General features: G+C 47.4%; 5 gene segments (V, D, J or C); all 5 read left to right on the top strand.

Moving 5' to 3' along the window:
- Nucleotides 1-20,181: 20,181 nt before the first annotated feature.
- On the top strand, nt 20,182-21,033 carry LOC124098424 (Ig heavy chain V region 3-6-like). The segment is given in 2 exon segments: nt 20,182-20,293; nt 20,377-21,033. Coding segments are annotated over 2 exon segments (564 nt in total).
- Nucleotides 21,034-26,685: 5,652 nt separating this feature from the next.
- On the top strand, nt 26,686-28,899 carry LOC124098410 (immunoglobulin heavy variable 4-38-2-like). The segment is given in 3 exon segments: nt 26,686-26,731; nt 26,817-27,124; nt 28,801-28,899. Coding segments are annotated over 3 exon segments (453 nt in total).
- Nucleotides 28,900-38,270: 9,371 nt separating this feature from the next.
- On the top strand, nt 38,271-38,810 carry LOC124098409 (immunoglobulin heavy variable 3-33-like; the record flags this gene model as incomplete). The annotated part of the segment is given in 2 exon segments: nt 38,271-38,389; nt 38,494-38,810. Coding segments are annotated over 2 exon segments (363 nt in total), but the record flags the coding sequence as incomplete, so codon positions are not given.
- A 3,016-nt stretch (nt 38,811-41,826) lies between these two features.
- LOC124098423 (immunoglobulin heavy variable 4-61-like) lies at nt 41,827-42,452 on the top strand. The segment is given in 2 exon segments: nt 41,827-42,075; nt 42,161-42,452. Coding segments are annotated over 2 exon segments (294 nt in total).
- A 26,459-nt stretch (nt 42,453-68,911) lies between these two features.
- The window catches only part of LOC124098408 (immunoglobulin heavy variable 4-38-2-like), a 3,018-nt gene continuing 65 nt past the window's right edge, over nt 68,912-71,864 (top strand). The window contains 3 exon segments of the V gene segment in view: nt 68,912-69,030; nt 69,116-69,429; nt 71,855-71,864. The exon segment at nt 71,855-71,864 is cut by the window's right edge and continues 65 nt beyond it. Of these exon segments, the coding sequence occupies nt 68,985-69,030; nt 69,116-69,429; nt 71,855-71,864 (370 nt within the window).

Genomic DNA, 71,864 nt, shown 5'->3' with positions numbered 1-71,864 from the left:
CAGAGGCTCTATCTGAGAGTCGCAGGGAACCCCCAGGCTGCACCAGGCCTCCCCCAGACTCCACCAGGTGCACATAACACTGGACACCTGCAAATATACAGGCAGCCTGGTCAGGACACTGTCAACTATCTACTCTTTCTCTCACTCCTGATCAGTCACACACTCAGGGTCTCTTGTTCTTTATTAATTTCTTCTGCCCTTTGGAGCCCTGGGTGTGGGATATGAATGTCACATAGCCTCATCATGAGGAATAGACATTTCATATACACCAACGATCACTCGTAACATACACATTTATGTGGAATTTAATAAGGTTTAGTGCCGCAGTCTGGCTGGGCACAAATGCCGCAGTCTGGCTGGGCACACAATCACGAGCCACCACACAGCTTGTAGATTCAAACAGCAACTCTTTATTCCCGAACTCACACCAGCCGTCTACAATCACGTTCTGGGGAAATCCACGTTCTCTGCCCAAATCCACCTCCACTGGGCTTCTATCTCCAAAATATACTGTCTGAATCCCGTGAGAACTTAAGGGGAACTCAGGCAGCAGGATACACCCTATTCCCAGCAGGAATAATCTTAAACCTTAAACCTGGAACCTAAACTGGGAACGCCCTAAACACGATTATCTTAAAACCGGGAACACCCTAATCTGCCTTGGTCCTTGAGCAAGGTCACGTACATTCAATGTCACTGCAACATGGGGTACGCTGGCAAGGAAATTGTCTCCCAGCATCTCCCCCCTTCTGATTAATTAAACAACAAGCAATGTGGCTTAAGGACCGTGCCTGGTAGGTTGTCCAATTCAACATATGGTTCTTACCCGTCATCGGAAAACTGACCTTTAGGCGTCAGCCTCCTGTCTTAGGTTGATACCACTGCAATTGGATCATACCCGTCACTGACTACCGGTCCAGCATAAGCCATTGGCCCCCAAATTTTAGACCATCACTAGCAGAAGGCAGGAGGATACAGAAATGCCACGACACCAAGCCAATTGACGGCTCCTTGGGAAAAATTGCATCACTGGTGACACCATCAGCAAAGATATGTCAGCACTACCACAATTAACATTGGGTGCGCTGGCAAGGAAATAAAAATTGCATCACTAGTTAATCACTGTCACAGATGTAAGAATGGCCAAGCTGGAGTTCTGGATATCAGCTGTTATGGATTTGAGTCAAATCATCTTCTTTTCCATCTGTAGAAATTGTTTTAGTTAATCTCTCTGGAATCCAAATCGGCTGTTCTCCCTGTGGAAACACAGAAACAAAACCCCGACTCCAGACAATCACTGGGTCAGGACCTTTCCATTGTCCTGTTAGAATATCTTTCCAAAGTACCTTAGGCTTATGTACATTTTTTGGATACATATGCCTTTCCGCAGCACTAAGTCCTGATGAATCCAAATTTAAAAAGTTTAGAGTAAAAAGCGTTATTTTAAGTTTATCTTTGGGGGATATATACCCCCTTCCATTTCCCTCTTTTTGCTTTAATAAGTATATGTCTGTATTTAATAGTTGTCTTAGCTTTTTGCATTTTCTATCTGAAATACCTTACTTGACATTTTCAACCATTTTTTATCTTATTTCTATCTTCTAGTTTTTTTCTAAGGTTTGTATATTTACCCTTAGTTGCTTATTTTCCTCCTAGTTTTTTTTTTTTTTTTTTGTGGGTTTAAAATTCTTGTCTTCCTACATTTTTTTTTCTACACCTTCTTTTTCTTTTTTTTAACTTTCTATACTTCTGTCTTTAAAGTTTTTCACTTTAAATTTTTAATCTTCTTTATCTAAATATCTTTTATCCTATTATCTTCCCATTTTTCTAAAGTAATGCCTTTAAGATTAAGCTGCTTTCCTCCATCATGAAGGCATTTTAACCACCTTCAATTTAACCTTTTAAAGCCTTTTAATTATCATCTATACTGTACTTTTAAATGTACTTTTTCACCACCTACAGCTTCACTCTTTTAAACGAGGCTTAGATTTTGTTTAAATCGCTTCAATGTTAGTTTACATGGCTGCCTTTCAACCAAAGGCTTTTTTTTTTAACTCCATTGAGAAGCTTTGTCTCAATCTGCCATGTACAAATATCTTTTTCTTCTTTATTCCTTTCTCAAGCTTTTAAATTAAGTCTAGTTTCCTCAAAATCTTTTTAAATGGCATTTTACAACTTTTTACTTTACCACACAGAGATTATCTCATCTAGAAACATTTTTTTCCTTTAACCTTTTATATTAAAATATATTTCCACATCTTGAATCTTTTTCTATCTCTTTTTTAACCATTAACCCTTTTTATAAATTCACATTTTGAAACAACTCTTATAAAATTTCTGATTTAGACAAATTACTCCACTTTAATAAGATGAAAGACTTTCATGTTTTTTATGATACTATAATACTATAATTGAAACCCAACTGAAAATTTTTCTACTTTGTATATAAATTACACATGATAGAATCTTAACTCTTAGTAACCTTGTTTTAGCAAAGACACAGACACAAAGCAATATTAAACTTTTTCCATTCACCAATTTATGAAAACACACATAATGTTTAAATATATTACCTTATGGAACTTAATAAGTAAAGAGTACTTGATTTCATATTTAGTGGTTGATATTTTAACACTTTAGCTTTGTAAATTAATCAGATGTCTGTAAAAACCAAGATCTTAGACAAATGTAGTAAACAGAATTAGCCATCTCTTTCTTGTTGAAGAAAAATCCTTCTATAGGATACCATGATGGTCCCATTGATATACTTAATAACTCGTCTTTAAAAAGCCATGGGCTACATTTTTGTATTGTATCAACATATGCCTTAACTGTTCTTGGTCTCACTGGGGTGCCTCTTTCCTCTAACAATTTCTCTTCCTCGGAGGCGAACAACTTCAAACCTTGAGTCAACCGTTTTCCCCAGTTTGCCTGAGAAATTTCTAGGGATAGGCAGCTTGAAACAAAAACAAGATAAATCAAAACAATAACACATTGTTTTTTGAATTGGTCACCCATTCTTTCGCTCTTCCTCAGGGGCAAGCAATTTCACTTACCTCCAAGCTTCAGAAGTTCCCCGTACAAGCCGCCAAATGCCACAGTCTGGCTGGGCACAAATGCCGCAGTCTGGCTGGGCACACAATCACGAGCCACCACACAGCTTGTAGATTCAAACAGCAACTCTTTATTCCCGAACTCACACCAGCCGTCTACAATCACGTTCTGGGGAAATCCACGTTCTCTGCCCAAATCCACCTCCACTGGGCTTCTATCTCCAAAATATACTGTCTGAATCCCGTGAGAACTTAAGGGGAACTCAGGCAGCAGGATACGCCCTATTCCCAGCAGGAATAATCTTAAACCTTAAACCTGGAACCTAAACTGGGAACACCCTAAACACGATTATCTTAAAACCAGGAACACCCTAATCTGCCTTGGTCCTTGAGCAAGGTCACGTACATTCAATGTCACTGCAACATGGGGTACACTGGCAAGGAAATTATCTCCCAGCAGTTTAGGGCCTCCTGTCAGCATTCCTCTGCTTGGTTTATGAACATTTGGGTCCATTAATTCCTTGCTGCAGGTGCTAGGCTGATAGCTGGAGGTTTAGCAGCCACAATGGTCTTTAAATTGGACTATCACTTTCTTAACATGGGAGAAATAAAATGACTCCAGACATTGCCAAATGTCCCCAAGGGTGGAAGTTTCCTTCATTATGAGTTCTAGAATGACATGCGTATGATGAATGGGAATGGGAAAGAGTCATTGGAAGGGGACAGGGAACCCAAATGAGCTTGAGTGGAGAAGATATGGCATCAGAAGTTCAGAAAATTTACCCAGCCATGATGGAGCTCATGTACCCCAGGTACTCAGAAGGCTAAGGCAGGAGGACAAATAGTTCAAAGCCAGTCCCGGGTTTCTTAGGGAGAACCTGCCTCAAACTAAGACATAAACAGGGCTGGGTTGGAGGTCAGGGTTATCACATCTTGTGTTCCATCCCTGATACTGATAAGACAAGTTTATAACATTCATATAAATGTCACTATGTGGGAAATGTCAGAAAATTTTAATCAGAAAATATTGTTTAGTGGTCTATTCTGACAGTGGAAATTCAGACAAGCCTGACACCTACTGCTGTGCCAGAGACAAGGCCAGTAAGGGGACATTCAGCACACAGGAAACTCAGGGTCACATAGGAGCAGGTGTAGGGGTGGGGAGAGGGCTGGTTTCCTAGATATGGATTTCTCTCCATGAACTAGCTTCCCAGGGAGCCACCTGGACTATCTTTGGTCCCTCTGAAAATATGAATCCTGGTTTTTGTGATATATTTTGTTTATTTTTAATATTAGTACATCATAGTTATCCTTATTATTGACATTCCATTAACTTAGTCATATACATTAATTGAATATAAAAGCTCCATTTCTGCCCCAGTAGCTCCTCTTTCCTTCCTCCCCATATCCTTTACTCCACTGATTATCTTTCTGAGTTTTTATAGTTTTCTTTGAGTTAACTTTGTATGTACACATTTATATATGAGAACCTTACTGTGGTACATTTCTACATGTGCAGTATTCACATGTGTGCAGAATTGGCCATTCACATCTGCTCAGTTCTCTCCCTGTCCTCCCTTTTCCTGTCTCTCCTTCCTCACCCTTGGTCACCTTTGACTTCTCCACTGATGTCTTCTGTTATCTTGGGATTCCACCTGTCTTTATTTTCCTTATTTGTTCTGGCTTCCACGTATGATATAAAACACTCATCTATAACCCTCTGAGCCTTTCTTATTTTACTTGCCATTATGTCATCCAGTTCTGTCTATTCACCATAATTTCATTCTTCCTAATGCTTGAGTAGAGCTGCATTGTTGGTATGTGATTCACATTTCAATTATTCATCCATTATTGATGAGCATGATGGCTGGTTGCATAACCTTTCTCTTGGGTAAGATAATACATGAACCTAGCTGAAATGAGTCAGGCAGAGAAAAACCATCACCATCACCACACCATCACTCATGTGGGGAAGTTACTGCATCAATATCCTGGGAAGAGAGAGGACCATGGTCCCTGGAGATGGGAAGGTGCAGGGAGTGTGAGGGTAAGAATGAGGGTTGAGGACCATATGCAAAGGGGGGCCTTGTCCTGGGGCTCTGCAGCTCACAGGGCACCTGTGGCCCACAACCAGGCTGTTCTTCACAGTGACTGGTGCAGAGCAGCTGATGGGTTCCCACCACCATGGAGGGACAGGTGATGGACAGCTGGGTGTGCACAGCCTGAGATCCATTGTGGTGCCTGGTACCCATGTGTCAGGTGCTGTCCTCTGCCTCAACAGAACTACATTTCAGTTTAACTATGAAAATAAAGCTGGAATGGCCAGCTGTGTGTCTGATGGAGAGAGATACTTACATTCTTAGCAATATTGGTAATCAAACACCATCACTTGTAAAATAAAACAAAATACAACACATTAATGTTTATTCAGGTTTTTTCAAAATATATTGAACTGTCAATCCCTGAATCTAATTTCCATAATTAAATCTAAACATTTTAACCAGAAAACCAGTCTCAAGCAATCAAATACAGACTATCTGCAAGTAAGTGGCATCATGATTAGGGAAAGAGACTCCAGCACTGACCTGGACTAAGGATGGAGCTGAGTGAGGCCCCCAGAGCAAGTCCTGAGGGTTCAGTGAGGCAAAAGAGACAGAATCTAAACCACCGAGAAAAATAAAACATTGGAGTATTCTCTCTTTATTTAGATACAACATCCATTTTGTTCACTAAATCACAACATATTGTACAGTATTAAATTATTATTCAAGTATTTCTCAGGCCAGCAGAGACACACAACAAAGGAACATCATTGAATTTGTAATTTATATGAAGAGACCTTAAATAATAAATAGAAACAGTACCATATAGAAAAATTTCAGGTAGAAAATATAGGCAGGAAGCAATATCTGTATAACAAAATTTTGCTTATATATTTGTGAATATGTCAAAATAAACCACACAATTTTGCACAATTATACAGAACAATTAAAATATTCAAATGAAGAAAACTTGGAAGTTTTCTTGATAGAAATAGAAGAGGCAACATTTGTTATAAAACATAATAGTTTACCTTGCAAACTTACAAATTTATTATATAATCAATGCTATAGCTCTAAACACAAATTTTGAAAATACACAGATGATTTATTTTCTGAAATGAACTAAGAGTACCTTATGGAAATCTTGATATAAACATTGCCAATACTCATCATCACCCAGACTGGAGCTAGACTCTCAGCAACAGGGTGGGCACTGACATGAGCAGGAACAGAGCCCAGGGTGTCCCTATCTGTGATCCTTCAATTCAGCCACAGTGGCTGGAAACCCAGGCAGGCTCCAAGCTGCCTCTCCCCAGTGTCCAGGTGTCCTGGAGCTTCTCAGCATTGGAGTCACATCCCAGGAGTGCTCTACAAATGGCACTTGTTCATTCATCATCTACCCTATGAAAGACTCATTTTTTGATCATGAAACTAGAGTTAAGAGCAGACCTGTTGGACATCAAGCTTCACCTGCGTGCACACTGGACAGAGTTCCTGTCCCAAAGCCTCAGTCTGTCCCACCACATGTCTCTGCTGGCATAAGGCCATGCTGCACATGGTAGGGTCTCCTGTCTGTTGCCTTCCAAGCTGGCCCTGCTAATGGTAGACCTAAAGTGCTGGGGCCTTAGAGGTCTTGCCCAGGCTTTACTAAACATCACCCTAGTGGGATGCTGTGTAGGGGGCACACTTCAGACAAAGCTCAGCCTGAGATGGGGCTATTCAGTTCATCTTCTGGAATGCAAGTGGAGGAAGACCACCTTCACACTCTGGCACCCTGTGTGCCTGCAGAGTTAGCCCCATGGGTGCTGCCAAGTTAGCTGCTGAGTGACTATCCAGCACCCAGATCAGAGTTGGCACAGACCAACAGTTTACCCATTTCCAGGGCTGTGTCTACATCTTTAGATGTTTAATAGGACCACCTTGGTTCACAATACTGAGTTCAGTCTCTGCAGCTCTGAGCAGCTCCTGACGCTGATGATTTATAATTAGAGGACTGTGCTGCAGCAGATTCTGGAGACTAGGATTCAAACATCAAGGTGGTGCTCCTGACCAGAGCCTTCCTGAGGCTGCACCACTGCATGGCAGGAGGCAGGAGGCAGGAGGCAAAGAGATGCAGACAGGGCTGGAACCCCTGAGTGGTGCTGGGGTCACCCTGGGGGCTCAGGATGCTGGGAACTCACTCTACCAGCCCTCAGGGAATCTAGGAGGCCTGGCCCAGGGTGTCAGTTGTTTTTTCCATTTTGGTATATCATGAACATGCTGAGGGAGAAAAGGTAGCTGTTTTGGGATGGATCTTTGAAGAGAATCCCAAGACGTTTTTTTTTAGTCACCTAGACCCTGTTTGACCCAGGTCTACAATGCACAGGAGGAAGAGATAATGCCTAGATCACACATGATAGATGATAGATAGATAGAGAATGACTGATGATAGAATATATGTAGATAGATTATTGGTGCTTGTTGTTCAATAGATGATGGATGGAGAGAGAGAGAGATAGAGAGAGAGAGAGAGATAGAGAGAGAGAGAGATAGAGAGAGAGAGAGAGAAAGAGAAATACCAAAAACTAAATAGATAGTGAAATAAAGTATATTAATCCAGACCCTGAACACAGCACCAGGTCCATGGATGCTGGCTGGTCCTTCATCCATGCTTTCACAAAAGGGGTCTACATGTGGGCCTCTGTGGACTCAGCTCATGACAACTAAAAGTGAGGATGGAGGCTAAATTTCTCCCTGCCTACACTTGTGCCCTGTGCCCACCACAGATGGCAGCAGCATGTGTACCTGAGGGCTCTGTGCCAACTGGATGCTCTTGAGCTGAAGGAGGCCCTCACAGGGAGGCACAGCCTTCCCCCTGCAGGGAGCCTCTGATGCCCTCTGCTGGACGCCTCCCTAGAGAGCAGGTGGCAGCAGAGGGGAGAAGACATACAGCACATTTCCAATGCAGGATGGTTCTGAGGACCTCACCAGGTGTTTGCACCTGGGGGCTGGAGGAGGGTCAGGGCAGCATTCATGTCCAGGAAAAGACCAAAACCCCAAATATTCAGTCACTCTTGCCACACATGAACTGTAGGACACAGTGAACCACCATTCATGCTTCTCTGTGTGATTTTGCTTTTGCACAATGAAGTTAACAGTGATACTTCCATTGCATGTTTTTATGTTCATATTAAATAAATTAAAATAACAGATCAAAATAAAAAATTCTACCTTCTTGAATGTTATTCTGTCCACCATGCTTTCCATGAAACTCCCATATGCTCTCAGAGATGCTCTACCTGGGCCTCCACCCAGGGCTGCTATATAGCAGAAGCCCATGCAAATAGGGCCTCCCTCTGCTCATGAAAACCAGCCCACCTGACCCTGCAGCTCTGCAGAAGAGTCTAGCCCTGGACTCCCTGCTTATCCCATTCAGTGATCAGAGCTAAACATAGCCTGCTGACCATGGAGTTTTCCTTGTGGTTTAGCTGGGTTTTTCCTTGTGGCTTTTAAAAAAGGTAATTAATGAAGAACAATAGATCCTGAGTGTGTGAGTGGACAAGAGTGAGAGAAAGAGTGAATAGTGACAGTGTCCTGACCAGGCTGCCTCTGTGTTTGCACGTGTCCAGTGTGAGGTGCATCTGGTGGAGTCTGGGGTAGGCCTGGTGCCGCCTGGGAGTTCCCTGCGACTCTCCTGTGCAGCCTCTGGATTCACACTCAGTGATCACTACATGAACTGGGTCCACCAGGCTCCAGGGAAGGGGCTGGAGTGGTTTGCTCTTACATGAAACAAAGCTAATAGTGATATCATGGAACAAAATGAATGTGTAAAAAAAAATTACCATCTCCAGAGATACCAGGAAGAACATGCTGTACCTGCAAATGAGCAGTCTGAGATCTGAGGACACAGCCACCTATTACTGTGCCAGAGACACAGTGGGGGACCCCACTGTGAGCCCAGACACCAACCTCCTTGCAGAGCACCCATGGCCAGCAGGGGGCGCTCAGCACACAGGGACCTAAGGCTCAGCTCAAGAGCATGTGCAAATAGAGATTGATGGCTGGATTCTTGCATCTGGTTTTCCTCAGCTTGAACGAGGTTCCCTAGGTAGCTCTGGAACTTTGGTCTCTACTAATGTTATGTCTCTAAAGAAAACAATTCTGGTTTTCAATCCATATTTCCCTTTTGATTAATGCATCATAAATAAAATATTTTATTATTTTGATTCGACATGAAATCATGAAAAATAATTTACTCCACTTCAGTCCCCTGTCATTTCCCTTCTCCTCCCCTCCCCTTTACCCCTCCATCCTTACTCTTTTCCCCTTTCTGTTATCAACAGACTTTATTAAAAAAATAATTTTGTTTGTTAGTGCTTCTTAGAGTACATAAAAGGGAAATTCACTGTGGTATCCTCATAGGGGTACACAGGATATTTTGTCCAATTTCCTTCAACAGCTCCTCCCATTTCTGTTCCTCATACTTCACCCTTAATCCCCTTACTCTTGTCCCTCATCTCTTTCTATTTCCATGGGATTCCTCCCAGCACTTTTTCTCTTTTTTGGTCTGGAATTTGCATTCGAGAGTAAACAGTTGACATTTCACCTTCTGAATCTGCCTTTTAAACTTAGCGGTGCATTCTCCAGTTATATCCATTGATCAGTAAATACCATAATTTCCATCTCCCTTTTTGCTGAGTAAAACACTGTTCTGTATATACACCACCTTCTCTTTATCCATTCATCTGTTGTTGGGAATACATTAAGATCAGATAATATAGCTGTTGTCAGATCCACTGGTATAAACATTGATTTGGCTATACAGCTATGATATGCTGTATATTTATTTCTTTTGGATAAATACTGAGGAGTGGATAGCTGGGTCCTATTGTGGCTCTATTCATGTTCTTTCATAAAATGTCCATTCTGCTTTCTAGAATGGCAGCACTAATTGGAAGTCCCACCAACAATACATCTGTGATCTCTTTCTTGCATCTTTGCCAACATATGTTATTATTTGTGTTCTTGATGATTGCCTTCTAATTGGAGTGAGATGAATTCTCAATGTAGTTTTGACTTGCATTTCTTGATTGCTAGAAATATTATGTTTTCCTATATTTTTTTGGCCACATGTGTTTATTTTATTTTAGTTTTTTGAGAAGTGTCTGTTGAGTTTTTTACGATTCATTTATTTGGTTATTTGGGTCTTATCATTAAGTGTGTTGGGTTCTTTATATATTCTGGATATTAATGCCCTACTTGGGGAGTAGGTGGCAAAGATCTCCCTTTTGAAGCTCTGTCCTCACATTCCTGCCTGCTTCCATTGCTGTACAGAAGCTTTAAATTTGATACTGTCTTATTTGTTGATTCTTGGTTTTGTCTCTTGCACTTTAGTAACCTGGTTAAGGAAATCAGTGCCTGTGCCAGTACATAGGAGGGTTGATGCAATATTTGTTTCTAGCACTTGCAATGTTTCTGGTCTAATTCTTAGATTTCTGATTCTGAGTTGAAGTTTTGTAAAGTAAGAGACAGTGACCTATTACATTCTTTTACATATTGATATTCAGTTTTCCCAATACCATCTGTTAAAAAGGCTGTCATTTCTCCAAAATTTTGGAAACTTTGTCAAGTACCAGATGACTGCACTTATGTGTTTTGTCTCTGTATCCTTTATTTTATTTCATTGGTCTTAATTTCTGCTTTGGCCCCAGCACCATGCCGGTTTTATTACTATAGCTCTGTCAAAAAAAATTGAGGTGAAATTCTGTCATATCTCCACCACTGCTCTTTCTGCTTGGGATTGATTTGCCAGACTTTGTACCTGAGAACAGGAGCCTGACTTCCCAGATCCTGCCTAAGATTCCAGGTGGCCCTGCACCTGAATTGTTCACAGTATGCTGAGAGGGGCAGAGGAGAGACCTGAGGGACATCCAGGGACTTGTCTTCCCAGGAGAGCAAGTGTAATGACATCTGTGGCAGTAGCTGATGAATGGGTGACTCTGAAGTCCCTTCATTACTGCAGTGTTGAGCTCTGGCCCAGGAAATATCCATCACCATTCCCAACCCAGCCAAAAGCTCTCTGCTGTGGAAGCCCTCACTAGGGCAATCAGGACAGTCTAGGAGACTGCAGACCAGAGGGCCATTAGAATCAGATTGATTAGTAAATGTTGCCCATTTACTAATCAATATCCCCTTGGCCTTGTTGTTATAGTCTCCCTCCTAATCAATCCTCCTGAACCAATTTGCTGTTGCTATTTGTACAACTGCCAGGGAAGTGAACAGGACCTACCTGCTTCCACACTCAAGTGGGAGGACAGATGTAGGACACACATGGTTCCTTCCACATCAATATGTCAGGAAGACAGGAAGGTAACAGGTTCCCCAGGCCAGAGACAGCAGGGACTCTTATTACTTCTTCATGTTGCAAAGGGTTTGCCTCCTTTATGGGTCATCCTGGACACTTGGAAGTGGCCGCAGGCTCTCAGCTGTGACCCTTGACTAATGGATGCAGGAGCAGTAGTGCTAGCCTCTTTGGCTGTGGCAGAGTCCTCTTAAAATTTCTTCTATAATGTGTATAATTGTTCCTGGCTGAGGACAAGGTTGTCCTCAACAGGGAGCAGGTCCTGGCCTCCCTTGAACCAGGGCTGGGAACCTCTGAGCCCCTTGCTGGCTGAACGGGGGAAACCATGCCCTGGGCAGTCCTGGGTCAGGAGCCCAGAGCTCTCTCCCACAGGCCCTGCCCTGGAGGGTCTTTCAGATCTTCATCTCTGCCTCTGAGCTGGGGAAGCTGGGCCTTGTTGATTCCTGGGATCCTGAAACAACCCTCCATCCTCTGGGTGCAAAGCCCTGGGCTGCTCTCAGTGGAGCTGCTGGCCTCCCCCTCCTGGCCACAGCTCCTGGGCATCACCACAAGTGTGCTGCTCTCCTGGCCAAAGTGCAAAGCCCCAGCTCTGCCTGCACTGCCCCTCTCTGCCCCTCCCTGTCCTGCACATGACCTGACATCAGTCAGGGGGCCACATGCCAGGGCCTCACCTGTGCCCTTGAGATTGTCCAGCCCACAGTCTGCTCCAGCCTGAGTGAGCCCAGCTCCCCCCAAGTGCCACATCATGCACAAAATGGTACAAGTTCTTTGCTGTGGTGTAGCAGAGGTGGTCTCCAGGCCAGTGTCCAGGAGGATTTCCATATCTACCTGCAACCTCACTAGCCTCATTGCAGGTGACCTCAGAATCAGTATTCTTACATTTGTTGCCCATTTACTAATTGAGTTATTTATTTTGGGGTGTTAAGGTTTTTTCTCCTCTTTCAGTGTTTCTGGATGCTAATCCTATGTTGGGGGACAAACTGGCAAATGTATTTTCACATTCTGTAGGTTCTGTCTTCATACCCTTAATTGGTTTCAGTGCTGTGCAAAGAGGCTTTCTATGTTGATATACACTTATTGATTCTTGGTTTTATTTCTTTTATATTTGGAAACCTGTTTAGAAATTTAATTTTGGGCAAATGGGCTTATCTATGGAGCCGACAGTTTATTCTAACAATTGCAGATATTCTGGTCTAATTCTACCTCTTTCATTCACTTTGCTCCAAATAATTGCAGGGTGAAAGACAGCATCTACTTTACTGTTATTGAAACCAAGTCTAAGTAAAAACATCATAGGAACCATCTGTAACAATGTTCAGGTGCTCATGGGCAGGTGACTGTGTTTTCAGGAGGATCTCAAAATAGTTGTTCTATACAGAGAGACTATTCCCCCAAATCCTACAGTTCAAGGACAAAAAACTGAGGTATGAATCACAGATGATGATGATGATATTGAAAGGTAGATAGATAGAGACACAGAGAGACACCACGTAGAGACATAGATTGCAGATAAATAAATTTATACACAGATAACAATTATATAAGATAGTTTATATATATAGATAGATAACCATGTAATAGATCATAAGTGACAGAAATATAATAAGATGATTATAGAGAATATAAATATAATCGATGATAGATAATGAAACAGAGAAAGATTAAAAGATAGATGATAAATAGATACAGAGAGCAACAATTGGTCTCATGTCCTTAATTGTACAGGAACACTGACACAATTTAAAAGCCTTCCTAACTGTGGCCACTTGGCATTGTAGTCAGTCTCCATCAGCACATTTGCTGGACTAGAGGAGGAAATTCAGGGCATAAAGAATGGGAACCATTGAGAGGACTGAATTCTCCCAGGGCTGCAGCCTTTATCACTCACCACAAGCCCACGGCCAGGGCCTCTCCTGCTCCATCTCACTCTCAGGTACACATTTCCCAACCATGGCCAAATCACAAGGGGTCACAGGGGCAGCCTGCACTGTCTGCACTAGAAGGGGCTGTGTTTCTGTCACTGTCTCCAACATGGAAAGACCACCATGGCCACCACCTGTGATAATAGCCAGGTGACCAAGGGCCAGGTCTACAGTGCTATGGATGAGGGCCACTCCACAGGCCACAAGAGCTTAGACTGTCTAGTCTTTCTGTCAGAGAGACCAAAGAATAAGTGGAGCATGATGATTCCCCAGTGTGACATACAGCTGATGAGGTCTGGGGGAGGCCTGGTGCAGCCTCTGAGGCCCCTGTGACTCTCTTGGGCAGCCTCTGGGTTCACCTTCAGTAGCTACTGGATGAGTTGGGTCAACCAGGCTCCAGGGAAGGGGCTGGAATAGATCTTATACATTAGCAATAGTAGAGGGATCATCAACTATGCACCTGGTAAAGGACCGATTCATCATCTCAAGACAACTCTGAGAACAGGTTCTACCTCTAAATGAGCCAGCTGAGAGCCAAGGGCACAGCCATCTATTACTGTGCTAGACACACATTGAGGGGACTTCAGTGTGAGCCAAGACACAAACCTCCCTGCAGGGTACCTAGGGCCAGCAGGGGGCGCTAAGCACACAGGGGATCACTACCAGGACAGGAGCAGGTGCAGATGAGGTTTGGAGGTTGATTTCCTGCATCTGGGCCTCTCCATGTATCAGCTTCCCAGGGGAGATTTGTGGGTTTGCCTATACTAATTCTGGACATCTCTTAAGATAATTATTCTGTTTTTCTTATGTATTTCCCCTTTTAAAAAAGTGTATCATTATTGTACTTATTTGGTATTTCAGCCAGCTGTTTTGACCTTGCCATTAAAGGATATAACCAAAATAATTTTAGGTAAATAAAGTTTATTTGAGGGCTCTCTGTTTCAGAGGTCTTGATCTATAGAAGGCTGACTCCATTCCTTGGGACTCAAGCTGAGGCAGAAAATCATGCAGACGAGTGTGGCAAAAAGAAGCAGCTCACATGGGGATCAGAAGCAGAGAGAGGTCTCCACTTGCCAGATACAAATATATACCCCAAACCACACCTCAGTGAACAACTGTCTCCAGCCACACACCACCTTCCTCCAGTTACCACCCAGTTAATCCCATCAGGGATTGATTCACTAATTAGGTTAAAGCTATAACCCAATAATTTCTCCTCCAAACCTTCTTGTATTGTCTCACACATGAGTTTTTTTGGGGACACTTCACATTCAAACAATAACATTGGGATTCATTTTGACATGATTATATAATTCATTGAATATAAACGCTTTTTTCTGCCCTAGTGACTCCTCTTTCCTTCTCCTGAGGAAAATAAGCAACTAAGGGTAAAAATACAAACCTAAGGGAAAAAAAAAATAGAAGATAGAAATAAGATAGAAAATGGTTGAAAATGTGAAGTAAGGTATTTCAGATAGAAAATGCAAAAAGCTAAGACAACTATTAGATACAGACATATACTTATTAAAACAAAAAGAGGAAATTGGAAAGGGGTATATATCCCCCAAAGATAAACTTAAAATAACGCTTTTTACTCTAAACTTTAAATTTGGATTCATAAGGACTTAGTGCTGCGGAAAGACATATGTATCCAAAAAATGTAGATAAGCCTAAAGTACTTTGGAAAGATATTCTAACAGGACAATGGAAAGGTCCTGACCCAGTGATTGTCTGGAGTCGGGGGTCTGTTTGTGTTTTTCCACAGGGAGAACAGCAGCCCATTTGGATTCCAGAGAGATTAACTAAAACAATTTCTACAGATGGAAAAGAAGATGATTTGACTCAAATCCATAACAGCTGATATCCAGAACTCCAGCTTGGCCATTCTTACATCTGTGACAGTGATTAACCAGGATGCTTTTTTCAATAGCTATTTTATTATTGCATTTTTCCACATCATAAGGTTCTATTTTTATTTTTTGAGCTCATACAAACCTAGGTTAATGTTTTTCTGATCAGTTTTATTTTTTGACTGTGGAGTTTTTAAACATTGCAATGGAGATTTCATCCAGGTAAAGCTACAAGGCCTTTATTATTTTCTTATGTGTTGTACGTTTGTGTACACTCTTGTGTTTTGTGTTGTATGTCTGTATGTGCGTATATCCATATTTCTTATATGAGGAGCGTTCATGAAAAAATGGATCCGAATTATTATTATTATTATTTTTATTCACGTGATTTAAATGGTTTAATTTAAATTAGGTAAACAGCTGTTAAAGATTGTTTTTAAAGGTGGTTAACAGATCTGTTTGTTTACTAATTTAAATTAGGTAAAAAGCTGTTAAGGATTGTTTTTAAAGTAGGTTAACAGATCTGTTTGTTTACTTTCACCTTTCCTTTTCATTATATTTAATAATTCTTTCCAGGATAATGTCTCTTTAGCATCATTGCCAGAATTCCTATCTTCATCCCAGTGCCGGTGAAGACAAAGATAAAACCAAACTGCAGCTTCTAGGATAGCTATCACAGTAAACTGTATAAACTGATGCATCAATGAATATAACTCAACAAGTGATGCTCAATCAAGGAGTCAACTTACTTTGGGAGGAAACGGATTTTGGGAGGAAATGGACATATTGATAGATTCCTCCGCTTTGAACTGCTTGCAGAACTTGCCTGGACTATGCAACGATTGTTTGGTGCAGCGAATTGTGGTAATGCTGGCATATCTTTGCTGATGGTGTCACTAGTGATGCAATTTTTATTTCCTTGCCAGCTCACCCCATGTTAATTGTGGTTGTGCTGACATATCTTTGCTGATGGTGTCACCAGTGATGCAATTTTTCCCAAGGAGCCGTCAATTGGCTTGGTCTTGTGGCACTTCTGTATTCTCCTCCCTTCTGCTACTGATGGTCTAAAATTTGGGGGCCAATGGCTGTATGCTGGACCGGTAGTCAGTGACGGGTATGATCCAATTGCAGTGGTATCAACCTAAGACAGGAGGCTGACGCCTAAAGGTCAGTTTTCCGATGACGGGTAAGAACCATATGTTGAATTGGACAACCTACCAGGCACGGTCCTTAAGCCACATTAACCTCACTCCCCCACTGGCACCAAGGCCAAATTTGGGGGCCAACAGAGGTGAGGCAAAGAACCTCAGCCCCCCTGGTGCATAGACCTATCCACAAGTATGGCTGTATGCTGGACCGGTAGTCAGTGATGGGTATGATTCAATTGCAGTGGTATCAACTTAAGACAGGAGGCTGACGCCTAAAGGTCAGTTTTCCGATGACGGGTAAGAACCATATGTTGAATTGGACAACCTACCAGGCACGGTCCTTAAGCCACATTGCTTGTTGTTTAATTAATCAGAAGGGGGGAGATGCTGGGAGCCATTAGCCAAGTAGGTATGACAATTTCCTTGCCAGCGTACCCCATGTTGCAGTGATATTGAATGTAGGTGACCTTGCTCAAGGACCAAGGCGGATTAGGGCGTTCCCGGTTTAGGTTCCAGGTTTAAGGTTTAAGATTATTCCTGCTGGGAATAGGGTGTATCCTGCTGCCTGAGTTCCTCTTGAGTTCTCACGGGATTCAGACAGTATATTTTGGAGATAGAAGCCCAGTGGAGGTGGATTTGGGCAGAGAACGTGGATTTCCCCAGAACGTGATTGTAGACGGCTGGTGTGAGTTCGGGAATAGAGTTGCTGTTTGAATCTACAAGCTGTGTGGTGGCTCGTGATTGTGTGCCCAGCCAGACTGCGGCATTAATGCCCAGCCAGACTGTGGCACTGGTGCCTGGGTGGACAGCTCAGGACGCGTCCTCTCCTGCACACATCTGTGGATGCACTCGACAGGTGGACAGGCCACATCAGAGAGTCGAGGGAGGGGAGTGTGCACAGAGCAGGCAGCTCTGTCCTCCTGAGGCCCCTGACTCTCCTCTCTGCTGTGTCATTCCAGGGCTTGTTCTGACCCCAACTCTCAGCAAGGTGAGCACCTGAGCTGTGCTTGAGAAACCTTAGTACTCACTGGTCCAGGAAGTGATGGACAAGGTTCTCAGCTCTGCCACCTGGTTCCATCATTGGGAGGAGCAATCTCGACCTCCACCCCATGCTGAAGGCACCACTCTTCACCACAGCAGAATGCAGCACCCACCTGTGCCCTCAGCAGGAGCAGGGGAACCTGAGTATTCATGGAATACTACTCAGACAGGAATAGTGGTGGGCTCTCATTTGGGCCAACACAGGTGTCCCCGAGGACACTGCACTCATTGATATAAGCCAGGCACAGAAAGACAGGAACAACTGCCTCACTTACAGCTCTGATCTAAAGTTTCCCAGAGGTGCACAGAGGAGAAGGAGGCTAGCAGGGCCAGGGGCAGTGGCCTGGGTGAGGCTGGTCAGAGTGGGGCTCACTTCTGATAAGCAGGAGGAGAACCTCAAACACAGCTGCTCAGCAGGAGGCTCTGGTGAGTCACCACCTACTGTGCACCTGCAGCAGTTCTGAGAGAGCAGGCTTTGATTTCTCACCATGGAATGGTGGAAGTCAGAGCTGCAGCACCTGCTAATACCTGGATCAGCCTTTCCACCACGGGTGCCCATCTGGAACCTTCATCCTAGGTAAAGGGTCTCCAGGGGCCCTGCTCTGCCCTCTGTGGGCTTTATTAGAATTACATTTAAATAGTGATGGCAGCAGACACTGAGACCCAGAGATTTAGTGCCCTCCTTGTTTGCACTGTTCTCTTTGGAGCATGGTGAATGCGTTAACTCAGAGAACACGGCCATGACTTCAGGTCAGAAGATTGAGCTTCATAAGATTGTGGAGTTAATAGTTGACAGAAGGAGGCACATGAGGTCCATTAGCATGATGGGCTTCTCCCACCTGTCAAGTGGAGCACTGAAGTGTCCCTGCTGCTGTGGAGACAGTGTGGGCACAGAGGGCCTGGGCTAAGGAGCTGTCCAGGCCACCCCTCCACAGGGCTCTGACATGCCCCTTAAGGTCATGACTCACAGTGTCCTAGTAATACAACCAGGAAGCACTGAGGTGGTGCCTGGGTTGTGGGGTGCTGTGGGAACTGATAAGGGGAAGGACACAGCACCTCGGGGCCCTGGCTCAGTCTCTGCACTGAGCACATGAGGTCTGGTTTCCCTTGATGGACCCTGACTTCACAGGGAGCCAGCAGAGGGCAGCACCTGGGGCTCAGGAGAGGACAGGCCCCAGGAGAGTGCCCACCTGCAGGAGGACCCTCCTCAGGCAGCACACTGAGCTCTGCCCAGGAACAGGCTGGGCACCAGGAGCATGGCTCATGCTGCTCAGGAAAGGACCCCACAGGTACCATGGAGATGTGCAGAGATAAGACAAGGACTGGGCACTGTGGCTGGTCAGACGTTCCCTTACTCCAAAGAGCGGGGTCTTCTCATAAGCCCACTGCTGTGAGGGACCCTCGGTTTTGTTGGCAGCATTTTGACTGCTCAGCTGTGCACCCCGTCTTCCCTGGGGCAGGAGTGTCCCCAACATTCCCTCCACCCCCCCTCCTGAGGATGATGGAGAATGGGCACTGCTCCTGGGACCAGAGCAGGGCTGGCCCCTGGGTCTGCAGACACATTTCCCAGTGAGACATGTGGGGAGGATGGGGCTGGGAAATGATAGGCAGGTGGTGTCACTGCTGAGGGTCCAGACAGCAGCGTCCTGGGCCTGGGCTGCTCTACATTGCCACCTCCGTCCAGCACAGGCAGCTGAACTGAAGTCACTGTGTGAATTTGGGGAGACACAAAGTACCACACAGACACAGAATACCTTTCATAAGCTTCATGATGGCTTTCTCCATCTCCCAGCCTCAGGCTCCCCAAAGGGGGACACGAGAAGGTCAGAGAGGCTGACAGGAGAGAGGGGGCACATTCAGAAGTGGGCTTTTATTTTGGGTGATGCTGTGTCTTACAATTTTCTATATGAAAAAGGCAGAAGGGTAGGATTACAAAGGAACAGGTGAGTGTGACTCAACCCCAGCAGGTGACACCTACTCTTGGAGCCACACCCTGTTATCCCAGCTGGGGGAGCACCCAAGTTACTGGACCTGGCACTACCCTGCCCGACTGAATGCAATAACTGTTCAGAACCTGGAGCATCAGGACTTAAGTATGTTCATCAAGGGTGGCTTCCCTCACTTATGGCCCTCCTCAACTGGGACCTACACTGAGCTGATCCCTTGGAATCCAGGGAAGCCTCTGCAGATGAATAGGGAGCTGGACATAGAGAGGAAGTCACATGTCAGTGCACAGCTCCTCTGAGGACAGCCACATAGACAGTCTGTCTCCTCTTCTTCCCAAATGCTCTCCATCTCATGTTTCATCCAGTCTCCCTGCTGGTGCTGATGTGTCCTGGATTACAGGACATTTAGAAGATGAGGAAGGCTGTACCTATGTCACACAACCAACATGACAGTGTCACAAGATCTCCAGGAACAGAAGGACCATGTCACAGTAGCAGACAGTGGAAGAAAAAGCAGTGTGCTGGACTCAGAACTGAGCACTCAGCACCCAGAGCCTGAATGAGTGTGGTGAGTGAGACTGGGCACCAGGAAGGGAGCAGGGTCCTGAGGAAGGGGCTGGGCTCAGGAGGGTGGGCTCCCCCTCTGACAGCCTTCCAGCTCCCCTGAAACCACCTGCTCTCCTCTCACAGGTAAAGCTCCACCTGGGTTCAAGACAGGGACACATCTCAGGAGCACAGAGGACCTGGGCAGCCTGACCCCAGCCTCTCCAGATATCAGAGGAGCCTCACCCACATGCAAATTCCTCCTCCTGCTCTGGGTTCAAAGGCCCTCTGGGCTGTGGGAGCTCCCAGCTCTCTGCTCAGACAGGGCTGAGGTCTCTGGGAAGGCAGGTGTGGTCTAGAAGATGAGGCTGCTGGGTCTTGTCCTGTGCCTGGTCACAGCTCTCCAAGGTGAGTGTCCCCAGTGTCAGACCTGAGTCCATGGGGAGGTTGTGACTTCAGGTGACTGACAGAGTGTGACTGTTTGTCCCCAGGTGTCCTGTGCCAGGTGCAGCTACAGGAGTCAGGACCTGGCCTGGTGAAGCCCTCACAGACCCTGTCCCTCACCTGTGCTGTCTCTGGATTCTCCATCACAACCAGTGGTTACTACTGGAACTGGATCCGTCAGTCCCCAGGGAAGGGTTTGGAGTACATAGGGTACATACATAGTGGTGGTAGCACTAACTACAACCCATCTCTCAAGAGCCGAGTGTCCATCTCCAGAGACACATCCAAGAACCAGTTCTCCCTGCAGCTGAGCTCCCTGACCACTGAGGACACAGCCACCTATTACTGTGCCAGAGACACAGTGAGGGGACCTCAGTGTGAGCCCAGACACAAACCTCCCTGCTGCTCACCCAGGGCCAGCAGGGTGCACTCAGCACACAGGAGTCAGGTCAGCCCAGAAGCAGCTGCAGATGTGACTTGGGGCAGGTTTCCTCCTTCTGGAGGCCTGTCTAAGTACCACCTTCCCAGGGATCTCTGTGGCCTTGTGGTCTCTACTTATCTCTGATGTGTCTGAAGATAATCATTCTGTTTTTGTCATGTTCTTTTTCTTTTGAAATAGTGCATCTTACATATATTTATTATAGGTTTTCACTTTGACATAGTCACATATATTCATTGTTCATAAAACGTCTGTTGCTCTCACAGCACCTCCTTTTAAATTTTCCTCCTTCTCCCCATTATTTAACTGATCTTTCTTCCACGACAATTTTCATTAAATTTACACTATAAGTGCGTGTGTGTATGTGTGTGTGTGTTTGTGTGTGTGTGTGTGTGTGTGTGAAACTCACAGTGGTTCACTCCCACAGGTGCAGGACTCCCACGTGGGCAGAATTGACCAATAATATCTGCTCAGCTCACTCCTGGTCCCTCCCTTCTCCTGTCCCTCCTCCCTCACCCTTAGTCACCTCCTGATCCCCACTGACCTCTTCTGTGCTCTTGGGGTTCCCCTTCCTTTATCTCCCTTATTTGTGGCAGCTCCCACAGAGGACAGCCAACACTCACCCTGACTCCCTGAGCCTCTCTCATTCCTCTTCCCTAATGTCCTCCAGCTCCGTCCACTCACCATCGTCTCACTCCTCCTATTGGCTGAGCAGAGCTGCAGTGTTGGTACATGACCCACATTTCCTTTATCCATCCACTAGTGATGGGCACCTGGGCTGGTTGCATAACCTGGTCTTGGGAATTGCACTGTATAAACCCTGCAGTGGCCGTGTCCCTGCACTGTGCTGACTTGGGTCTTTGGGGTAAATACCAAGCAGCAGGAGAGCTGGGTCCCACTGTGGCTTCCTCCCTGTTGTTCTGAGGGGTGTCCACCTGCTCTCCTCAGGGTGGTTCTCATCTGCTGTCCACCAACAAGGTGTGAGGGTCCTCTCCCCAGGTTTCCTCCAGCACCTGTTATTACTTGTGTTCTTGATCACTGCCATTCTGGTGAAGTGAGAAGGAACCTCATTGTCACTGTCATTGGAATTTCCCTAATTGTTAGAGATATGAGCTTTTATTCACATATTCATTGTTCATTTGTCTTTCTTCTATTGAGAAGTGTCTGGTTAATTATTTGTCGTCTAATAAGTGGATCATTTGTTGGGGAGTTGAAGGTTTTGGAGCTCTTTATATATTCTGGGTACTACCCCCTGCCTGAGAAGTGGGGCAGAGGGTTTACCCAATCTCTAGGCTCTCTCCCTGCACTTACTTGTCTCCTGTGCTGTGCAGAACCTTCTGCAGGCCCTGCCTTCCCACTGACATCCTTGATCTTTTTCTGGTTGGTTTATTTTTTCATGTTCTGACTCTGCATGTTCACATCATTCACCAACAGACATGTGTGACTTCATCCTTCCTGACTTGGATGACATTCTCCACCATTGTTACTAGCTAAACCCCTGGCTAGGTTCCAGCCCTTTGTGGAAGAGGAAGGCTGAGGGTCCTTCCTTGCCCAGAACAGGTCTCAGTGTAGAGCACTCAGGGTCTCCCACTGAAGTGGATTTGCTGTGTGTTTTTCACAAATGACCCTCACTGTGCTGTTCTTCCTCTGAGTAACTTGCTGGTTCCTTTCATCATGGAAAGTGCTGGATTTCGCCCAGTGGTATATTCTAGGTTAGTTGAGATGCTCTTGTGACATTGGCCTCTGCTGTGCTGAGGAGGGAACCACAGTGTGCTGCTCCTTTAGCTGTCCCTGCACCCCAGGCAGGTGGCCCCTGTCAAGGTGTGGCTCTCTCACTGTGCCCTGACCTTCAGCTCCAGCCTGCCAGGACTTCTCAGCAGAGTCCCAGCCCCTAGTTCATCATGGCTGTTGGACTGCAGTTGGCCTCACTGTGGTCATCTGGGTTTTGGACCAGCCTGTGTCTGGCCTCCTAAGGTGGTTTCCCATCTGTTCTCCTCTCATGTGTTGCAGGACCATCCCGAGGTCCCCTGCCCTGACTCTGCTCCTCCATTCATTGTTAGTCACCATCAGTCCATCCTGCTATGTCTCTGTGCCTGCTGTTTACTTCTCCCAGGTGCAGTCTTGGCAGACCTGCTAGGACCTGGCCATCCCCCTATCCTGTAGTTGGCTGTGGCATCATGGCTGTGGGCAGAGGGGCAGAAGGGAAGCCGTGGGCAGGGTGAGCTCTCTGGGGAAGGCAGGTGAGGACATGGACTGGACCTGAGTGCTGCTGGGCAGGCTGTCTGCATGGCCACCCTGACACACTCAGGCACGAGTGGGGGCTGGGCCTCAGGACTGTGTCCTCTGCAGCTCTCCTCTGACTGCAGCTGCCCAGGCAGGCCCTGTAGGGTGAGCTTCCCACATGGAGGGCATCTGTGGTCATGGGATGCCATGAGCTCACAGAACCACCAGCTGATGCTCAGTCACAGACCTGGAGATTGTGGTGTGGCAGGTGGACCTCAGCTCCCTGTGTTACATCAATGTTATGATTCTAAAAATACAAAGAAATTGCCAGTACCAGCTTTGAGATTCTAGGAGGTGTTTGGTGTCATAGGGAATCACCTGCCCTGGGAGTGGGGCATCAGAGAAATCTTGGAATAGATGAGGTGGTTTTCTTTTACTTGGGGAATGTCTGGGTTAAATCGTGGCTACGAAGCAGGCCATCTTCACAGGAGAAAGCTCATTTGCAACAAATAGTGGAACTTTTGAGTCTTCAATCATGATTTTGGGGAAAGGCAGTGAAGGCCTGCTCACAGGCAGCAGCAGCTCTTACTCTCTCACTGCTTCCCAGGACTCCCTGGGCCTCCCTGGCAGCAGCTCAGATGGGTAGGACGTGGGAAATGGAGTTTCCTAACAGCCTCCAAAACAGAGAAGGGAGGATGGGTTGGGAGGGGAGAAGTGCACACCTGGGGGCCATGACCACAGAACAAGAGACACCACCACACACTGGCTCCCCCTGAAGCTGGGCACCAGGCCTGGTCACTGCTCCACAGGCTCACACACCCTCACCAGGTCTGAAATACAGAGATAATTAGAAAGTGTTTTGAAAACTTACACTGCAACAAAATGGAGAGACCTTTTAAAATCCTGAACTGTAACTGGATTACAGATTTACATTTGAAGCACAAACCCACGTTTTTTAGGAGAAAAGAGAATGATCTTTGAATACCTCAGTCTGACAGTGAATTTTCACATATAGCTCTAGAACCCAACACCTAAAATTAAAGTCTAACAGACATGAACTGGAACCCTCCGAGATGAGAAGAACTTAAAGAATCCTGTTTTCCCCAGCCATCACTTAGGGCCCCAGGCAGGGCCTTTCCATGATTTCTCTGCTTCTGAAAGGAGCTCTGACTGATGCTCCTGGGCTGTTCCCATCATGATTTTCTCTGTGACTTTAGTCCCTTCCTAGGAACGTTTCTGCAGTTATGATTCTGGGCATAGCATACATAACTGTGAAGTTAAAAGAATAATAATGACTGGATGGAGTGGATGGAGCTGTGTTAATGCCATAATACTGAAATCCATGGTCCCCAAATTAACTTGCAAACAAGAGTAAATTCATGTATAATAGCCCCAAAGTTAAAATGCTAAAAATCAACTAACTTACAACATATGTCCTCAAACAGTAATGTGAAATCATTAAAAGTATAATTACTTATGTTTCCAGCAGGAGGTGAATTGAGGAATCTCAAAAACACAGAACATTTCTGGGTCTCTTTTCACATTAACACACACTCAGATCCACACACTCAGGTGCAAGACACTCTCAGCTGTGCACATGATGGTCACACCTGAGTGACCATCAGTGCACCACAGGAACATGAAAAAGAATGGGAAGTTTCTCCCACTCCAGACTTCTACAGCAAGAGTGTCCCAGCTCTGGGGGCCATGCCACACCTCCCCAGCCCTGGGAGCAAGAGCACACCTCAAATTCAAAGCTGTTGTGTTTTTGCAGTTGTTCATGGACCTCAGCTGCCTGAGAAGGTAATTCCCTCACACAGCCCAATTCCCAGAAGAGTTTCTCCACCCCATCCCCATCCTCTTGTGCCTGTCTCCTGCTGTGAATAAAAGTTCTTCTGAGCAGCTAAGGAAGGTCACAGTCCCTGCCATGTCTGTGCATGGTGATTGCTGTGTTTGCAATGATCCCCAAGTCTGTCCCTGGTGCAAGATGAATGTGCTTAGAAAGGAAGCAGGTGAGTTACACCTGTGAATCCTCTTCACAGCAATTTTGGCCATTTGTTCTGTGTTGTTGGTCAACCAGGGGAATCACCCATGAACTGGAGGAGTAATCATCTGAACGGAGATAGAGGCCACTCAGGGAAGTGTCATTTGTGAGGAAGTCATTGAGGAGACTGAAGAAACCAAGAATTGGATCCATGAAATCTTGATCAACACAGAAATGAATGGGAAGTCTCCAGGGAGGCTGGCGGTCAATGCAGTGGAAGGACAGGTTACATGAAGCACACCCACATGCAGCTCATGCTTGATGGAGCCCACTGGGTTACCCGTGGCCCAAGAAAAGTTGGGAAATCTATCACAGAGGGGGTTCCAGGTTCCACAGGTGAGGAAGAGGAGGCATATAGAAATCTCTTCATTAGTATACATGGAAGGACAGCTTTCTAAATCAAATGATTTCCTAGAAATTTAAAACAATACACAATGAGACATATGCATTTGCAGATGGCAAAATCATGGAGATCAAGAAGGACATACCTGGGTCACCCCAGGACCAGGAGGTGGGTGCTGCAGGCTCAGTGTTTGCAGGGAGTTCATGGTCAACACCACAGGGAACAAGGAGAGGAGCCACATGTCTTATTAGTGGGCTATGCTCACTCGGTTAGGCAGGAGGTCAATTCCTGAACCTCATCAGGAGGTCAGCAACTACACCTGCCCTCTCAGTGACCCCACCTCACTAAAGACAGTGTCCACTGTTCTCTCCAAATGCTGGGCTGTGGGCAAGGCAGGTCTCACTGCAGGGATGCTGCACAGGGAAGGGGACCTGGGCCTCCTCCCTCACCCAGCCTGCCCTGCATGCCGTCCTGTCTGCTGTCAGCCTGGCTCTGCTGCTCTGGGCCACTCAGGGGCTCTCAGCCTCAGGCTGCAGCTGAGAGCTGCCTCTGCCCCCAGGACTCTCCCCTGGCCCAGCACCTCCATCCTGTCCTCTCCTGGTGGAGACCAGAGGGCAGGACAGGTGAGGGGAGGAGCTCAGGGCAGATTCCCACCCACTGCTGACCACAGGCATTGGCTGGACAGTCAGGAGGACAAGCAGGGCAGAGGGTGGGGAGGGCAGTGGGCACACAGCAGGAAGCCCCTCCCCTCCTGAGAGCCTGCTCCCTCCTCTCCTGCTCAGTCTGCAGCCCCCAAATCTCACAGAGATGAAAGAGAAGAACTAGTCCTGAGAACAAAGGGGGGCTCTTCTCCTGGATGTGGGGAACCCCATCCTCAGCCCTGGGCTCTGTTCAGTCATCACTGAGGGCTTCTCCTTCAGGGCTGGGAGGTGAACCTGGGCCTCTTGCATGCTGGGCACGTTCCTGCCACTCTGACACCCTCCCAGGTGCAGGGAGGAATGGCTTGGAGGAGGCAGGGCTGGGCTCGGGAGGGTGGGCTCCCCCTCTGACAGCCTTCCAGCACCCCTGAAACCACCTGCTCTCCTCTCACAGGTAAAGCTCCACTTGGGCTCAAGACAGGGACACATCTCAGGAGCACAGAGGACCTGGGCAGCCTGACCCCAGCCTCTCCAGATATCAGAAGAGCCTCACCCACATGCAAATCCCTCCTCCTGCTCTGGGTTCAAAGGCCCTCTGGGCTGTGGGAGCTCCCAGCTCTCTGCTCAGACAGGGCTGAGGTCTCTGGGAAGGCAGGTGTGGTCTAGAAGATGAGGCTGCTGGGTCTTGTCCTGTGCCTGGTCACAGCTCCCCAAGGTGAGTGTCCCCAGTGTCAGACCTGGGTCCATGGGGAGGTTGTGACTGCAGGTGACTGACAGAGTGTGACTGTCCATGTCCCCAGGTGTCCTGTGCCAGGTGCAGCTGCAGGAGTCAGGACCTGGCCTGGTGAAGCCCTCGCAGACCCTTTCCCTCACCTGTGCTGTCTCTGGTTACGCCATCACCAGTGGTTACTGGAGCTGGATCCGTCAGCCCCCAGGGAAGGGGCTGGAATGGATAGCGCAAATTGATTATGATGGTGATACTTATTACAACCCATCCCTCAAGAGCCGAGTGTCCATCTCCAGAGACACGTCCAAGAACCAGTTCTCCCTGCAGCTGAGCTCCCTGACCACCCAGGACACAGCCACCTATTACTGTGCCAGAGACACAGTGAGGGGACCTCAGTGTGAGCCCAGACACAAACCTCCTGCAGGGCGCCCAGGGCCAGCAGAGGGCGCTCAGCATTTATGCAAATCTGTGACATTTCATTTCCCCTCTACGTCACATGGATCTCCAGGGTCTCCCTTCCAACAGCTGACTATTCCATTATTATGTTATATTGTCCCCATTATTGTATCTCTATTCATTTTATTTCTATTTGTCCTTTTTTTATTTGTAACTTTTGCATTCTTTTTGACAAAATCATAGAAGCATGAAACATAAGTTGTCTAATTCAGGCCCCAATATGTTCCTTTATCCCCCCTCTCCCCTCCTCTTGTCACCTCCCCTCAACTCTACTGATCTTTCTGTAATTTAATGATATATTTTTAATTACTGTTTCCTGGATATACTGAGGGGGGTCATCACTTACCTATACTAATATGTAAATAAGAAAGCCTGCTAAGATTCATTCCACTGCTCTTCCTTTATGCTCTCCCTCATCCCTTTTACAAAATGAAAAACAAAAAGTGCTGGGGACATGGTTCTGGACTCATGATCAGTCCCCAGTAAAAAGTCAAACAAGAACAGGACACATGTGCTTTGGTTTTATGTCAATAAACTAGGTTCTCAGAGTAGAGCAAGTGCTTCCTACAGAGGTACATTTGGGACCTCACTGGGTGGTGTTATCTTGCTTTTCAATCTACTACCCATTTTCCTTCCTGTGACATAAATATGACTCTTCTCCATTGTCTCAGCTCTCCATCACACCCACAATTATGATTTGTTAATTCCCTGATTATTTCTGCTACTTGGGATTGAATCAAGCAACACTTTACAATGAGCTGCATCCCAAGGTCCCTCACAAGGGACTTTGCTTTTGAAACATGGTCTTGCTAAGAAGCCCAGCTGGCCTCACACCTGCAATCCTCCTGCCTCAAAACCTGAGGAACTGTGATAAGAGGGGTGCCTGGTCATTCCTGGAAATCAATCATATCATTAAGAACTACAAGGTTTTTAACCTATAATCAACACAATGATATTCCACCTGAAAACTGGGGATTTCACCTGATGCTTTAAGTCTTGTCTCCTTTGCCTCATTGACATCTTGGTACTTGCTCAGAGGGCCTTGCTCAGGTCCTGCCTCTGCCTTGGTGGATGCTGGCATCACTTTGCATAAACAGGACACCTGCTATTTGCACAGACTCTGTATTTGACTGCTTAAGCATGCTTTGTGGTTATTAAGTTTACACTTAGTTATGTAAATTAGATTTTGGGGATCCACATACGAATATGTTTTAAAGGACATGAATACGCAATGATTTGTTGTGTGTCCTTGTCTTTCACACCTGTTGGTGTTTGATGATCAACCAATAGCATCAGCATCTCTCTCCATCTGACAACAGCTGGCCATTCCAGCTGTATTTTCACACTTACACTGAAACCCATCTCTAGTGAGGCAGAGGACAGCACCCTGACACAGGGTGCCAGGCGCCATGATGGATCCCAGCTGTGCACACACAGCTGTCCATCACCTGTCCCTCCTGGGTGTGGGGAGCCACCAGCTGCTCTGCCCCAGTCACTGTGAAGCACAGGCTGGCTGTGGGCCACAGGTGCCCTGTGAGCTGCAGAGCCACAGGACAAGGCCCACCCTCACCCTCGCTCTCCCTGCACCTTCCCATCTCCAGGGGCCACTGTCCTCTCTCTTTCCAGGACCCAATGTAGTAGCCTCCCACCTGAGTGATGGTGTGGTGATGGTCTCCCTCTGCCTGACCCATTTCAGCTAGGTCCACGTGCTCCAGGGCCATGTCCAGGGCCAGCAGGGACAGGATGCCACTCTTGTTGGCTAAATCTTGTCCTTCCTCTATAGATAGCACTTTGAATTTGTTCAGGTAACCCCCAGGGACATGGTCACTGACTGATTCTTGGTCGCTGAGTGGAAACTGCTCGGGACCTGCTCCCTGTCCTGGTGCACCTGATACTCACTGTGCCCCTCTGGTGCTTCCCAGTGCTGCATTTCTGTTGGCTTCTGTCTCTCAGTTTCCATCTCCAGCTTCTGCTAACTTCCTCATCCTGGGGCATGGGCATATTTTCCTTGCAGATCTCAACATCATAATCAAAGGACTTTATGATCTTTGTGGTACCAGGTGGACCTCAGGGCCCTGTGCAAGCTGAAGCCTGCTCTACCTGTGGCCATACCTCAGGGCTATAATTTCAGTTTGTAAAACCAGCTGCAAATCTTGAGGAGGCAGGAGCAGAGGTCCAGGTGCCTGAGCATGGCCTGTTGGTCAGTTCAGGACTCGTGGTCCACACATCACCCCACACTCTCCCTCCTGGGAGGAGAGCCCTCCTGATCCCTCCTGCTGGCTCTGCTGGGTCTGCAGGGTGAGCGTGCTGCCCACAGCCACCCTCTGGGTGAGGACAGACAAGTGCTCCTGTATCAGCCATGGCCATGTGCCTCTTGTCTCAGCCCCTCCCTCTCCTGACCTTGCTCACCACCACAGCCACTGTCCAGCTCTGCCCCTGTGAGGCCAGCTTCTTACATGGACAGGAGACTTAGGCCAGGACGCGGATATCCCTCAGGCCTGGCCTTTTCTCCTAGCACTGTAACCTAAATTGGGTTCCTCAGCTGTGCACCCCTGTGGCAAATGCCTGAGGCCATCAACACATGAAGAGGAGCTTTCCTTTGGCTCCTGACTTCCAGTGCTCTAGTCCATGAAGAGAGGAGTCCACTGCATTCACACCTTTCCTGGGTGTGCCAGGGGCAATACAGAGAGCCCACTGTGGTGACAGCCACTCACCTAGTTTGAAGGACTCCAAAGGGAGGGAAGAAGAGACAGAGTCTGACAGTCCCCTGATAGGGCATATCCACTGTGATGAGTCCCCATGTCCTAAGGGATCCTCACTCCCCCACAGCCCAAAGGGCTGAGGAACATCCTTAGCACATGGAATTTTGAAGGACAATATGCACACTAATCATTCTATCCCTGGACAGAAAGCCTTCTTATCCATCTCATGAGGCAAACACATTCAGTCCTCATCCTTGAGTCCCTAAAGGCACTAATACTTCAGCTTAGCTTAGAAGTCCAGTGCAAAGACTTCAAAAGATTCAGGGAAACCCTACTGTGGGCCTTAAAATCAAAGAGGGCTTCCATGCTCCCAACTTTTATGGATGGCTGTCAGCATCCCCACCAAACAGTCAAACTGGACATAGCCCCTGTCCTCCTGCTTAGTGAGCTTGGCCTGCAGCCTCCTGGGCAAGTGCTGCTCACTGCTGGCTCCTCTGATCCAGGGGTCTCCTCAGCAGCCCTGGCTCCATCTCACAGCCCCATGCATCACCTGCCAGGGCTGCCAGCAGGGACTCTGACCCTGACACTATCTGATCTCCCAGCCTTCCACCATGCGAACTGCGCACTGGTTTCATCAAAGAGTTTCTTGGCATAAAAGTCAGCTAGTGAGATCAAAATAAACACACAGACTCAGTTACCTTTTTCTATGACCAGGTCCCAGACAGCTCCCCCCTCTGGCTCTCACCTCGAACCACCTGGTAGGGCAGCAAGGCTTATTCAGGGCTAGCAGGAGAGAGAGAGAGGGAGCACGCCAGGGAGTTATAGGGGAACAAGAAATTCAGGGGAGAATTCCATCCAATGAAGGTTGAGGGGGGCAGCACTCCAAGGTCAGGGTCAGTGATTGGCCCCAGGGTCCTTGGTCAGTCACACCCCCACACGGACAGGCTCTCGCACCAGGAGAGGATGGGGAAAGCTCCAACACAGTTTAGCCAGAGTGCATCAGACCCAAACTGGGAGTTGCCCAATCACGTGTGAGAATGGCTCCCCACACCAGCCCTTCCTTTCAAGTGTCCATGTAACCCTCCCTGACCCTGTAGCTCTCACAGTCAGCCACCTGCAAAGCCAGCATGGTGTGGCTGAGGACAAGGTCACCCTCAGCAGGGAGCAGGTCCTGGCCTCCCTTGAACCAGGGCTGGGAACCTCTGAGCCCCTTGCTGGCTGAACAGGGGAAACCATGCCCTGGGCAGTCCTGGGTCAGGAGCCCAGAGCTCTCTCCCACAGGCCCTGCCCTGGAGGGTCTTTCAGATCCTCATCTCTGCCTCTGAGCTGGGGAAGCTGGGCCTTGTTGATTCCTGGGATCCTGAAACACCCTCCATCCTCTGGGTGCAAGGCCTGGGCTGCTCTCAGTGGAGCTGCTGGCCTCCCCCTCCTGGCCACAGCTCCTGGGCAGCACCACAAGTGTGCTGCTCTCCTGGCCAAAGTGCAAAGCCCCAGCTCTGCCTGCACTGCCCCTCTCTGCCCCTCCCTGTCCTGCACATGGCCTGACATCAGTCAGGGGGTCACACGCCAGGGCCTCACCTGTGCCCTTGAGATTGTCCAGCCCACAGTCTGCTCCAGCCTGAGTGAGCCCAGCTCCCACCAAGTGTGGGATCATCCATGAAATGGAACTCAGAGGACCTCACTACGTGTATCCACCATGGGGCATTCATGTTCATGATGAGAGCAAAGCCCAAATACTCAACTTGGTCTTGCCAGATATGATCTGCTGGACACATTGAACCAACACACCTGTTTCTGTGTGTAATTTTACATTTAGACCATTGAATTAACAGTGAACCTTCCATCATATGATTTTTTTTGTATCTAGTAAATAAATTAAGATAATGAAAAACAAGAGCAAATTGAAGAAATAATAACTTCCTAAATGCTCCTCTGTCCACCATGCTCCCCATGACACTCCCATCTGCTCTCAGAGCTGCTCTACCTGGGCCTCCACACAGAGCTGCTATATAGCAGGAGGACATGCAAATAGGGCCTCCCTCTGCTCATGAAAACCAGCCCACCTGACCCTGCAGCTCTGCACAGGAGCCCAGCCCTGGACTCCCAGCTCAGCCCACTCAGTGACCAGGACTGAACACAGCTGCTCACCATGGAGAGTGTGCTCAGCTGGGTTTTCCTGGTGGCTGTTTTCAAAGGTAATGAATGGAGAACCAGAGATCCTGAGTATGTGAGTGGACAGGAGTGAGAGGAAGAGTGGATGAGTGCCAGTGTCCTGACCAGGCTGCCTCTGTGTTTGCAGGTGTCCAGTGTGAGGTGCAGCTGGTGGAGTCTGGGGGAGGCTTGGTGCAGCCTGGGGTTTCCCTGAAACTCTCCTGTGCAGCCTCTGGATTCACCTTCAGTGACTACTGGATGCACTGCTTCCGCCACACTCCAGGGAAGGGGCTGGAGTGGATCTCATTCATTAGTGAGCGTAGTCTTTACATAAACTATGCTGACTCTGTGAAGGGCTGATTCACCATCTCCAGAGACAACTCCAAGAACACCCTGTACCTGCAAATGAGCAGTCTGAGAACCGAGGACACAGCCACCTATTACTGTGCTAGAGACACAGTGAGGGGACCTCAGTGTGAGCCAAGACACAAAGCTCCTGCAGGGTGCCCAGGGCCATCAGGGGACACTTAGCACACAGGGAGCTCAGGGTCACCCAGGAGCAGGTGCAGAGTGTGATTGAGGGCTGGTTTCCTGCATCTGGGGGCCTCTCTGTTTACCAGCTTTCCAGGGGAGCTCTGTGGCCTTGTGGTCTATGCTTTTTTTTTGATTTGTCTGAAGATAATTATACTGTTTCTGTGATTTTTTTCTTTTAAAATAGTGTTTTATTTTAAATAATATTGTAAATAAAATAGTGCATCTTACATATATTGATTGGGATACATTTTGACATTATCACATTCATTCATTGAATATAAAAGCCCTTGGTCTGTCCCAGTACCTCCTCTGTCCTTCCTCCGTTACTCCTCAGTTACTTTACTGCCCTAAGTTTTATTCCATATTTTATACTTTCTAATTAAATTACCACTATGTGTATGCATATCTACATGAGAAACTCATTGTGGAACACACTACATGTGCAGGAATCACACGTGTCCAGAACTGGCCATTCACATCTGCTCACTTCACTCCTGGCTCCTCCCTTTTCCTGTCCCTCCTCCCTCACCCTTAGTGACCTCTGTCTTGTCCACTGATCTCTTCTATTTCCTTGGGTTCTACCTGCCTTTATATTCCTTATTTGTTCTAGATTCTACATAAGGGAGAAAACACTCAACCCTGAATTCCTGACATTTCATATTTCTCTTGCCCTAATGTTTTCCAGCTCCATCCATTCACCATCATCTCACTCATCCTAATGTCTGTTGTATACAACCCAGATTCCCATCCTAATGTTCATGGACCCAGCTGAGATGCACTGAAGAAAAGCCCTAAACCTGACCACAATGTGAAAACATACACCAACTCATTGTGTATATATGCCACATTTATTTTTTATACATTCATCTACTGAAGGGCATCTAGGTTGGCTCCACAGTTTAGCTATTGTGAATTGTGCTGCTATAAACATTGATGTGGCTGTGTCCCTGTAGTATGCTGTTTTTAAGTCCTTTGGGTATATACCCAGGAGAAGGATAGCGAGGTCAAATGGTGGTTCCATTCCCAGATTTCCAAGGAATCTCCATACTGTTTTCCAAATTGGATGCACCAATTTGCAGTTCGACCAGTAATGTATGAGTGTACCTTTTCCCCACATCATCACCAACACTTATTGTTGTTTGTCTTCATAATAGCTGCCATCTGACTGGAGTGAGATGATATCTTAGAGTGGTATTGACTTGCATTTCTCTGATTGCTACAGATGATGAACATTTTTTCATATATTTATTGATTGGTTGTATATCCTTTTCTGAGAAGTGTCTGTTCATGTCCTTGGCCCATTTATTGATTGGGTTATTTGCTTTCTCAGTGTTTAGGTTTTGAGTTCTTTATATGCCCTAGAGATTGTGCTCTATCTGATGTGTGGAATTTTACTCGGCATTAAAAAAGAACAAAATCATGGCATTTGCAGGTAAATGGATTGTGTTGGAGAAGACAATGCTAAATGAGGTCAGCCAACCCCTAAAAAACTAACACATAATGTTTTCTCTGATATAAGGAAGTTGACTCATAGTGGGATTGGGAGGGAGAGTATGGGAGGATTAGATGAATTCTAGATAGGAAAGAGGAGTGGGAGGGAAAGGGAGGGGGCAGGGGATTAGCAAGGATGGTGGAATGTGATGGACATCATTATACAAAGTACATGTATGAAGACTTGAATTGGGTGTCAACATCCGTTATATAGAGAGATACAAAAATTGTGGTATATATGTGTATTAAAATTGTAATGCAAAAACAAACAAATAAAGAATAGTGTTACCTTTGATTAGGTAGAGAGAAGTTAAAGGAGGGGAAGGCAGGGGATTTGGGGATAAGAAAGATAGTAGAATGAAACAGACATTATTACCTTATGTTTGTATATGACTGTATGACCAATGTGATTCTATAACATGTGTACTCAGAAAAATGAAAAATTATATCCCATCTATGTATGATACATCAAAGTATATAAGTGCATTCTACTGTCATGTATAACTAATTAAAACAAATAATTTTTTTAATTTATATATATATATAAATTTATATATATAAATTTATATATATCATTCAGAGTCCTTGTTGTGTGTGAGCTGTCTCCATCACCATGAGCTCTGTGACATCCACACCCCACAGCCAGGCCCCCAAAGTCACAGGTGCCCACTCCTCCTGCATGTGTGCATGGCCTGTGCACAGGGGTGAGCTGAGTGAGATATTGGGGAGAAAGGGTATCCCTTGGCAAAGACCCAGGATAAAGCATGGACTGTGGGAACTGCAGGTCTGCTCTGCCACTGGCCTCAGAACCCTGAAGACACACTGTATCCAGCGACATTGTGACCCCACCTTGCTGTGGGTTGCCTATAAGCCTGAGAAGCCCCAGGACACCTGGCATCTGGGAGGCAGCATGGAGCCTGCCTGGGTTTCCAGCCACTGTGGCTGCATTGCAGGGTCACAGAGAGGGACACCTGGGCTTTGTCCCTTCTCACGTCAGTGCCCACCATCCTGAGTCCAGCTCCAGCCTTGGTGAGGATGAGCAGTGGCAATGTTTATATACAGGTGGTCTAAGGTGCTCTTGGTTCATCTCAGAATATTAAATCACTGGGAGTATTTTAAAAATATGTGCTGTTTGAGAGCTAGGCACTGGTTTTAGATATGAAATTTGGAAGTGCGTAAAATCCATAGTACTAAATTTTGTAACAATGCTTGTCACTTCTATTTCTATAATTAATAATTTCATGTTTTTATTTTTTATTATTTTATTTGTGCATGGTAAAAATAAATTTTTGTGGTTTTTTGATGTAATTATAGATGCATACATAATTTTATAGCAGAGCAATATTTCCTCTGTATCTTGTATATCTTAAATTTCCCTACCTGTCATCATCTCCTCGATTTATCATATATGTTTTGTCATACTAAATACAAATACAATGAGTTTCCTTGTTGTATGGCTATGATGTCCTTATAAATACCTAACTAATAATTGTACACTGTACAAATTGTTGGTGTTTTAATTCACAAAAACCTATTGCTTCTGCATTCAGATAGCATTTTCTGAGTTAATTTTCCCCAATGGTTTGGTTTCTGTCTTCTTTTCCTCAGGACACTTTAGAACTTGCTCTGGGGGTCTCACTCAGCTCCTTCCAGCCCCAGGTACATGCAGGATCACTTTACCTAAACATGATGCCCCTCATTTGCAGACACACTATATTTGATAGCTTAAGCTTACTTTTCTGAGTATAATATTTGGTCTTATATAAATTAGACATATGACTTGGGACATTAATACATTTTAAAGGACCTGGAAAAGTACTGATGTCTTGTATGCTGTGGTCTTTCTCATGTGAGGGTGCTTGATCACCAGCATCACTAAGAATGTCAGCATCTCTCTCCATCAGACAACAGCTGGCCATTCCTGCTGTATTTTCATACTTACACTGAAACCTAGCTCTAGTGAGGCAGAGGACAGCACTCTGACACAGGGGTGCCAGGCAACATGATGGACCCCAGGCTGTGCACACCCAGCTGTCCATCACCTGTCCCTCCTGGGTGTGGGGAGCCACCAGCTGCTCTGCCCCAGTCACTGTGAAGCACAGCCTGGCTGTGGGCCACAGGTGCCCTGTGAGCTGCAGAGCCCCAGGACAGGGCCCTCTCTGCACGTGGCCCTCACCACGCACCCTCACCCTCACCCTCCCTGCACCTTCCCATCTCCAGGGCCACTGTCCTCTCTCTTTCCAGGACCTGCTGCAGTAGCTTCCCCACATGAGTGATGGTGTGGTAATGGTCTCCCTCTGCTTGACCCATTTCAGCTAGGTCCATGTGCTCCAGGGCCATGCCCAGGGACAGCAGAGACAGGATGCCATTCTTGTTAAATAACTTTATTCTTCACCTGTGGACAGCATATTTTCCACATCTCATTTAAAGGACAACATGGTGATCATGAAAAGGTCCTCAAAACACATGGAACTTTAGTTAAGGACAAGACTCATGAACTCCACTTCCCACCTGATGTGCACACTGGGCAGAGGTCCTGTCCCCAAGCCTCAGGCTGACCCACACCATGTGTTTGCTGATCTCAGGCCACACTGCACAGGGTGGGCAGCCTGACTGCTGCTCTCCACACTGGCCCTGCAGCTGGCAGACCACCACTGCTGGGCCTTAAACGTCATGCTCCCAGGCTCCACTAGCATGGCAAATGGGGACGTTAGGGGCCACACCTACAAAGCTCTTCCAGAACCGAGGCCTACCCAGGGCATTCCCTGGAATGTAGGTGGAGATGAACCACCTCCACACTCTGGCACCCTGTGTGCTGCAGGGTGAGCTTCATGGGTGCTGACAGGTTAGCTCCTTGGTGACTACCTCAGGTCCCAGATCAGAGTTGGCACAGACCAACCCTTTACCCAGCCCCAGGGCTGCATCCACCACTTTAGATGTTCACTATGATCACCTCAGGCCCCAGCACCAGTGTGGCTGAGTCCAGTCTGTGCTGCTCTGAGCAGCTCCTGAGGGTTCACAAGGAGAGAGCTGTGCTGCAGCATGTTCTGGAGACCAGGGTGCAAACACCCAGGTGCTGCTCCTGACCAGGGCTCCCGAGGCTGCAGCACCACATGGCAGGAGGCAGGAGGCAAAGAGAGGCAGATGGGGCTGGACTTCTGAGTGGTGCTGGGGTCCCACTGGGGCTCAGGGTGCCAGGAAGGCTCTACCATCCCTGGGGGAACCCAGGTGACCAGGACCAGGGAGTCAGCTGTCCTCTACATTCTGGGACCATGTGGATATGTGAAGAGTGACAGGGCAGCAGTACTGAGGACATGTGGCTGTGATTACAGGAAGATTCCAAGACACTTTATCCAGACAGAGAGTCCCTGCTTCCCCTGGTTCTTCAGGGCACAGGAGGAGGATGGGAGGTCTGGATCACAGATGATAAATTAGACCAAGCCCATGGAGACACTGGCTGGTCCTTCACAAGAGTTGGATATATGTGGCCACCTGTGGACACAGCTCATGACAACTAAAAATCAGGACAGAGCCTGGGTTTCTCCCTGCCTACACTTATGCCCTGTGCCCATGACAGATGGCAGCAGCATGTGTACCTGAGGGCTCTGTGCCAACTGGATGCTCCTGAGCTGAAGGAGGCCCTCACAGCGAGGCACAGCCTTCCCCCTGCAGGGAGCCTCTGAGGCCCTCAGCTGGATGCCTCCCTGGAGAGCAGGTGGCAGCAGAGGGGAGAAGACACACAGCACATTTCCAATGCAGGACGGTTCTGAGGACCTCACCAGGTGTGTGCACCTGGGAGCTGGAGGAGGGTCAGGGCAGCAGTCATGACCAGGGTGAGAGCAAAAGACCAGATACTTGGTCACTCTTGCCACACATGAGCTGTTGGACACAGTGAACCAGCACTCAGGCTTCTGTGTATGATTTTACACTTGCATCAGGGTGTTAACACTTATAAAACCACCATATGATTTTGTGTTTATATTAAATAAATTAAGATTATGTTCAATAAGATCATAGCAGAAGCAATTGTACCTTCCTGAATTCTCCTCTGTCCACCATGCTGCCCCATTACCCTCTGATCTGCTCTCTGTGCTGCTGTACCTGGGCCTCCACACAGAGCTGCTATATAGCAGGAGGACATGCAAATAGGGCCTCCCTCTGCTCATGAAAACCAGCCCACCTGACCCTGCAGCTCTGCACAGGAGCCCAGCCCTGGACTCCCAGCTCAGCCCACTCAGTGACCAGGACTGAACACAGCTGCTCACCATGGAGAGTGTGCTCAGCTGGGTTTTCCTGGTGGCTGTTTTCAAAGGTAATGAATGGAGAACCAGAGATCCTGAGTATGTGAGTGGACAGGAGTGAGAGGAAGAGTGGATGAGTGCCAGTGTCCTGACCAGGCTGCCTCTGTGTTTGCAGGTGTTCAGTGTGAGGTGCAGCTGGTGGAGTCTGGGGGAGGCCTGGTGCAGCCTGGGGCTTCCCTGAAACTCTCCTGTGCAGCCTCTGGATTCACCTTCAGTAGCTATGGGATGAGCTGGGTCCGCCAGGCTCCAGGGAAGGGGCTGGAGTGGATTGCAGTTATATGGTATGATGCAAGTCAGAAATACTATGCTGACTCTGTGAAGGGCCGATTCACCATCTCCAGAGACAACTCCAAGAACATGCTGTACCTGCAAATGAGCAGTCTGAGAGCAGAGGACACAGCCACCTATTACTGTGCTAGAGACACAGTGAGGGGACCTCCATGTGAGCCCAGACACAAACCTCCTGCAGGGTGCTGAGGGCCAGCAGAGGGCGCTCATCACACAGGGAGCTCAGGGTCACCCAGGAGCAGGAGCAGAGCTGGGGGGCGGGGAGGGCTGGATTCCTGCATCTGGGGGCCTCTTCATAAACCAGCTTCCCCAGGGATCTCTGTAGACTTCTTGTCTCTACTATTCCATGATGTCTCTGAAAGTAAAATTCTTTGTTTTCATGATGTATTTTTCCCTTTTTTCTTCATGTCTCGTACATAATATTGGGTTTAGTTTAACATAATTTCATAATCTTACATTATAATATACTGTATTTTTCTTTGTAGTACTTCTTGCCCTCCTCTTTACCTTCACATTTTCCTTCTATTGTGCTGATCTTACTTCTGTTTGTTTAAAGTTTTTCTTTACACTGGTGACAACTATTTACATGAAATTTACTGCAGTGTGTTCATAACTGCACGTGGACTGTTTGGGTAAATTTCTCTCCACCTTCCTCCTTTCCCTCCCTTCTAATTCACACTCCATTCCCTTCCTCTACCCCTCTGCTCTCCATTCTATTTTGATGTCCCTCTTTTCCCTTATTTTGCTGTAGCCTCCATGTTTAAGAGAAAGCCTCAGCCCTTGATTCTCTGAGTCTGAGTTATTCCATTTCCCATGAGGTTTTCAATACTGATGATTTACCAGAAATATTCCCAATTAATTCCTCCTTATGGAAATACTGTGCTCTCTATATAAACCATATTTTCTCTATCCATTAGTCTGGTGATGGGTATCTGGGCTGGTTCCATCACTTGGTTGCTGTGGGTTTGCTTCAGTAAACATCACTGTGGCTGTGTCACTACAGAATGCTTAGTTTTATCCTTTGTATCTGTAGCAAATTGTGGAAAACCTGAGTCATATGTTGGTGTAGTAGTCAGCTTGTTTGCTGCTGTGATAAAAATTTCTAGCCAGAAAAATTTTAGGGGAAGAAAAGTTTATTGGAGGGCTCACAGTGTCAGAGGTCTCAGTCCATGGACAGCAGGCTCCATTCCTCAGATCTCAAGGTGAGGATGAACATCATGGTGGAAGACTGTGGAGGAGGGAAGCTGCTCACATGATGATCAGGAAGCAGAGAGAGACCCTCACCAGATACAAATATATACCCCAAAGCCAACCCCCGTGCCCCACCTCCTCCAGCCTCACCTGGCCACCTTCAGTCACCACCCAGTTAATCCATTACAGGGAATTAATTCACTGATGAGTTAACATTCTCTTAAACCAATCATTTCAACTCTGAACAAAATCAACAAAATGACACATAAAATAGAAGGAATTGTGAGAGACACTTCTGAAGTTGAGAAGATTATTGGAATTTTTTTGAAAATGTATCCTCCAGTAAACTAGAAAAAAATCAAAATAGAGACAAAATTCTAAACTCTTGTGACCTACAGAAATGGACACACAAGATTATACAAATCTAAATGAGAAAAATATCAAAGAATGAAGGAGACCAGCCATTAAAGTCATTTGAAGACAGAAAAGCCCAGGATCAGTGGATTATGAGTTGAAAAGATCTGAGGCAAAATTCCTCATATTACTATATAAGAAGGAAAAAGAGAAAACACTGAAAAGACATTCTATAAAGCTAGTATCCACTTGATGTCCAATCAAGAACAGGCACATCCAGGAAAGCCAGCAAACCTAACCCTATCCTTAACCCTAATCCTAACCCTAACACTAGTAGAACCATAAAATCTTGATCAGAATAGTAATGCAGGACACAGCCTCAGTGAGGGAGGAGCTAGACATACATCAGGTAGGGCCATATGAAGCATAGACTCGCTGGAGCTCACTGGCTCACACCCAGCACAGGTCACGTAAGAAAGAATCACATGAAAGGCCCAAGGTCCCCGGGTGAAGAGCAGATATAATTAAAAATGTCTCTACTTTCACGTATCTGGAAGAACAGTAATATAAATCAGATGATTTGCTAGGAATAGGAAACTTCACTCAGGGGCTCACCTGGATTTGCAGGTGGTGAAAACACGGAGACCAGCAGGTCTTACCTGAGCCACCCCAGGACCAGGAGGTGGGTGCTGCAGGCTCAGTGTTTGCAGGGAGTTCATGGTCAACACCACAGGGAACACGGAGAGGAGCCACATGTCTTATTAGTGTGCTGTGCTCACTCAGTTAGGCAGGAGGTCAATTCCTGAACCTCATCAGGAGGTCAGCAACTACACCTGCCCTCTCAGTGACCCCACCTCACTAAAGACAGTGTCCACTGTTCTCTCCAAATGCTGGGCTGTGGGCAAGGCAGGTCTCACTGCAGGGATGCTGCACAGGGAAGGGGACTGAGCTCCTCCCTCACCCAGCCTGCCCTGCATGCCGTCCTGTCTGCTGTCAGCCTGGCTCTGCTGCTCTGGGGGACTCAGGGGCTCTCAGACTCAGGCTGCAGCTGAGAGCTGCCTCTGCTCCCAGGACTCTCCCCTGGCCCAGCACCTCCATCCTGTCCTCTCCTGGTGGAGACCAGAGGGCAGGACAGGTGAGGGGAGGAGCTCAGGGCAGATTCCCACCCACTGCTGTCCACAGGCATTGGCTGGACAGTCAGGAGGACAAGCAGGGCACAGGGTGGGGAGGGCAGTGGGCACACAGCAGGAAGCCCCTGCCCTCCTGAGACCCTGCTCCCTCCTCTCCTGCTCAGTCTGCAGCCCCCAAATCTCACAGAGATGAAAGAGAAGAACTCGTCCTGAGAACAAAGGGGGCTCTTCTCCTGGATGTGGGGAACCCCATCCTCAGCCCTGGGCTCTGTTCAGTCATCACTGAGGGCTTCTCCTTCAGGGCTGGGAGGTGGACCTGGGCCTCTTGCATGCTGGGCACGTTCCTCCCACTCTGACACCCTCCCAGGAGCAGGGAGGAAGGGCTTGGAGGAGGCAGGGCTGGGCTCAGGAGGGTGGGCTCCCCCTCTGACAGCCTTCCAGCACCCCTGAAACCACCTGCTCTCCTCTCACAGGTAAAGCTCCACCTGGGTTCAAGACAGGGACACATCTCAGGAGCACAGAGGACCTGGGCAGCCTGACCTCAGCCTCTCCAGATATCAGAAGAGCCTCACCCACATGCAAATCCCTCCTCCTGCTCTGGGTTCAAATGCCCTCTGGGCTGTGGGAGCTCCCAGCTCTCTGCTCAGACAGGGCTGAGGTCTCTGGGAAGGCAGGTGTGGTCTAGAAGATGAGGCTGCTGGGTCTTGTCCTGTGCCTGGTCACAGCTCCCCAAGGTGAGTGTCCCCAGTGTCAGACCTGGGTCCATGGGGAGGTTGTGACTGCAGGTCACTGACAGGGTGTGACTGTCTTTGTCCCCAGGTGTCCTCTGCCAGGTGCAGCTGCAGGAGTCAGGAAATGGCCTGGTGAAGCCCTCACAGACACTGCCCCTGACTTGTGCTGTCTCTGGATTCTCCATCACAACCAGTGGTTCCTGCTGGAGCTGCATCAGTCAGTCCCCAAGGAAGGGGCTGGAGTGGATAGGGTACATAAGTTATAGTGGTAGCACTAACTACAACCTCTCCCTCAAGAGCCGAGTGTCCATCTCCAGAGACACGTCCAAGAAATAATTCTCCCTGCAGCTGAGCTCCCTGTCCACTGAAGTCATGGCCACCCATTACTGTGCCAGACCCACACTGAGGGGACCTCAGTGTGAGCCCAGACACAAACCTCCTGCAGGGTGCCCAGGGACAGCAGGGGGTGCTCAGCACACAGGAGCTCAGGTCACCCAGGAGCAGGTGCAGAGGGAGGAGAGAGATGTCACCTCAGACCCTGAGTTTCCTGCCCAGCCAGCACCTGCCTGAGTCCACCTTGCATGGAGATTTTCGAGTTCCCTCCTCTGCCAGACCCTCTGAAGCTTTTCCTTCTCTGGGTCAGGGTTGTCTGAATTTATCACTCTGAGCGCAGACTTCTCATCCATATTTTCTTGTGAAGCTAATTATTTTACAATGACATTCCCCACATAGTGACTTTTATTTGAACTTTATAAACATATCTTTCTAGTACTGTGGATTGAACACAAGATGCGCTAACCCTGAGCTTCTTCCCAGCCCTGTTTGTGTCTTAGTTTGAGTCATGTTCCCCTAAGTTGCCCAGACAGCCCTTGAAATAGTTTTCCTCCTGCCTTGGCCTCCTGAGCACCTGGGTGACAGGGGATCTCCACCATGTCCAGGTCAGTTTTCTGAACCTCTGCCTCCATGTTGTATCCTCTCATGCCCAGGTGAGTCCCTGTCACCTTCCCATGACTCCTTCCCATTCCCAGTCCACTCTCTGTCTTCCTGTGTTAGATCAGGTCATCATATACATGCCATCCTGAAACCCAAATAGTGGGAGAAACTTTCACCACGGGGACCTTGGCAATTGTAAGAACAGGGTTATTCAAGTAAAACAGTTGTTAGAGGTCACTGAGGCTGCCACACCTCCAGCCATCAGAGCACAGCATGGCAGCTAGGGATTCTCTGACCCAAGTGCCCTTGGACTGTGCTGAGGAACACTGACAGAAAGCCTTAAACCTTGTTAAACCCACAGAAATGTGTATGTTCACAGTGAACTTTGGTGGATGTGAGCCGTCTCTCTCAGGATGAGGCTCTGTAACACCCACACTCACACCCAGGCCCCAAAGGCAGAGGTTCCCACCCCTCATGCAGCTGTGTGTGGCCTGTGGACAGGGGTGACCTGAGCAAGGTGCTGAAGAGAAAGGGGCTCCCTTGGCAAATACCCAGGTGTGAGGCTGGAGAGCTCAGCATGGACTGTGGAAACCACAGGTCAGCTCTGCCACTGGCCTCAGGACCCTGAAGGCATTCTGTGCTTAGGTCCACTCTGACCTCATCTTGCTGAGAGGTGACCCTGAGCCTGAGAAGCCCCAGGACACCTGGCTACTGGGGGGAGGCAGCTTGGTGCCTGCCTGTGTTTCCAGCCACTGAGGCTGGACTGCAGGTCACAGACAGGGATGCCCTGGGCTCTGTCCCTGCTCAGGTCAGCGCCCATCCTGTCCTGAGAGTGCATCTTCAGTCTGGGTGAGGATGAGCAGTGGCCATTTTTATATCCCAAGTAATTCTAAGTTAATCCAGATTCATTCCAGAAAATGAAAACATTTGTATATTCTCAGTATATGTTTTTAGAGCTATAGTCATGATTTTGTATTATACATTTGTAAGTTGCCAAGTTAGAGTGTTGTGCTTTATAACCACTTGTGCTCCTTATATTTCTGTCAATAAAACTTCCAACATCTTCTTTATTTCAATATTTAATTAGTGAGTATAATCGTGCAAAATTTGTGGTTCATTTTGATATATTCATGGATACATTAGCAAATTTTATAGCAGAGATGTTGCTTCCTGCCTATAATTCCTACCTGGTATCATCTCTTTGAATTATTATCTATTTTTATTCATATTAAAAAGAAAACAATGATGTTCATTTGTTGTACACCTCTGAGGCCTGACAAATATTAGAATGATAATTTAGCATTATACACTTTTTGTACTTTAGTGAACAATAATAGATCTAAATATAAACAGCATCTAAATATAGACAGAATTGTCCCAATGTCTGTTTTCCCCTGTGGTCTCGACTGTCTCCTTTGCCTCAGTGAAACCCCAGGTCTTACACTGGGGGCCTTGCTCAGCTCCCTCCTGAGGCCTGGGGGGGTGCTGGGGTCACTTCCCTTTATGTAAAACCCCTCCCTTGTACAGACTCTGTATCTGATTGTTTAAGCCCACTTTTATGATTATGATATTTGAACATAGTTAAGAAAATAACATTTAGTGATTTATAGTTAAATATGTTTTGAGAAACCTGAATATGAATTGATATGTTGTATTTTGTTGTCTTCCACATGTGAAGGTGTTTGATGGTCAGCATCTCTAAGAATGTCAGCATCTCTCTCCATCAGACACACAGCTGGTGATTCCATCTGAATTTCCATAGTAACACTGGAACCTATCTCTAGTGAGGCAGAGGACAGCACCCTGACACAGGGGTTCCAGAGGCCATGGTGGGTCCCAGGCTGTCCCATGCATACCCAGCTGTCCATCACCTGTCCCTCTTTGGTGTGGGAAATGATAGACCCAGCCTGATTTTCTCTTAAAATGGGAGCCATCTCACCCCAAAGCCATGAAAAGCTAATTTCGGCTTTACTCCAAATTCTGAACTTCTTGTAATGCTTACCCGTGCCTTGAACTTACAGCTGACTGGCTCTCTGACCAGATAGCACCCCTCTCTGAAACTTTAGTGACACCTCATAAATCTTGGCTTTCCCTGGTCAGAAAACGAACCTCTCTGAGGCTCTAATGACCTTAATAAATTCTGATGACGGTGTCAGAAAAAATGTAAACTAGCATTAGTGTTATGCTCATCAGAGTTTTGTTATCTGTAAGCCCCCTGTGTGTAACTTTCTGGACTATAAAGCTGGGCTGCAAAAAAGATGCAGTGCTGTCTTGTTCATGCGTTTTTTGTTAAGAAAGGCAGCCCTGCTGGTTGAAATAATAAGCTTGCTTTAATTTGATTTTAACTGGAGTCAGTGGTCTTTTCTTGAGTCCTGGTCTAATGTTTTGGAGGCCCCAGCAAGATGACCCCACCAGACCAGACCATAAGACCAGACTACTAGAAATTCTAAAGCCAGCCTTCGCTCCAGGGCTCCAGGCTGGAGAGCCACTCTAGGGGGTGCGCACCTTGAGAGGTTCCAAGGCCTCAGAGTGGGCGTTTGGTCCCCAGAGTACTGCAGTGAACTGCCGCCCTAAAACAATTAGCAAGCACCTGGTGGAGGAGGCCTCCATAGGTAAGTGGTCCCTTTATAACATCTGGTATTTTGTTAAGGGAGATCTCTTCTGAAGACAGAGAGGTGGCCTGGTGAGGCTCACATATACCTCTGTCTAGGACAGTGATGAGATATCATTCTGTCCTCTGTTCTGTTCTTTAGGGAATTCCTCTGGAAGGGTAGAGAGGTGCCGACGGGCATGCACGCACTCCTACCCAGGGAGCTTTAACAAGACGTTGCATTGCTCCTCTGTTTTTCAATTTCGGTGCCAGGTTTCTGTTTTCTTGTGTTTTGTTTTGTGTTCTATGTTTTTTTTCTACCTTTCTTGTGTGGCTTCTGTGGTAAAAACTTAAGGAAATTGGACATAAAAATGGGTAATAGAGCAAGTTAGTCTGACACCCCTTTGAACTGTGTTTTAAGGAAATGTGATAAACTTTACCCCTCTTTGTTAAGCAAGATTAGAGAAGCCCCTAGCTGGCTGCCTGGAGCACACCCCTGCAGAGGGCAATGCCTGCTGGGGATCTAAGAACTGAGTATCTCCCAGATTAACACATGAAACTCCTTTAAAACCCCTTGTCCCTCCAGATCAAGAGAGTCCCATGTGTTTCTCCTTTGTTAGCAAAGCAATAAACCTCCCTTTTTCTTTTTCTCAAAACCCTGTCCTCATTATTAAATTGGCATTAATTGGCTTCAAGGTCAGGAACCAAACTTTCAGTTACAAATTTTGACACCCCAGGGGGAACTCTAAAGGACGGTCCCTTCTTGGGGAAGCCTAGCACTCCAAACAACTGCATGCCGAGTTAGATGAACTTTTTGAGAGCTGACTACTGAAAAGTTAGGAGATATGGAGCATGCCTGGGGTGGAACTGAACCAAGGGAGCTAATCCTGTAAGTAAAAGGAGGGACTGAGGGACTCCAGTAGCTGCTGAAGCTCTTTTTCTTCAGGGAACTCCCACCTTCCTTCCCTGCACTGTAAGGATTACTCCACCTCTGTCTACTTAAAAAGAAAAAAGAAAAAAAAGAAAAAGAAAAACGGGACACTAAATGCAGTAAAGTTGCCACTAAGACCCTTGATGTTACATTTCAGGTTGCCCCTCTGTGAGAACATCTGGTCCACTCATGGGGAAATCTATGGTGTCACTGGTGTAGGAGTCATAATTAAATGGGAGTTAGAAACTTGGGGAGATTTTTCTCTTATCTGCTCTCTTTTAAAGGTTCCTGTCTGTCAGCCATAGTCTGGAGCTCCTTTCTGTCTGTCTGTCCTGTATCTTTGTTTCTGGCCCTTTAAGACATGGGCAATAATTTGTTGGTATTATAGATGGTTTCTTGGCTGAATGTGTGTCTAAAAGAAGATGTTTTATTGTAACAATCTGGTATCTGAATGGGTTTTTTAAGCATTGCACTATCTTTCAGTTAAAAGTTGGATTTAGGTAATTGATTAGTTTATGATTTCAGATAATTCATGCCAGAGAACTTAGATAATTAGAATGGGAAACTAAAGAACTTTACTTTCAAGTTGGCAAGTAACTCCCAATCATTCAGGTTTTTATTCACCAATTTTTGAATTGGGTAGATTGGGAAGATGTCACTGTGTGCCAGTGCATTAATTTGGACAAGGATAATAAATCATAGCAAGGTATCTGTTCCGTTCAGTGTGTAGGACTTGGGAAAGGAAAGTGTTGGATTGGGATGTTGGTCTGGCTTATTAAAATGACATTAAATAGCAACAGTCTTAGAAATTTTTAAAGCTTAATTTTGTATATAGATGGTAATGTGTGGTTCTCTTTTGGAACTTAATAGTACTATAGGAACTTCAGAGCAAAGGAAGTGGTTTAATGATACTGAAGGGATTTCTTCTGATGGTAGCTTTTATATTATCAAGTAAGATCCTATTTTCAGTTGTGTGTGAGCAAGTTTCTCTAGTGTAGAAAAAAATTTTTCCTTTGACAAAACAAGATGTAAAGGTATAAAATTTTGTAAATTGTATCTTAAACTTGCATCATAATTTTCAACATCCAAACCTGAAAATTATGACTTATGGTTAAAATGCCTTAGGCATGAGGTGTCTGCTCAGAATAGCAGTTTTCCCTACTCCTTCCAGACCTCAACCAGGACTTACTTGAAATGCAAAGGGAAGAAGCCTGCAAGCTCAGTAGGAGACTGATCTGAGGCCCAAGGGAAAAAAGAGTAAAGTTGTCTTTTACCTGAACTCAATCTAGTCTAAACCAAAAAGTAAATTGTATGGTATTTACTAATTACTGGCAGGTCATTTTTTTCTAGGACTCTTGCTTTTTCTTAGATTCTGTTTTTTTTTTTTTTTTTTTGAGCTCATGATTTTGATCCTACAGACCTAGGTTAATGTTTTTCTTATCAGTTCTATTTTTGATCAACTAAGAAGTTTTTAAAACATTGCAATGGAAATTTCATCTGTGAAAAGCCACAAGGCCTTTACTATTGTGTTATATGTGCACACTTGTGTTATGTGTTCTATGTCTATATGTGCATATGTCTGTATCTCATATATATGATATTCAAATTAACAGATATAAGGAGCACTCAGAAATTTTTAAAAAATGGATCCAAAGATCTTTAATTCACATGATTTAAATGTTTTAATTTAAATTGGGTAAACAGAAATAAATATCTTTAAATTTAAGCTTTCAAGTTTTTCTAGGTGTTCAAAAAACTAATAAAATATTAATGTCTATAAAATGTCTAAGATGCCTTGGTTCTAGGACTTTCCTTCAACAAGAAAAAAATGGATAACACCATTCAATACACTTGTCTAACATTTTGATAAAATAAGTAAAGTAAATTTGATATGGGATTACTCATTCATGAGTACTTTTTTCTAGATATCTGATTGATTTACCAACGTCTCTATAAGTTTGTTTTTACAAACAGTCATGTGTTAAAAAGACAAAGATTTCTTAAAACATAAGTTTACCCATAACATTGTTTTTATTAAGTTTTATTTCTAGAGCAAGTAATCTTAAAAATTAAACAACTGGTTATATAAGAACTGTTATTTTAGACTACTGTACTGTCATTTCTTTAAAAGCTAAACTTGGTTAATATAATAACATCAATGTAATTGTGATGCTATTAATGTGCTCATGTCTTCCACATATACAAGTCTGTAAGCTAGAAGCTTTAAAAGAGTGTCAAAGTATCAAGCTGGTGTTCTAAAGTTGCATGGTAATTTTAAGGTATATATATATATATATATATATATATATATATATATATATATATATATATATATATATATATATATATATGAATGATTTATTTACCTGTTATTAAAAAGATATGTAAAGTTTTATGTTACTTTTTACATTGGGGAACATTTTAAATGTATTTTTAAGTTAATGAGAGCCTAATCTATGTAAAGGTTAATATTGTAAAGCACAGAGTATTTTGCTACATTTCCATAAAAGTTAAAAACTTTCATCCTTTCTTTAATTCATGTTTTAAATGTGATATACTATGGTGTTAGCTAATATTCATGTGACCTCAAACAATTTGTGCAAACTTTGTAAAATGATATTTAAAAGTTAAAGATCAGCTTTAGAACTAGAACACTTAAGATTTATAGAGTTCTGCCTTACCTGAGAATAGGTTTTGTGTCCCGTCTGACTACATGTGAGAATGACTATGAAAGCAGTAGGCCAGATTTTAGTTCATTTAAAGTTATGTTTAAAAGTTGTTTTTTCTCTGTCAAGATTACTAGGATCTCAAACAGGGGATATAATGTATAACTCAGCCAAAATTCAAGGTAGCTATTTCATGAACTAAATATGTTTTTACTCTTGTTAATTTTATTTTGTAATTTCCTTATAAATGATCTAAAGATTCCCTGTTAGTGTTTTGCAGAGATGTTGCTTTAAAACACAACCTGGGTTAATTTAAGATAATAAGCCATCACCTACAAGACAGGTAGGATAATACAGAAACCAATTAATAAAAAAGATAAATAATTTTAAAGTTATAGATATTAAGCCCAGTACTCTTAATATAAGGCTGTTAAAATTTATATTGCTGGATGTTTAAGATTAAGTTTTAAAACTAAAGTTAAATTAAAAGGGCCAAAAACCCCAATATTTGGCTCTTGCCCTCTGAGTCAGTCTGAATCCAGGGAACAGGGGATTTCTTTAAAGAGCTTTGCAACTCTGGGCCACATAGCCTCCCAATAAGGGAGATTAATGAGACCACTGGAGAACAGAAAGCCAATCAGTGCATTTTCTATGAATAGGAGGGTCATCAGAGAAGGGAGACATCCCTGATGCTTCCAACAGAAGCCACATGGTAGAGCAAAACCTGGACCCATCCCACCGCAAATGGCACTAGAAGAACTGAGAAGTTGCTCTCAAGTTCCCCCAGGATTCTCATGGAAACTCAGCTGACTATTAACAATAGATAGAAAAAAAGACAGTTTGACTGCTTCATCTTAAACACTTAGCAAAGTCAGTTAAAACCAAAATGCAGCCATTCCTGGGCATTTTAAAATAATAATAATAATAATTATTATTATTATTATTATCATCATCATCATCATCATTATTTAAGGTATACACCTTATGATAGCCCCCCAAAATAAGTAAGACTGGAGGCTACAAAGAAGGATTCACAGACATAAATGCCTGATTACTATAAAAAGAGACTATCAAGAAGAACTGTGAGAGTAGTTTTTAGTTTAAGGCCCACGGATATTCCTAACCTAGATAGGGAGGCTTGGTGTTTGCTAGTATGATTATCCATCCCTAAGTAACAGAATTAAAGGTTTCTCTATTCGATACAGAGGTCATACTAGAAAAAGTATTTTACAAGATCAAATGACATTAAGTTATTAAACTATATATATATATATATATATATATATATATATATATATATATATATATATACACACACACACATATATATGTTAACTTCTACAGTGACATGTTCCAGGTGCTGCAACGTTTATTCAGTACTCATGGTTTTTGTTTCTCTCATAGAAGCACCCATCCCCACCCATAGAAGAACAGGACTTTACAAACTGTTCTTCCCCACCCAGATTTCAAACCGAACTGACTTCTAAAAGAAAAACTCATGTACCTCACACCGTGCCCCCTCACATAACCCCCTCTCAGCTCAGAAGAAGCCAAAACAAGTGATGACCCTCTTCTTACAACAATGAAGCCCAAAAAATAGACAGTCAATATAAATAATTAATTAAGCCAGGTCAAATCAGGAAGACTGGTTTTGTGTGAGTTCAAAAAAAGTCGGAGACTGCTACCTGAGGGATTAAAATTCCCTCAGTGCTCTTCCCCTACCCTATTAAAGATTTAAAAGGGACACATAAGAAAAGGGGGGAATGATAGACCCAGCCTGATTTTCTCTTAAAATTGGGAGCCATCTCACCACAAAGCTATGAAAAGATAATTTGAGCTTTACTATAAATTACTGCAAATTCTGAACTGGCTTGTAATGCTTGCGCCTGCCTTAAACTCACCCATGCCTGGCTCTCCCTGACCAGATAGCAGCTCTCTCTGAATCTTTAGGGATGCCTCATCGATCTTGGCCTTCCCTGGCCACATAACAACCCTCTCTGAGGCTCTAATGACCTTCATAAATTTGGATGTCGGGGTCAGCAAAGCTGTAAACTAGCCTTTGTGTTATGCTCCTCAGAGTTTTGTTATCTGTAACCTCCCTGTGTGTAACTTTGTGGGCCATAAACCTGGACTGCAAGGACACAGCAGGGCTGTCTTGTTCCTAAGGTTTTTGTTGGGAGAGGCAGCCCAGCTGGTCAAAATAATAAGCTTGCTTTAATTTGATTTTAATTGGAGTCATTGGTCTTTTCTTGCATCCTGGTCTAACAGGAGCCCACCAGCTGCTCTGCCCAGTCACTGGGAAGCATAGCCTGCCTGTGGGCCACAGGTGCTCTGTGAGCTTCTGCACATGGCCCTTACTGCATGTGGCCCTCTCTGCACATGGCCCTCACCACACACCCTCACCCTCTCCCTCCCTGCACCTTCCCATCAACAGGGGCCACTGTCCTCTCTCTTTCCAGGAACTGATGCAGTAACTTCCCCACATGAGTGATGGTGTGCTGATGGTCTCCCTCTGCCTGACCCATTTCAGCTGGGTCCATGTGCTCCAGGGCCATACCCAGGGCCAGGAGAGACAGCATGCCATCCTTGTTGGCTAAATCTTGTCCTTCCTCTATAGATAGCACTTTGAATTTGTTCAGGTAACCCCCAGGGACATGGTCACTGACTGATTCTTGGTCGCTGAGTGGAAACTGCTAGGGACCTGCTCCCTGTTCCGGTGCACCTGATACTCACTGTGCCCCTCTGGTGCTTCCCTGTGCTGCATTTCTGTTGGCTTCTGTCTCTCAGTTTCCATCTCCAGCTTCTGCTAACTTCCTCATCCTGGGGCCTTGGGACATTTTCCTTCCAGATCTCTACATTGTAATCAAATGACTTTATGATCTTTATGATTCCAGGGGGAATCCAGGGCCTGTGTATGTGGAGCCTGTTCTATCTGTGGCCACACCCCAGGGCTGTCATTTCAGTGTGAAAATTGGCTTCACCTCATGGTGAGAGCAGTGGTCTGTGTGCCTGAGCATGGCCTGTTGGTCAGCTCAGGACACCTGGTCCACCCATCACCCCACATTCTCCCTCCTGGGAGGAGAGCCATCCTGATCCCTCCTGCTGGCTCTGCTGGGTCTGCAGGGTGAGCGTGCTGCCCACAGCCACCCTCTGGGTGAGAACAGACAAGTGCTCCTGTGTCAGCCATGGCCATGTGCCTCTTGTCTCAGCCCCTCCCTCTCCTGACCTTGCTCACCACCACAGCCACTGTCCAGCTCTGCCTCTTTGAGGCCAGCTTCTTACATGGACAGGAGAATGAGGCCAGGAAGAGGCTGTCCTTCAGGCCTGGCCTTTTCTCCTAGCACTGTAACCTAAATTGGGTTCCTCATGTGTGTACCCCTGTGGCAAGTGCCTGAGGTCACCAACACATGAAGAGGAGCTTTCCTTTGGCTCCTGACTTCCAGTGCTCTAGTCCATGAAGAGAGGAGTCCACTGCATTCACACCTTTCCTGGGTGTGCAAGGGGCAATGCAGAGAGCCCACTATGGGAACAGCCACTCACCTAGTTTGAAGGACTCCAAAGGGAGGGAAGCAGAGACGGGGTCTGACAGTCCCCTTGCAGGGCATGTCCACTGTGATTTACAGATATCCCATGTGTCCCCATGTCCTAAGGGATCCCCACCCCACCCCCACAGCCCAAGGAGCTGAAGAACATCCTTAGCACATGGAATTTTGGGAGGACAATTATGCACACTCATCATTCTATCCCTGGACACAAAGCTTTCTCATCCATCTCATAAGGCAGAGCACATTCAGTACTCACACTTGAGACCCTTAAGGCACAAATACTTCAACTGAGCTCAGAAGTCCAGTGCAAAGACTCCTCAAGATTCAGGGAAAACCTACTGTGTGCCTTAAAATCAACTGAGGGTTTCAAACCCCCAAGTTCTAGGGCACAGGTAAATATTTCCATCTGAAATAAAAAGGAAACAGGCTGAAGGGGACTGAAGACCAGCAGGACTGACATTAAACCCATTGTTCCCCATCTGTCCTAAGGGCCACTGTGGGTGAGAGGAGTGAGGGCTCTGGACATCCCTAGCACACAGCCCAGCTGGACACAGCCCCCTAGCCACATGGTTAGTGAGCTTGGCCTCCAGCTTCCTGGGCAAGGGCTGCTCACTGCTGGCTCCTCTGCTCCTGGGGTCTCCTCAGCAGCCCTGGCCTCATCTCACAGCCCCATGCATCACCTGCCAGGGCTGCCAGCAGGGAATCTGACCCCTGACCCCCATCTGACCTCCCAGCCCTTCCTTTCAAGTATTCATGTAACCCTCCCTGGAGCTCTCACAGTCTGCCCCCTGCAAAGCCAGCATGGTGTGGCTGAGGACAAGGTCACCCTCAGCAGGGAGCAGGTCCTGGCCTCCCTTGAACCAGGGCTGGGAACCTCTGAGCCCCTTGCTGGCTGAACAGGGGAAACCATGCCCTGGGCAGTCCTGGGTCAGGAGCCCAGAGCTCTCTCCCACAGGCCCTGCCCTGGGGGGTCTTTCAGATCTTCATCTCTGCCTCTGAGCTGGGGAAGCTGGGCCTTGTTGATTCCTGGGATCCTGAAACACCCTCCATCCTCTGGGTGCAAGGCCTGGGCTGCTCTCAGTGGAGCTGCTGGCCTCCCCCTCCTGGCCACAGCTCCTGGGCAGCACCACAAGTGTGCTGCTCTCCTGGCCAAAGTGCAAAGCACCAGCTCTGCCTGCACTGGCCCTCTCTGCCCCTCCCTGTCCTGCACATGACCTGACATCAGTCAGGGGGTCACATGCCAGGGCCTCACCTGTGCCCTTGAGATTGTCCAGCCCACAGTCTGCTCCAGCCTGAGTGAGCCCAGCTCCCACCAAGTGTGGGATCATCCACAAAACAGGTTCTGATAACATAATTAAGTGTGTCCACCTGTGAGTTGTAGGAGGTTCAGGGGACCACACCTGTCCAGGGTAAGAGCAGAAGCCTAAATACTCAACTCCCTCCTGCCAGATATGAGCTGTTGGGCACAGTGGATCACCACTCAAGCTTCTGTGTGATTTCATAACTGTATCATGGAATTGACGCTGATCCCTCTGTCATGATTATGTAGATGTGTAAAATACGTTAATGGATGATGTAGGCAGAACAGAAAAATACACAAAAGCAGTTTTACTTTCCAAAATGCTGCTGTGTGCTCCTAACTGCACCTGATGCTCACCTCTACCCTAAATGCTCCTCTAGGAGGCCTCCACCCAGAGCTCCTATATACTGGGAGGACATGCAAATAGGGCCTCCCTCTGCCCATGAAAACCAGCCCACCTGACCCTGCAGCTCTGCACAGGAGCCCAGCCCTGGACTCCCAGCTCAGCCCACTCAGTGATCAGGAATGAACACAGCTGCTCACCATGGAGAGTGTGCTCAGCTGGGTTTTCCTGGTGGCTGTTTTCAAAGGTAATGAATGCAGAACCAGAGATCCTGAGTGTGTGAGGGGACAGGAGTGAGAGAAAGAGTGGATGAGTGCCAGTGTCCTGACCAGGCTGCCTCTGTGTTTGCAGGTGTGCAGTGTGAGGTGCAGCTGGTGGAGGCTGGGGGAGGCCTGGTGCAGCCTGGGGGTTCCCTTTGAGTCTCCTATGCAGCCTCTGGATTCACCTTCAGTGATGACTACATGCACTGGGTCCACCAGGCTCCAGGGAAGGGGTTGGAGTGGGTTAGAGAAATTAACAGGAATGGTTACACAACAAACTATGCCAACACTGTGAAGGGCCGATTCATCATCTCCAGAGACAACTCCAAGAACACACTGTACCTGCAAATGAGCAGTCTGAGAGTCGAGGACACAGCCACCTATTACTGTGCTAGAGACACAGGGAGGGGACCTCAGTGTGAGCCCAGACACAAACCTCCTGCAGGGTTCCCAGGGTCAGCAGGGGGCGCTCAGCACACAGGAGCTCAGGTTCACCCAGGAGCAGGTGTAGAGGGAGGTTGAGAGCTGGTTTCCTGCATATGCATTTCTCTCCATGAACCAGCTTCCCAGGGAGCCACCTGGACTTGTCTATACTAAACATTGGTTTCTCTGAATATATGGATCCTGGTTTTTGAGAGGTATTTTTCCTTGTTAATCTAATATTAACATCATAGTTATTGCATCAGAGTTAACCTTATTATTGCTTTTCCATTAACCTAGTGATAGACATCCATTGAGTATCAAAGCAGGTCCTCCCTGTGGTCACTGTGCCATGTGCAGGACTGAGGTCCAGTCCTGACTCCACCATGAAGGTGACTCTCAGAACTTGACAGTTGAGTCAGGTCCCACCTTGGGCCTCTCTGCAGCATGGACGTCCTGGTGTGGAACAGGGGGCCCCACTGGCTGAGGCCTCTGTCCACTCACTGCCCTCCCAGGGCCTGTTCAGGCTGTGACATTTGTGCAGCTGAGTCAGAGCAGAGCAGTGGTTAGAGTCTTATCCACACTCACTGCTCTATCAATGTCTGTGAGCTCCATCCTCTCCAGGTTGTGAAAAGGTGGTGGGTGTGGTGAAGGACTTCCCAGATATGAAGCATGTGGACGTTTCTCTCCTGTGGACTCTGCTGCTGGATGAAGGTCAGTGCTGGCTGAGGGGTTTCCCACATCACTGCACTCACAGGCCTCTCTCCACCATGGAGCCTGTGGTGCTGAGCAGGTGTGGGATTTGCCTGAAACCCTCCCCACATTCACTGCATGGGAAAGGCTGGTATCCAGGGTGAACGCTTAGGTGTGCAATGTGATTGGCATTTCTGCTGAAGACTTTCACATTCACTACACCTGGGTGTCCTGTCCAGTGGGATCTATCTGGAGTGTGAAAGGCTGGACTGATGGTGAGCAGCTGCCCACATGCTCTCCATTCCTGGGGCCTTTCCCCTGTGAGAGGCCCCTGCACTCTCAGTGCTCCCTGGAGACTGCCCACTGGTGGGTCCCCTGGTCCCTGAACACACTTGAGCTGGCTGAACGTCCTTCCCACCTCCCTGCTCTCCAGGCCTCTCCCACAGGTGGTTCTGCAGCTGCTCAAGGCTTGGACCCCATCCTCCTCTTTTAAGTGTTGCTCCCCAGGGCACAGCATGGGGTGCTGAGGGTTCCCACTTAGCTCTCCTCCTGTGGGTGCCTCTGTCCAGATGGAGCCTCCACAGCCTCTGCTCTGTGCCAACAACCCTTCACCATCCACAGGGGGTTCTGCAGCCTCAGGAGCCCAGGCCAGGTCCTGCACCACAGCTGATGACCTCAGACTCTCTCCCTGCTGGTGCTGTCATGGCAGCCACCACAGGCATCTGATCTCTGTGTGGGCACAAAGTCCTGCTCAGTGCTGCCCTCCTGCCCTGGGCACCTCAGCAGAGCCAGCTCTACCCTGGCCACTCTTAGCAGACTCTAAAATTCCTGATTTCCACCCTACCCCTGACCAACCAGATGAGGACATTAAGTAACTCCTGTTGTGTTAAGTGCTCTGGGAGAGAGGGAGAGAGACTGGGGGAGAAAGGTAGCAGTTGACCCCAGGCCCAGAGTCCCCGTGGTGCAGCTGTGCAGGCACAGACACAGGAGGCCTCAGATGTCCTCTGAGAACTTGGGAACCTCAGGGATCCCAGGGATGTGAGCAGATTCATCATGAGGAGTTTATTTATTTTAATTGGTTTTATTTTTTAAATACATGACAGCAGAATGCATCACAATTATTATTACACACATAGAACACAATTTTTCCTATTTCTAGTTGTGTATAATGTGTGCTCACCAATTTGTGTCTTCATATATGAACTTTGGATAATGATGCCCATCACATTCCACCATCATTGCTAACCCCCTGCCCCCTCCTTCATTTCCCCTCCCACCCCTCTGCCCTATCTAGAGTTTGTCTGTTCCTCCCATACTCCCTGTCCCTACCCCACTATGAGTCAGTCACCTGATATCAGATAAAACATTTGGCATTTTTTTTTGGGGGGGGGGATTGGCTATTGCCATGATTTTATTCTCTTGCATTGCTAAGTAATATTCTATTGGGTATATATGTTACATTTTTAATCCATTCATCTTCTGATTCCACAGTTTAGTTATTGTGAATTGTGGTCCTATAAACATTGACGTGGGTGTGTCCCTGTAGTATGCTCTTTTTAAGTCCTTTGGGTATAGCCTGAGGAGAGGGATAGCTGGTCAAATGGTAGTTCCATTCCAAGATTTCCAAGGAATCTCCATACTGTTTTCCATATTGGCTGCACCAATTTGCTGACCCACCAACAATGTATGAGTGTGCCTTTTCCCCACATCCTATCATGAGAGGGTTTAAGCAAGAGTGCTGCAGACTACAGTGACCACACTGACCCTGAGGGGACAAAGATGGGAGCTGTCCCTTGAACATGCTGTCCCCAGCACCTACAAGAGCCCCACAGGCACACCACACCACCCATCCTGAACCTTCCTGTGTGGCTGACAGAGCAGAGCAAAGGCCCTCAGGAGGCCATCCCCTGTGTCCTCTCTCTGCATGGCTGTGCACTCCAGCAGGGAACACCCCCTCTGTGTGGTGATGCCACCCCTGACCACTGGGCATCCCCATTCCTGGATGGCTGGCAGGAGGAGGACCAGCAGGAAGCAGGAAGGTGCCCCCAGTTTCCCCCACCCCAGCCCCCAGTGCCTCTGAGCAGCAGGAGACAAACACCTCTCTAGGAAGGATGGGGTCCTGCCCTGTGCTCCCCACTTTATCCTCATCTTCAGTCTCAGGCTGAAAGCCCAGCCCTGACTGAGCAGCCCTGTCTCCTCCTCATGGGGCCTTCATTGTAGCATTGAGGTCCTGACACTGCTCCTCGGCCTGGTGACAGCACCCTGTGTGCATGTCCAGGGATTTCAGGAGCAGGGTGTGGGCATGCAGTTCTGGTGTGACTGACTGAAAGTGAGGCTGCTCTTCCCTCATGTCCCCACCCAGGTGTAGGTCCAGATGTTGGGGCCAGGCCTGGTGAAGCCCCTGCCCACCCTGTCCCTCACCTGTGCTGACTCTGATTCTCTCTACCCAGCCATGGTGTGAGCTGGACCCACCAGGCTTCAGGGAGGGGCCTGGAGTGGGTTAGAAGGATGGATGGAGGTGGAACAGATCCCATTCCACACGTGGTCCTGAGTCCCTGCTGGTCCTCAGTGCTCCTTGATGGAGTTGAGCACATGCTGGTCCTTTCCCCCATGTGTCCTTGGCCTACTGCAGCTGCAGGGGTTGGCCCCTATCTGGTAGATAGTCAGATTCACCAGGGACACTTCCAAGAGCCAGGTTTCATTAGAACTCAACAGGGTGAAACCTGAGGATATGGCTGTGTATTCCAGTGGGAGACACCCAGTGAGGGAACTCAGTGTGAGCCCAGTCACTCACCTGCCTGCAGGGGGCGCTGAGGACCAGCAGGGGGCGGTGAGGACCAGCAGGGGGAGCTGAGGACCAGCAGGGGGCGCTGAGGACCAGCAGGGGGAGCTGAGGACCAGCAGGGGGAGCTGAGGTCCAGCAGGGAGCTGAGGACCAGCAGGGAGCTGAGGACCAGCAGGGGGCGCTGAGGACCAGCAGGGAGCTGAGGAGCAGCAGGGGGAGCTGAGGTCCAGCAGGGAGCTGAGGACCAGCAGGGAGCTGAGGAGCAGCAGGGGGCGCTGAGGACCAGCAGGGAGCTGAGGAGCAGCAGGGAGCGCTGAGGACCAGCAGGGGGAGCTGAGGACCAGCAGGGAGCTGAGGACCAGCAGGGGGAGCTGAGGACCAGCAGGGGGCGCTGAGGACCAGCAGGGGGAGCTGAGGACCAGCAGGGGGAGCTGAGGAGCAGCAGGGGGAGCTGAGGACCAGCAGGGGGAGCTGAAGACCAGCAGGGGGATCAGCACCACCAGGGCCCCTTAGGGTCAGGAGGAAGCTCAGGCTCAGCACATAGAGTGAGGACCAGCAGAGACATTTAGGATCAGCAGGGGAAGCTCAGGACCACCAGCTTCACATCTCACCCCCAGGAGAAGATAGAGCAGTGTCCTGGTGGGATTGCTTTATGTATAGTAGTTTCCTGAAAAAACTCAGCAATTCTTCCAGAATTCTAATTCCCCTTCTTCATTTTTTTCAATTATATTTTCAGTTTATAATATTCTGTTTTCCTAGTCTAGATTCAAATTCTTGTGATGCTTAACATTTTTCTGAATATTGACCTTAAGTCCTGAGCCTTGATGACTATCCCAATAAGGCTGAGGAATTTAAATTCTCTGTGACTCCTTCTCCTTATTTGCTGTGCACACAGAGGAGGAGCCACATTTCTGTATTTGAAGTGAAAGGAGGGGAAGGCAGGGGATGTGGGGATAAAGATAGTAGAATGAAACACACATTATTACCTTATGTTTGTATGTGACTGTATGACCAATGTGATTCTACAATATGTATACTCAGAAAAGTGAGAAATTATATTCCACCTATGTATGATACATCAAAGTATATAAGTGTATTCTACTGTCATGTATAACTAATTAAAACAAATAAAAATTTTAAAAAAAGAAATGTACCACTTAGAGTTCTTGTTGCGTATAAGCTGTTTCCGTCACCATGAGCTCTGTGACATCACACCCCACAGCCAGGCCCCCAAAGTCAGAGGTGCCCACTCCTCCTGCATGTGTGCATGGCCTGTGCACAGGGCTGAGCTGAGTGAAATATTGGGGAGAAGGGGGATCCCTTGACAAAGACCCAAGATAGAGCATGGACTGTGGGAGCTGCAGGTCTGCTCTGCCACTGGCCTCAGGACCCTGAAGACACACTGTATCCAGGGACATTGTGACCCCACCTTGCTGTGGGTTGCCTCCAAACCTGAGAAGCCCCAGGACACCTGGCATCTGGGAGGCAGCATGGAGCCTGCCTGGGTTTCCAGCCACTGTGGCTGCATTGCAGGGTCACAGAGAGGGACACCTGGGCTTTGTCCCTGCTCATGTCAGTGCCCACTGTCCTGAGTCCAGCTCCAGCCTGGGTGAGGATGAGCAGTGGCAATGTTTATATACAGGTGGTCTAAGGTGCTCTTGGTTCATCTCAGAATATTAAATCACTGGGAGTATTTTAAAAATATGTGCTGGTTTAGAGCTAGGCACCAATTTTAGATATGAAATATGGAAGTGGCTAAAATCCATAGTACTAAATTTTGTAACAATGCTTCTCACTTCTATTTCTATCATTAATAATTTCACATTTTTACTTTTATTATTTTATTTGCGCATGATAAAAGTAAAATTTTGTGGTTTGTTTTGATGTAATTATACATGCACACATAATTTATATCAGAGCAATATTTCCTCTGTATCTTGTATATCTTAAATTTCCCTACCTGTCATCATCTCCTCGATTTATTATATACAACGAGTTTCCTTTGTTGTATGGCTATCATGTCCTTCTAAATACCTAACTAATAATTGTACACTGTACAAATGTTGGTGTCTTAATTCACAAAAAACATATTGCTTCTGCATTCAGATGGCATTTTCTGAGGGGTTAATTTTCCCCAATGGTTTGGTTTCTGTCTTCTTTTCCTCAGGACACTTTAGAACTTGTTCTGGGGGTCTCACTCAGCTCCTTCCAGCCCCAGGTAGATACAGGATCACTTTACTAAACACGATGCCCCTCATCTGCAGACACACTATATTTGATTGCTTAAGCCTGCTTTTCTGAGTATAATATTTGGTCTTATATAAATTAGACATATGACTTGAGACATTAATACATTTTAAAGGACCTGGAAAAGTACTGATGTCTTGTATGCTGTGGTCTTTCTCATGTGAGGGTGCTTGATCACCAACATCACTAAGAATGTCAGCATCTCTCCATCAGACAACAGCTGGCCATTCCAGCTGTATTTTCACACTTACACTTAAACCTAGCTCTAGTGAGGCAGAGGACAGCACCCTGACACAGGGGTGCCAGGTGCCATGATGGGTTCCAGGCTGTACACACCCAGCTGTCCATCACGTGTCTCTCCTGGGTGTGGGGAGCCACCAGTTGCTCTGCCCCAGTCACTGTGAAGCACAGCCTGGCTGTGGGCCACAGGTGCCCTGTGAGCTGCAGAGCCCCAGGACAAGGCCCTCTCTGCATGTGGCCCTCACCACCCACCCTCACCCTCACCCTCTCCGCACCTTCCCATCTCCAGTTCCACTGTCCTGTCTCTTTGGACTTGATGCAGTAGCTTCCCCACATGAGGGATGGTGTCGTGATGGTCTCCCTCTGCCTGACCCATTTCAGCTAGGTCCATGTGCTCCAGGGCCATGCTCAGTACCAGGAGGGAGAGCTTGCCACTGTTTGGGGCTATATAATATTTCCTAGTCTATGAACAATACATGTTCTTCATCTAGGTATCTCTGATGGACTCATTGGTTGATTGTGAAAGGTTCTTCAATAATCAAGGGTGTGCAAATACTTTCTTGACATACAGATCCTATCTCCTAAGGATAATTATTCAGTCCCTGGGTGGCTATATCATGGGAAGTCCTAATTTCATTTTTGAGGAATCTGCACAGTGTTGTCCATGCAGGTGTGCAGTCTGCATTCCCAGCAGTCATCCCGAGCTCCCTGCCCTCCCCTGTGAGCGTCTGCCATCTGCTGCCCTGTACAGGAAGCCTTTCCACCAGGGAGGGTTGGAACCTCCCTGTGGGTTTGTCAGCATTTTTATGTATTCGTGGTATCAAGTATTTTATTTGGTGCTGGGGATTAAACCCAGGGCCCTTTGCGTACAAGGCACACACTCTACCAATTGAGCTATCTCCCCAGCCCTCAAGCAGTTTAATGAACCCTTTCTGTTCATGTCTGTGTGCTCATTGAGGAATGCATATGCAGGTGACTTGTCCCAGTGCTGCCCACTGCCGGGTACCTGCTATGATCTCTAGCAGCTCAGCTCTGGCTTTTCCCACTCCTTGTGCATTTCTGACCTTGTTGGGGAACAGGCTTCCAGATGCCTTTTCTGCTACTGTGTGGCTGTTCTCCTCCTCTGTAGCTTCCTTTGCTGTGGAGAACCCTGCTCCTTGGTGAATCCCAGTGTCCACTTTGACTCTATGGCCTTTGATTTCAGGTTCTGACCCAAACTCTCCCCTGTATGAGCTCCATGCAGCGTCTCCCAGGTCTCCTTCCAGGGCTCTCTCATCTCAGGAGCTGTCTGTGAGGCCATCACTGATTTGGAGCTGAGGTCTGCGCTGGTGAGAGTCAGGGTCCAGCTCCTCCTCCTGCCTGTGGTCGTCCAGTTTTCCCAGATATGTTCAGTAAAGAATTCACCTTCTCCCAATAAGTGCTTGTGGGGTTTTGGTCAAAACCTGGTGGACTGCATCTGTGGGGCCAACCCTGTCCTCTAGTCCCCCTCTGGTTTGTGTGTGGGTTCTGTGCAGGGCCAGCTGTCTGGGCCACTGTCACCTGTGGTATGTGTCCTGTCTCACTTACTGATTCCTGGTTTTGACCCTTGCACTTTAGGAACCTGGTTGAGTAAGTCGGTGTCTCTGTCAGTACAGAGGAGGGTTGGTGCAATATTTGATTGTAGCCCTTTCAGAGTGTCCAGTCTAATTAGTCAATATCTGATCAACTTTGAGTTGACGTTTTACAGGGTGAGGGATAGTGGCCTATTATATTCTTTTACATATTGATATTCCGTTTTCCCAGCACTCTGTCTTGAAAATCCTGTAATTTCTGCAACATGATTTTGGAAACTCTGTCAAGCACCAGATCAGTGCACTTAGGTTGGTTTGTCTCTGTACCTCCTACTCTGTCCCCTTGGTCTCCATGTCTGCTTTGGTGACAGTGCCATGCTGGTTCAGTTACTGCAGCTCTGTCAAGTAATTGGAGGTCACATGTTGTCATCTCCAGGTTCACTCTTCCTGCTTAATCACTTTGCCTACTGTGTGTTGTGACTTCTCCTCACAAATTCTGGGACACTCTTCTGGTTCTTTTAAGAAGGTTGTTGGTATTTGCTGGAGATTTCACTGAATCTGTGTGACATTTGAGGTAATCAAGGGTGTGCAAATACTTTCTTGATATTATTGATTCTGATGATAGCAGAACATGGGGGCCCTTCCCATCTCTAAGTTCTTCAAAGTCTCCCTGAGTTACTCACTATTTCCATTGTAGAGATCTTTCACCTCCCCAGTTGAATTTTTTCCCCAAGTTTTTTAAAGGTCATTTAGAATGAGAACATTTCCTTGATTTATTTTTTTCAGGTGACTCATTTTGGAATACACGAAAGTGGGTTATTTATCTGTGCATGATGTATTTAGCTCTATTGCTACAGTTGCTTATCAGACCTAGAAGCCTTCTGGTGGATATTTTGGTTCTCCTAGATATTGGATCACATCACCAGCAAGCAGCATATTGAGAGTTCTTTCTTTCCTCTCTCACAGTTTAATTTCTTTGTCTTGCCTGATCCCTTTGGTTAGAGGTTTTAGGGACTATGGTCACAATACCAACTTTCTAATAAACTAAGAGATGTTTTTTAGAAAACATAAAGAATATTAAAAATCCCCTAACAAACTAAACAAAACAAAAAGAAGAAGATCCAATCAATAGAGATAAAACAGAAGATATTGCTACTGAAATCAAGAAATTAGAAACTATTTTTAAAAATATCCTCCAGTAAACTAGGAAAATGTGAAGAAATTGGCAAAATTCTAAATGCATTTGATCTAGACAAATTGAAGCACAAGAATCTACAAATGTAAAACAGAAAACCATGAAGCAATGAAGCTGAACAGCCATTAAAGACCTTCCACAAGAGGAGAGCCCAGAAGCAGAATGATTTGCAGTTGATTCTAAGAGACTTTAACAAAGAGATGAGGCCCACCTCCTCATGTTGTTCCATGAAATGAAAAAGAAGGAAACACCGAAAATATCCTTCTGTGAAGCCAGTAACACCTGGATACCAAAACCAGACATAGAGACATCCAGAGAGAAGACTTCAGACCAACATCACTGGTGAACAGAGATAAGAGACTCCTTAATAAAATATTGGCACCCTGCACTCAAGGACACACGAGAAGGTGGGGACCATGATCAGTGGGTTTCTCCACAGGGTCAGGAGGTTGGCTCAACATGCAGATCAATAATGTCATATCCATCTGTGATTCACCACATGAATAGAGGTGGGGACAAGAGTCACACCATCACATCAACAGAGGCAGAAAAATAATTTCACAGAGTCCAGTACCTCATCATTTTTAAAAGACTGGAGCAACTAGAGGTACAAGGTCCTTTCCTCAACCTCATCACGGCTACATGTGACAAACCCAAGGTCACTACCATACTAAATGGAGAGGACCTAAAACAGTTCCTCCAAGCTGAGGACAGGACAAGGATGTCCACTCTCCCACTCTGATTCTGTGGGCTCCCTGCACTGCACACATTGACACAGGAGCATTGTCACATGAACAACATGCAAAGCAGCATTATTGAGGCTCAAGTGACTACTCTGTGGTCACCAGGGACAGAGGTGAGGAAGCTCAGAGGACCCTGGGGAGTCTTTTCCATCAACTTAGAGACATTTCAGGGGGATTCACTGATTAGGACCACCCTCAGGATTCTGTGTAGAGCAAACACCGAGATAGTTCGGGGTTCATACCATGGACACCTGGTGAACCTCAGGCTCATGGTCCTCCTGGATCCCAAGGATTCCCTGAGACTCAGCACTGTCCTCTGGCACTTTTGCTGCTTGTAAATAGAAGGTGAGGGGCTGAGGATCAGGTGAGGTTCCTGCAAGGGGACAGGTAGCCCATCTGGGTCACCACAGCAGCTGAGCACTAGTGAGTGGCAGGGGAACCTCTGACCAGCCTGCTCACTAGGCCTGTCCTTGCCAAAGTCTGCCCACCCCAGACCTGGCACCTGAGAACAGGAGCCTGACTTCCCATGTCCTGACTGAGACTCCAGGTGGCCCTGCACCTGAATTGTCAACAGCAGCCCACTGTGGGGCAGAGAGGAGGCCTCATGACATCCAGGGAGCAAGTGTGACGAATCTTGTGCCAGGAGCTGCTGAGAGGGTGACTCAGATGTCCTCTATTGCTACCGTGCTGGGCTCTGGCTTAGAAAACAGCCACCACCATGACCAGCACAGCCAAGAGCTCTCTGCTGTGGAAGCCCTCACCAGGGCAATCAGGACACAGTCTAGGGGACTCCAGACCCCAGGGGCCATTAGAGTTAGAGTCAAGTTCTCTCCTTGGTCCTGTGGCCATAGCCTCCCTCCTAATCAATCCTCCTGAACCAATTTGCTGTTTCTATTTGTACAACTGCCAGGGAAGTGAACAGGACCTACCTGCTTCCACACTCAAATGGAGGCCAGACGTAGGGCACACATGGCCCCCTCCATGTCAATACATCAGAAGGACAGAGGGTAACAGGTCCCCCAAGTAGAGCCAGCAGGGACCCCATCACTTGTCCATGTTGACGAGGGTCATCCTCCTTCCTGGTCTCCTCCTTCCTGGTCATCCTCAGCACTTGGAAGAGGCCCAGGCCCTCACCATGACCTCTGGCCCATGAAGCAGGAGCAGGGCTGCTGGCCCCACAGCTGTGGCTGTGTCCTCTGACTCTCTCCTGTGGTATTTATAACTGTGGGTGCACTGTAGGGATACAGAGCACTGGAGTTGGTTTCCATAGTGATTCAGACCTGGATCAGGACCCCATTTCTGTGGGAAGCCCTTCCCCTTCCTGCCTTCTCCCTCCCTGTTCCCCTCCTGGGCTCTGTGGTCTTTCTTCTATGTGTTGCACATGTCTGAGTTGGAGGTTCAGGGATGTTCATGAAGGTGGAGTTCACTGTGCTCCTTCACATCAGCTCACAGCATAGATGGTGAGTTCCCTTCTGCTCTCCTCCCTTCACCCCTCTGCCCACCCGCAGGCCCTTCCTGGATCCACTGATCTCCTTCTCTGTTCACATCACCCTCCTCTCCTCTCCCTCTTCCCCAGCTTCCTCAATTGGGAGAGAAGACTGGCCCTTGGCTTCTGCGTCTGGCCTCCATCATCAGCTTCAGGGTCCCAGTTCCACCTGTTTCCCAGCAAATGATGTCATTCCATTGTCTTCCTGGCTGAAGACCCACTGTGCACAGACTCCAAGCTTTCTTCATCTACACCAGCCCCTGTAGGGTGCAGCCCATCAGAGCTTCTGCTGGAAAGTTGACCATTTCATCTTCTTCATGAAGAGCCAGTGTTGCTTCTCTCCTGCGAAGCTCCTTCAAGTCCTTGTTTTCCCATGAGATCTTGGGCCCAGGAGATGCCAGCCCTGGCAGTTGTCCACAGACCTTCCCTGGACAAGGGCATAACCACCTGGGCACTGCTAGGATGGTTCAGGGGATTCCTAGACAACTGCCCAATCCCTGCAAGTTACTCCATCCCCATGTTGAACCTGTCCGCAGGGGATACTATCTACCTGTTCCTCCATCCCCATGGTGGCCCAGACCCCAGGGGACAACATCTGACAGGTTCCTCCATCCACATGCTCTCCCTGTCCCCAGTTGATTCTGTGTGACCTGTTACCCCTCCCCGTGCTCACTCTATCTCAAGTGGATGATATATAACATATTGCTGCCTCTGCATGTAAAATCTGTGCACAGGGCTTTTTATCAGGGCTGTCACACCATCTGACACTTCATTGTCCCCAGTGGATAATATCTACCTGTTACTATATTACCCTGCTGCCCTGTCCCCAGTGGATAATATCTGACCTGTCCCTCCATCCCATGCTGGTTAGTCCCCAGTAAATGACATCTGACCTGTTACCCCATTCCCATGCTGGCCTGTACCACGTGGATGTTATCTGAACACTTACTCCTTCCCCACACAGGTCCTGTCCACAGTGGATACTATCTGGCCCCATAACCCATCTACACACTGGCTCTGTCCCTAGTGGTTAATATCTAATGTATTACCTGATCCCCAAGCTTGCCTTTCTACAGTGGTTAATCCCTGATCTGTTACAGCATCCCCACTTGTCCTGTCCTAGTGGATAATATCTGCATGTATAAAACTAACCCTACCTAATTCAGTTAGTGTGGCATTGGCTGTCCTTAATAATTCATATATTCCTCCGGTGAAGCTGTTTGCCCTTGACCTTGTCTTTCCTGGGTTTTGACTCATGATATGACCTGTGTATCTGTCCCTGCTCTGCTCAGGCTGCCTGCTGTTCCTAGGCTCACCTCGGTGGGGTGCACAGTTCTGGAAATGCATGCATCTGCTCCTGCATGTCCCCCTGTGGTCAGGGAAATACATACAGGTGGCGTCATGACCCGTTGAATTTCTTAAGCCTCAGAAACACCTGGTTGAGCAGATATTATGTCTTCTCATTCTCTCCCCACCCCCTGTGTCATCCATAACATAAATAATTCTTTGCTAAATGTTGGCTGAAGAGCCCCACAGGCTCCTTGTTCTTTCCACCTGAGGAGTGCATTCACAGCACCTTGGTCAGGTGTTTCTGGAGGAGCTGGGCCTCACAGTCCTGTGGGCTGCATGATACTGGGGCCACTCTAACAGGCTGGAAAACTGAGGTGCTGCTGGCAGAGCAGCAGAGGTACAGGGCTCATCTGTTCCCAAGGGCTGCCTAGGGTGGGCCCACCAGCAGGCTCAGGTCAGCAGTACAGCAGGCCCCATGACAGGAGAGGTGCCTGTCACGATCTAAGGAGGGCACACGGCAGGCATCACCTTGGACCAAGAATGAGATGCTCTCAGCACTCCAAGGCTGGCATTGAACCTCCACAGGAAATCTGGTAGTGCATACTCGAAACCTAAGGAGAGGAACCCACATGTCTTATTAGTGTGCTGTGGTCACTCAGATAGGCAGGAGGTCAATCCCTGAACCTCATCAGGAGGTCAGCAACTACACCTGCCCTCTCAGTGACCCCACCTCACTAAAGACAGTGTCCACTGTTCTCTCCAAATGCTGGGCTGTGGGCAAGGCAGGTCTCACTGCAGTAATGCTGCACAGGGAAGGGGACTGGGCCTCCTCCCTCACCCAGCCTGCCCTGCATGCCGTCCTGTCTGCTGTCAGCCTGGCTCTGCTGCTCTGGGGGACTCAGGGGCTCTCAGCCTCAGGCTGCAGCTGAGAGCTGCCTCTGCCCCCAGGACTCTCCACTGGCCCAGCACCTCCATCCTGTCCTCTCCTGGTGGAGACCAGAGGGCAGGAGAGGTGAGGGGAGGAGTCAGGGCAGATTCCCACCCACTGCTGTCCACAGGCATTGGCTGGACAGTCAGGACAACAAGCAGGGCACAGGGTGGGGAGGGCAGTGGGCACACAGCAGGAAGCCCCTCCCCTCCTGAGACCCTGTTCCCTCCTCTCCTGCTCAGTCTGTAGCCCCCAAATCTCACAGAGATGAAAGAGAAGAGCTAGTCCTGAGAACAAAGGGGGGCTCTTCTCCTGGATGTGGGGAACCCCATCCTCAGCCCTGGGCTCTGTTCAGTCATCACTGAGGGCTTCTCCTTCAGGGCTGGGAGGTGAACCTGGGCCTCTTGCATGCTGGGCACGTTCCTGCCACTCTGACACCCTCCCAGGTGCAGGGAGGAAGGGCTTGGAGGAGGCAGGGCTGGGCTCAGGAGGGTGGGCTCCCCCTCTGACAGCCTTCCAGCACCCCTGAAACCACCTGCTCTCCTCTCACAGGTAAAGCTCCACCTGGGTTCAAGACAGGGACACATCTCAGGAGCACAGAGGACCTGGGCAGCCTGACCTCAGCCTCTCCAGATATCAGAAGAGCCTCACCCACATGCAAATCCCTCCTCCTGCTCTGGGTTCAAAGGCCCTCTGGGCTGTGGGAGCTCCCAGCTCTCTGCTCACACAGGGCTGAAGTCTCTGGGAAGGCAGGTGTGGTCTAGAAGATGAGGCTGCTGGGTCTTGTCCTGTGCCTGGTCACAGCTCCCCAAGGTGAGTGTCCCCAGTGTCAGACCTGGGTCCATGGGGAGGTTGTGACTGCAGGTGACTAACAGGGTGTGACTGTCCTTGTCCTCAGGTGTCCTGTGCCAGGTGCAGCTGCAGGAGTCAGGACCTGGCCTGGTGAAGCCCTCGCAGACCCTGTCCCTCACCTGTGCTGTCTCTGGATTCTCCATCACAACCAGTTACTACTGCTGGGAGTGGATCCGTCAGCCCCCAGGACAGGGGCTGGAGTGGATAGGGGACATATGTTATAATGGTAACACTTACTACAGCCCATCCCTCAAGAGCCGAGTGTCCATCTCCAGAGACCCGTCCAAGAACCAGTTCTCCCTGCAGCTGAGCTCCCTGACCACTGAGGACACGGCCACCTATTACTGTGCCAGAGACACAGTGAGGGGACCTCAGTGTGAGCCCAGACACAAACCTCCTGCAGGGTGCCCAGGGCCAGCAGGGGGCGCCCAGCACACAGGAGCTTAGGTCAGCCCAGGAGCAGGTGCAGAGGAAGGAGTGAACTTGACCCCAGTCCTGAGCCTCCTCACCAAGCAGCTCCTCCTGAGAGCCCCAGCTATGGGGGTCCTAGAGAGGCCTCCTCCCCTTGGACACCCCTCATTTCTCTCCAGGTGAGGTGTGTCAGGATTGCTCCTCTTGAGCAGCGGCTGCACAGTCTCCTCTCTAGCTGAGGCTTTCTGTGCTATGATGGCACTGCTCAGGGCCATCACATGAGCTGTGTGGACACTTCATGGCTTGGGGAACTCCCTCCACTCTCAGAAGGGCCTGGATGTTCTGCTGCTCAGTGTCCCTCCCAATCCAGTGTTCCCTGTGACATTCCTGTGACTGATCTGTGCACTTGGCACATGTAGAGGTCATAGCCCACACTGTTTCTGAGCCATCCAGCCACAGGGGACCTTTGACAATGACAAGGCACAGTCTGTCTTCTCACAGGTTAATGAACAGACAGTCGTGCCACCATGTAGGTGATAGAGACCATGGATGCAGCTGATAGTGTAAAGCCACCGTCAGCAAGCACAACAAGGTTTCCTCTGTCCCCAAACATAAGCAGGACTGAGCTGAGGGATGCCGACAGGAAGCCCTAAACCTGGTCTAAATGCACAGAACGTGTGTATTCAGAGTGAACTTTGGTGTATGTGAGCTCTAACCCCATGATGAGGTTCTGTGACACCAAAATCCCAACCAATGGCCCCAAAGGACAGAGGTGCCCCCTCCTCATGCAGCTGTGTGGCCTGTGGACAGGGGTGACCTGAGGAAGGTCTTGGAGGGAAAGGGGCCCCCTTGGCACAGACTCAGATGGGAGGGTGGTCAGCTCTGCATGGACTGTGGCAGCTGCAGGTTGGCTCTGCCACTGGCCTCGGGACCCTGAGACATGCTGTGACCAGGACCACTCTGACCCCAACAAGGTTGGGAGCTGACTCTGAGCCTGAGAATCCCCAGGACACCTGGCTGCTGGGGGGAAGCAACCTGGAGCCTGGTTACTGCTGGAGCTGGATCCGTCAGCCCCCAGGAAAGTGGTTTCCAGCCACTGTGGCTGGACTTCAGGGTCACAGACAGTGACACCCTGGGCCCTGTTCCTGCTCACGTCAGTGCCCACCCAGTCCTAGAGCCCAGCTCCAGTCTGGGTGATGATGAGCATCATCAATGTTTACATCCCAGAGTGTCCTAAGCCTGTACTGGAACATGCCATGAAATAGAATCACTTTATGTATTTTCAAATTATGGTTTGAGAGCTAGAGCACTGATTTTATGTAAAACATTTATATTCCTAAGTTAAAGTTTTATGTTCTGTATCACCATAAGCCTCTTATATTTTTATTAATAAATCCAAGTTTTAATCACTTTTAATATTTTATTTGAGCATCATAATCATAGAAAATGGGTGCTTCATTATCACATGTTGGTAGAGGATAAACAGATGGTGAAGAGGAAATGCTTCTGTGTATTCTGTGTGTCTGACATTTCTGTATGTGGCTTATTCCTTTCAATTTATTATCTTTCTTTACACAAAATATAAATGCAATGATTTGCCTTTGTTTTTAAGTCCTTTGTAGCCTGGCAATTAACTCACTATAATCATAATTCTACACTTTTTTGTTTTTTAGCAAACAAAAATAATATTGCATTTTAATTAAGAGAGAATTTCCACAGTGGTGTAGTTTCTGTCTCTCAGGACTTGCTCTGGGGGTTCACTAGGCTTCTCCCTGAGCCCTGATAGTTGCTGGGAGAACTTTTAACATACATGACACCCCTCACTAGCACACAATTTGTATTTGGTTGCTTAAGTCTATTTTTATGAGTATAATATATTCACTTAGATACATAAACTAGACTTATGGATTTGACATTGGAATATATTTTGAAAAACATGAATAAGCAATGAGGTGTTGTATGTTGTGGTCTTTCTCATGTGAGGGTGCTTGATCACCAACATGACTAAGAATGTCAGCATCTCTCTCCATCAGACACAGAGTGGTGAATCCAGGTGTATTTTCATACTTACACTGAAACCTAGATCTAGTGAGGCAGAGGACAGCACCCTGACACAGGGGTGCCAGGTGCCATGATGGGTCCCAGGCTGTGCACACCCAGCTGTCCATCACCTGTCCCTCCTGGGTGTGGGGATCCCACCAGCTGCTCTGCCCCATTCACTGTGAAGCACAGCCTGGCTGTGGGCCACAGGTGCCCTGTGAGCTGCAGAGTCCCAGGACAAGGCCCTCTCTGCACGTGGCCCTCACCACCCACCCTCACCCTCTCTTCCCTGCACCTTCCCATCTCCAGGGGCCACTGTCCTCTCTCTTTCCAGGACCCAATGC

The sequence above is a fragment of the Marmota monax genome, unplaced genomic scaffold (assembly GCF_021218885.2).
Source record: "Marmota monax isolate L192 unplaced genomic scaffold, Marmota_monax_Labrador192_F-V1.1 WCK01_AAM20220418_F8-fsc00395, whole genome shotgun sequence".
Lineage (NCBI taxonomy): Eukaryota > Metazoa > Chordata > Mammalia > Rodentia > Sciuridae > Marmota > Marmota monax.
The sequence above is the reverse complement of the archived record's forward strand: the minus strand, read 5'-3'. Positions and strand labels throughout refer to the sequence as shown.